Below are 72,089 nucleotides of genomic sequence, written 5' to 3'. Positions count from 1 at the left end.
TAACATAAACCCAAATTGTACAAACGTTTCAAAGCAACAGTGTTCGCTCTACGACACCCACGTACACTCCCTCCCAAGTGTTCGCTCTACGACACTCCCTTCCATTCGATTTTTCCAGCAAGTTTTCGGTGGTTTTATTGCAAGAAATTAGTGCCACGTTCGTCCCGGACAAACCTCGCATCTTCCCTTGCTTCGGTATCGTCGTTTCGGTAACGTTAAAGATTCAAAGGCACATATATTCTGTTGTTTCTGCATCGATCTCATCATATTATGTGTTGCGTTATTTTTATGGTTAAAAATTCATGTATGACGTTCGTTGTTTGAGCGGAAAATGGTTTGGATCAGTTTTGAAATAAGTTTTAGATCTGAAAACTCGTTTTTACTGCCTTTTTAAATACTGCGATTGTTCGGTCGTGATTCTGAGAAAACTTTCAACACGAAAATTGTAGAACTTTTTGATACCTTCGATTTGACAGTAAATTTGAAATATTTGGATAATAATTGAGTGAGTAATGACGTTTTTCGTGGGACTGCTCAAACTGTGTTTTTCAGAAAATTATGTATTAATCTGTTTTTGAAGTTTTATTGTTGCAGGCTTCGTTGGGGATCGACGGGTGATCGCTGCTGCGTCTAGGTATGATTAGTATGATGTTGGGTTGGTATTTTGTATGCCGATAAGTGTCGATAGGCACTTGAATTCATTAGAAGTCGTCGGAAACGATTGGTGTCAAATTCCGTGTTTATGAGATTATATTGTGTTAGGATGGACGTCGTGATTTCGGGGTGTTTGCACAGGTTGTATCAATGTGGTATCACTTTAGGATGGGTCTCGAGGTGTCAGTTTATAGTCCGCACGATCGAGAAGCAATACATGTATTAAATTTTCGTGGATTTCAAACTTGCGCAGGTACACGGACCCGTACATGGACCCTTACACGGGGTCCGTGCCTTTGTTTCCTTCAGAGTGTCAAATTTGCGCCCCTACACGGACCCATAGACGGACCCTAGCACGGGGTCCGTGTCCCCACTTCTTTCCGAGTATTCCTTCTTGCGCACCTACACGGACCTGGAGCCGGACCTGGGCACGGAGACCGTGTCCCTTCTACTTCCCGGGTAGTTATATAATATTTTAATAACAAACATGTATATATATTATTTAATTTCTAAATAACATGCAATAAAAAAATTAAACTATTTATAAATCTACAACAAACTTATAATCTGACCGTAGAAGACGCCGGAGCACTGTGAACGCACAAAAAAATCAGCTGGAAAACGACCTACACTAAGAATTGAAGCTAAAAAACTTGCCCCAACTCGAAACTAAAAATCATCTTAAGAGAGAAAAATTTATCACAGAAGGAAAAGGGTGCGGAGAAAAATGGAGGGAGGAATGGGAAGAAAATTTACGACGGTTTTAAGCAAAATCTAGCGAAAATGGAGGGAGGAACGGGAAGAAAATTTACAATGTCGCCAATCTAGCGACGGTTCATAAAACCGTCGCCGATGTAGATCGGCGCAAATTTTTTGTAAATTTACCACTCCCACTTTTAACAAAATCAGCTCAAAACAAAACCACACCAAAACCAAGAATCGAAACCTTCTAATCATTAGCAAGACAAAAAATATTTACGGAATTTTGGTTTCGGCCCGCCGAAACATGGTCTTCCAGCCATCATCCAATCCCTACTCTGTCAAGACAATGCGGGTGTGTTGTCCCTAGCTAGTGTGCACCCGTCACAATTGTCGTTAGGAGTTGGGATCCTGGCAACAAAATGTGTTCGGCCTTTCTAACTAACTTATGGAAAGCAAGTTTAAAACTTACCAACTTTCTGGGATAACTTAATCATGATCTAAATAAGAGTTTTCAATGTCATGATCTAAATAACTTAATCATATGGAAAGCAAGTTTAAAACTTACCAAATTTCTGGGATTGTGAAACAACTAAAAATCTAAATTTCAAGTAAACTGACATAATTTAAAATATGGAAACATCAAATTAACATGGCTTTCAAAATATAGAACTGAATTCTGTTTAAAACTTGATTAAAAACAAGGAAAACAAATCAATTTCTTCTCAACACACAAAACTGCAAAATCAAAGAATTCAAGATCCCAAAAAATCAATCTCAGACATAAAAATTGGTAACTACAATAAAAAAAATCAATAGAATGTAAAAAAAACAATTAACAAATCAAGAACACAAAAATTCCCTGATTACAATTTTATGGTAGCTGACACTAGGATTTGGAAAGAGGAATCCCAAAGGAGGATGGTTACATGAGAAAAAGAGAAAACATTAACATAGAGGACTCAATTTGAAGAATTTTGTTAGAGTAAAATAATTGGAAAGCAGCCCAACCTTTCGTAAGTGTTGATTTCTTACCCGCCGTCTTTCGGCGCGCCAACAGACGGATAAAAGAAGAGGATTCTGACAATGCTACGGCCGAGGCTATCGAGGCCAGATTCTAGTGCTGCTGCGGTAAAGTGAATCGATGTGAGATTGGGCGAAGCTAGGGCAACTGGTCGAATGCCAGAAATCTCAAATTTGAAAGGAAGTCCCGAGTCTGAGACCTAATTCAACAAAACTCTCCTAGCTAAAAAAAATTACGATTTGGTCAATTTTTACTGCATCAGAGGTGCAATCCTCCAAAAAGTTGTATATAAATATTAATTAAAAATAATTTCACATATATCAAAAAATTTAGGGGTATGTCTCTTGTAAGACAGTTTAGCAGATTTATATTTGTGAGACGGATAGATCCAGTCTATACTTGGAGTTAAATCTAATACTTTTTTTTTATAAAAAGTAATACATTTCCACGACCTGGATCGGATAGATGATTTGTCTCACAAAATTGACTCGTGAGACGATCTTATAGAAGTTTGTGAAACTTTAAAATGGGATTGATGATAATGCACCCATCTGAACAATTGTTTTTCCTATTCCATCTGTATTTTGTTCCCAAACAATAATGTTGATTTTTGTCTCAAATCCATGTCATTAATTCCAACATCACATTTGGTCAGAAATTGTATCTCGCAATTGTTATCTTACTTTAAAAATCAATTTGGATTGAAATATGATAAATTTCTTTCTATCTTTAACGATAGATCACCATTGTTGTTTTGAGCTGATTTTTGTTAAAAGTGGTTGAGAAATAAATGGAGGGAGGAATGGCAAATTTATAGACAATTTACGACGGTTTATAGAAAACAGTCGCTAGTACCAACGGTTTTTAAAACCGTCGCTATATTTAACGACGGTTTTTATAAAATCGTCGCTATATTAAGCGACGGTCTTTATAAAACCGTCGATATATTAAGCGAAGATTTTTAAATAAACCGTAGCTTAACGAAGCTACGGTTTTAAAAAAAATTCAATCTTGATTTACAAAATTGGTCTTTATAAAACCATCGCTATATTAAGCGAAGATTTTTAAATAAACCGTAGCTTAACGAAGCTACGGTTTTAAAAAAAAAAAATTCACTCTTGATTTACAAAATTAATAATCTACTATTCTAAAATTCATAAATAAAGTACTACGCTATAATTCATTAACAAACTACAACGCAAAAACTAAATATTACATTTTATGTAAAAAACCGTTTTAAAAACCTGACATGTACGAAGATATGCAGATCTATGTAACGCTAGAAGATAACACAGACGAGCAAATCTACGAAATTAATATGAAAAAAATTTAGTACAAAACAATAAAAAACCGAAATTGCGAAAAAATTGATAGCGTAGCGACTATGTAAAGTCCAAAAATTAAGACGACGTAACTCAACTGCATGCAAATCTAGAAAATATGAAAAATGGGAAATTAAGTTATTTTAATTGCTAATTAATTATGTGACATAGATGCTTACTTGTTAATTATGATTTTATTGTCATTCTTCATAAATTGTATTTTAAAGGATATTCGAGTGACGATCGAGGAACGGAGACCGGGGACTGAAAAAAATTGTAAAAATGTTTTATTTAAATAATTATTTTTAATTATTTAATATAAGGATGATGGTTTTCTCATATTTTTGAAAACATGGAATTTTGAGGTGATTTTATACGCCGGGACTAATTTTATCGGTGTTGGATTCTCAAGCAAAATACGAGCTTCTAAACAGTCCGGCTATTTAATTCACTAATTATTGTTATGAAAACATTTTTTTATAAGTTTATTTAAAACCTAGCTAGCACTAGTGGGCTTAATTAGGAGCTAATTAGGCCTTAAGTCTACTTAATAAATTAATTAGCATATAAAACACACAAAAAAAACCCTACGCTAGACTCTCAAACTCACGCCGCACAATTTTATCAAAAACAAAACCCTCCCCTCGGCGCAGCAGCAGTCGCGGCACTTGCTCAAGCCTTGGGAAGCAATTTTCTTCGAAACTTTTAAGGGAAGCTAGCCTCGGTTCTCTCCGTTCTTCGTCGCCATCGGTATTTCGTGCGTTTACGACGCAAAGGCATGCCTAAATCTTCCTTTACTCATCCATCATGTCATACTATTGTTTAAATATTGGATGCGTGAAGATTACAAAGAAACTTTCTGAAATTTTCGGATTTATGCACTGACATGTAGTTAATTCATGATTTTTGGATCTAATAAATTGTTCTTGCATGCAAGGGGCTGCCATGATGTTAGGACACGATCAAGAGAGGTTTTACACGAATTGAAAGAGTCCTAAACACACTCAAAATGGTACACCACAAGCTGTACACAGAAACTCGTTTTGCTGTCATGAACTTTAAGGGTTTCGGGTTCCATGTTTTAAAAGGAGGGCTGGCCTAGGCTGGTGTTCATGGCTAGCCTAGGGTCAGGTGGTGTCAGGGGGAGAGTCCTAGCCATGCTAGGGCTCGGTCTGGAACGGCAGGGAGGAGTCCTTGCAAGCAAGGACTCCCACCCGAGAAGGTGCACGATTCTGTGCAGGTTTCGTGAGCTTAGTCAGGGATGGGGGCTCGGTCCAGGGCTCAGGGGCTGGGCTAGGACGAGTCTTTAGAGTCTTAGGAAGGTATGAGGGTGAGTGGTTCGGGGCCTGGGCTCATCGGCTAGGTCTTGAAAGCAAAAGGAAGAGTCCTACCACCCTTAGAACTCTCAGCCAACATAGGGTCAAATAGGGGGTTCTCGTTTTTATGGTTTGGGTCAGTGTCTTGGTGAACTTAGGGTCCGGGAGGTTAATTTAGGAGGTTGGGCAAGTTTTGGACCAACATGGTTCGGGGGTAACTCGTGAAAATCGAAAGTTGGCTCGGGGTCGAAGTTTAGGTGTCAAATGAGGGTTTTTAAATAAAGAAAAATTGGAAAAAAATGGTTCTCGGGGGTCGAGTCATGGTTCATAAAAGCTAAAATAATATAAAAGAACTAAATTTTGAATTTAGGAATTTTATATTAAAGTTTAGGATTTTTCGGGATTAAAACACCTTCAAAACAGTTAATTAAAGATAAATGAAAAAGTATATTATTTAAGCTAAATAAAATTACGAAAAAATTCATGTAAGCTTAAATAATTATTTGGGACATGTTAGAGTCAAGAAATCAAGAGAAAAGTCAGAAACGTAAAATGTCACGATTAGGGGCAAAACGGTCTTCTTGCACCTAAAATTAGTAAAGGTCATGGCAGTGCCCTAAATGCTGTTTTTATGATATCATGTTCATTTTTAAATGTTTATGAAATGTGCATGATCTATTTATGATTTATTTTAAATGTCCATGAATTTTATAATTAAAAGTTGACATTTAAAATACATGTTGCATGCTTGGTTTCGAAAGAAAATATATTTATGCACGATTTTATAAAGTGATGAAAGCATGGAAACATTGATGAAAGTGAAGTAATTGTGACTATGAAGATATGAGGATATGAGGTTATGATTGAGGATAGACCAAGGCTCAGTTGACGATCCTGTGTCGCTGATGTCCCCGCCGCCCAGTACTGTGGTTTCATGTAGATGGTACCATAAACTTTGAGGATTGAGGAAAGTCACAATTAACGATCTGAATTCAATAAAGGAAAAAGATAATGTTTATGATCATGAAAAAGATTATGTCATGTTATGATTGAGGAAAAGCTAAAGGTGAGGTTCATGTTATGCATATCACGAAAATGTTATTTTACGTAAAAGTATTTTCACTGTTGCATGTGGTTTTATTATGTATTATTTGTTACAAAGATTTGGTGTGTTGAGTCTTTAGACTCACTAGGTGTGATGGATGCAGGTGAGGTTGAGGGAGGCCTTGACGGGTGATTGACTGGACTGAAGGTGCACGCAACCCGAGGACTAGCGTTTCTACTGTTTCCGCATTTACGATTTTATGATTCATGATTTCTTTAAAGATTTTAAGATTTTTTTTATGCTTTGAGAGGTTTAGTATGGGCTACACATTTCAAATTTATTACTTTTTAGATTTGGTATAACATGCGATGATTTTATTTTTATGACTATTGCACTTGATTTTAAAATGCTAGCTAGTGAATGTTCTAGATCATGGGCAAAATATTTTATTTAAAATATTTTCATGTGTTGGCCGAATTTTTTTTTGAAAAAAAAAATTCTAGTACATTTTATACAAGTGTTTCTACTGCAAGGAAAATGGGCACAAGTTGCTGATTGCCTAAAGAGAAAGGCACCTACTGTAGGACGAGCTTACGTCATGAATGCTGAAGAAGCAGACACTACTCTTATCACAGGTAACCTAGTGATTTAACATTTTTATATTGCCTATTCTTGCATGAAATGTTAAATTGGTTACTAGAATTGATTTCGGAAGCAAGATTTAACCTAGTGGAACTTAGATTGCATGTCCTACTTAGTTGTGTTTAAGATATGATTTTAAGAACCCTAGAAAATGTTATGAATTTTGTGCCTTATTTTATGTTAAGGATGTAATATTTCCAAATAAAAAGTTTTAGGGCCAAATTTAAGAATATCTTAACTAAGGGACTTTCTTGGTATTTTCAAATTATTGGCAAGGATCATTGTGCAAATTCCAAAATTTGAGAACCGAAATATAATTTTCGAAATCTTGGGGGTTTAACGTGCGTAATCCAAAATTTGAGGGCTAAATGCGAATTCCGAGATTTGAGGGACCGAAATGTAAATAATTGTAATATTAAGGGCTCAATTGTAACTACCGAAACCTTGAGTACTAAGGAGTAATTTCCGAAAATTTTAAGGGACTAAAAATGAGATTATGCGAAAATTTAAGGGCCAAATTGCAATTATCCAAAATTGGGGGACTAGAATGCATAAAGTTCGAAAATGTAAGGGCTAAAATACAATTTTCATGAAATTCTTAAGCTCAACATGCAATCTTCTTGTGAATTGGGAAATTAATGATAGTGGAATCCTTAAGTTTCAACTCGAAAAGATCTAAAAGACATCTTTCACCGCAGGAAGGATTATCATTCTAGGTGTAACTACCTATGCATTGCTAGATTCAGGAGCTACACATTCTTTCATATCTGAAACATTCATCAAAAGGCTGAATATTACTCCTCAAGATATGGGTTTGGGTTTCAAGGTTTCGATTCCATCCAGTGATCAGATGCTCACTTCTAAGATTGTCAAGAATCTGGAGCTTCGTTTATTCAAAGATGTAGTTCGGGCAGATCTTATTGTGCTCCCTATGTCCGAATTCGATATTATACTTGGGATGGATTGGATATCAGTGAATGGAGCTTCGATTGATTTCAGTCAGCGATCAGTGTCTATTCGACCGCCTAATGGTAAACCTTTTATTTTTTAGGCGGCGAGGAACAAGCAAATGCCGCACATTATCTCTTGTTTATGTGCGAGGAAGCTTATTAAGCGTGGATGCTCAGCTTATCTAGCATGTGTCACTACTGCTCATGAGCCTATCGATCAGAAGTTAGAGGATGTTGCTATTGTGAGAGATTTTCCTAGCGTCTTTCCCGAGGACGTTTCTGGCATTCCGCCCGATCGTGAAGTGGAATTCTCTATTGATCTAATGTCGGGAACAGTTCCTATATCAAAGGCACCTTATCGTCTAGCACCTGCCGAAATGAAAGAATTAAAAGATCAAATTCAGGACTTGTTGGACAAGGGTTTCATTCGCCCTAGTTACTCTCCATGGGGCGCACCGGTATTATTTGTGAAAAAGAAATATGGTAGTATGCGTCTTTGCATCGATTATCGGGAGCTCAATAGGGTCACTATCAAAAATAAGTATCCACTGCCAAGAATCGAGGATTTATTTGACCAGTTGCAAGGAGCATCGATTTTCTCTAAGATTGATCTGCGTTCGGGATACCATCAGTTGAAAGTGAAAGAAGCAGATGTCCATAAGACAGCATTCAGAACTAGGTATGGGCACTATGAGTTTCTGTTCATGCCATTCGGGTTGACCAATGCGCCAGCGATCTTCATGGATCTCATGAATCGCGTATTTCAGCCGTATCTGGATCAGTTTATTATTGTCTTCATTGACGACATATTGATCTATTCCAAGAGCAGAGAGGAGCATAGTCGCCATTTGAGGACCGCATTGCAAGTACTGTTAGACAGGAAGCATTTTGAGAAATTCAGCAAGTGCGAGTTTTGGCTTGATAGAGTGGCGTTTTTAGGCCACATTATTTCCAGCAGTGGAGTGGAAGTTGATCCAAGTAAGGTAGAAGCAGTGAAAGAGTGGCCAGTGCCAAAGAGTGTCACCGAGATTCGCAGTTTCTTGGGACTAGCTGGCTATTACCACAAGTTTATGCAGGGGTTCTCATCTATAGCGGTACCTATGACCGCCTTGACAAAGAAAAATGCAAAGTTTAATTGGGGACCCGAGTGTCAAGACAGTTTTGACAAGTTGAAGCTGCCTTGATATCAGCACCAGTGTTATCTATGCCATTGAGGCAAGGGGAGTATGTTCTTTATACCGACGCTTCTAAACTTGGTTTGGGCGCAGTTCTGATGCAAAACGACCGAGTTATCGCCTATGCGTCGCGGCAGTTGAAAATCCATGAAAAGAACTACCCTACTCACGATCTTGAGCTTGCAGCAGTAGTCTTCGCACTAAAAATTTGGAGACACTGCCTTTATGGGGAGAAGTACAAAATATTCACCGATCATAAAAGTTTGAAATACTTCTTCACCCAAAAGGAGTTGAATATGAGACAGCGCAGATGGCTTGAGTTGGTGAAGGATTACGATTGTGACATTAGCTACCATCCGGGGAAAGCTAACGTTGTAGCAGACACATTGAGTAGAAAAGCAGCAGTTATCACTCACCTATCTCTTCAGAGACCGTTGCAGTCCGAGATGCAGCGGTTTGAGCTTGCAGTATATGCTAGGGGCGAGGCCCCTAATCTTGCCACATTATCAGTCCAGTCGACATTGAGAGATAAAATCCGAGACGGACAGTCTACTGATGAGCAGTTGCAAAAGTGGAGAGCAAGAGATGAAGCCAAGGGCCGGAATTTATACTCAGTGGTGGATGGTTTAGTCTGTTATCGAGACCAGTCTATGGGTTCCTAGTGACGATTCCTTGAGAGGTCTTATTATGAAGGAAGCCCATGACACACCATATTTCATTCATCCGGGCAGTACAAAGATGTATAGAGATTTGCAGTTGTTATACTGGTGGCCAGGCATGAAGAGAGACATTTTGAGATTCGTATCCGAGTGTTTGACTTGTCAGCAAGTCAAGGCAGAACATCTGAGACCAGCGGGGAAATTAAAGCCACTCCCTATTCCCTAGTGGAAATGGGAGAATATCACTATGGACTTTGTAGTGGGATTGCCGAAGACTGTGAAAGGATTGAATGACATTTGGGTTATAGTTGATCGTCTTACGAAATCAGCTCATTTTCTACCTATTAAGACGACATTCACCATGGTCCAGTATGCAGAATTGTATATTCGGGAGATAGTTCGTCTGCATGGGATTTCAGTTTCTATTGTTTGTGACAGAGACCCGCGATTTACTTCATCTTTTTGGAAGAGCCTGCATGCAACGTTTGGGACCAAGTTATTGTTCAGTACAACATTCCATCCTCAAACCGATGGTCAGTCGGAGAGAGTTATTCAGACTTTGGAGGATCTACTGCGAGCATGTGTTATTGATTTCCATGGCAGTTGGGAACCGAAATTACCTCTAGTGGAGTTCACCTACAATAACAGTTTCCAATCATCAATTAGGATGGCGCCTTTCGAGGCACTCTATGGAAGGAAATGTAGATCTCCTATTCATTGGGGCGAGGTTGGGGAAAGAAGGTGTTGAAAACTTAATTCCGGTGTTTTAACAAAAGATGAACCAACTGAACTAAGCAACTGAACTGATCGTCAACTGAACACGTCATCAGCTGAATTCAGTTAACTGATCGATACAACTGAAGTTCATTCTCGTCAACTGATTCTTTACCAGCTAATCTCTCAGCTGTACACGTCATTAGTTGAAATCAACAACCGACAAATAGTACAACTACCTGAAACTTATAGTGGAACGCCGCATTTCAGAAAAAGCAGTGTACGACTGGCAGAGTATATCGACGTGCAATCAAAGGTTAGAATATTCAAATATCTTTTAATGTTACCGTTAAGAGAGAAGCCTATAAATAATCGAAGGAAGCAGCCGAAGCACAAAAAACTGATATTAGCTATCTCATTCTACTTGCTGTTACGCTGCTAAAATATCTACTCATACTCAGAAGCCAAAAGCTCTCGTTTGCTAGTTTTATCAGTAGCATTCAAGGCTAAATTCTCGAGCTTAAATAGCACTTTGTAATATTTGATAGTTTTTCTAAGTTGTGCTAAGATCAGTTACGATCTTTAAAAGTATTATATACTAAGAGTTTCAGTTGTGGCTAAATGATAAGTCCAAACTGAAGTGGGTCAGTACAGTATCGTGTATTTGATCAAAGTCTTTTAGTGGATATCCTATCTTCGTGATAGAAGGGGTGACGTAGGAGTTATTCAAGTCTCCGAACATCCAGAAACATATTGTGTTATTTTTACTTTAGTCGTTACTTTTCAGTTAGATACTCTATCTTTCAGTCAGTTTATTTTCCGCAACTGTTTTGTTCAGTTTAACTGATTGTCATTGACCGACGGGATATTTAGTATCAGTTTGTAACATAACTGAACTCATATTGTCTAAGAATACTTAAATTCGAGAAGTGTTTATTCAACCCCCCTTTTAAACACTCTTTATGAGTTTAACCGATCCTTTCAAGTGGTATCAGAGCGGTTATATCTCGTCTCAGAATATCTATACTCAAATTGTTCATTATGTCTTCATTCAACAAGATTCCTATGTTCTCTAGAGAAGACTTCGATGATTGGAAGATCAGGATGCAGGCTCACCTAGCTGCAAAAGATGATGATATGTGGTACGTTATAACTGACGGACCCATGAAGATTTGAAAGCCAACGCAGTTGTTGCCATTACTGATGGGGCACCTCATCGTATAGAAAAGCCCAAAGAAGAATGGACCACAAAGGATAAAAGAAAAACCAACTTGGATAATGTGGCAAAGGATATACTATACAAGACGTTGGACAAAGTTACTTTCAGCAAAATCAAAATGTGCAAGACAGCCAAAGAGATTTGGGAGAAGCTGATCCAGCTCTGCGAAGGGAACGAACAAACCAAAGAAAACAAACTTTCTGTTGATGTTCAGAAGTTTGACAATATCAAAATGAGAGTTGGTGAAACGATGCATGGTTATGATGAAAGAACCAGCTGCATCATCAATGAACTAAATACACTTGGAAAAGTGTACTCAAACAAAGAAGTTGCATTGAAGATAATCAGATGTCTTCCCAAGGAGTGGGACGTGAAGACCATGGCAATGAGGGAATCCAAGGATCTGAACAAAGTTGAGCTTCATGACCTATTTGCTGATTTGAAAGCCTACGAGTTTGAGCTGCAAACTCGAGAAGGAGAATCTTCTACTCCAGCAGTCACAACTGCCTTAGCTGCTGTTAGAACAGAACCAACTGGTTCAGTTGAAAAAGCTGCTGATCAACTAAAAAATGATGCCATGTCATTGTTCATCAAAAAGTTTGGCAGATTTATGAGGAAAAATCAAGGAAACTTTCAAAATAAATACCAAAGAAGCAATTCCAAGGAAGAATCAAACGCTTGCTACAACTGTGGCAAACCAGGTCACTTCATTGCTGACTGTACCAAACCAAAGAAAGACAGTCAAGGCTCAAATGAAAGAAGAAAGAAATCATATGAGCACAAAATGAGATCCAAAGATGATAAGAAGTTCTCCAGGAAGAAGAATGTAGTGCTATTGGCTGAAGAGAGCAAATCAAAGTGGGCAGACACTGACAGCGAGGATTCAGAACCAGAAACTTCATGCAGTTCTAGTGACAATGAAGAGGAAGTGAAATGTCTGATGGCTGGTGACACAGAACTGGAATCCAGCAGTCAACAGGTATTTGATTTTAGCTCAACTGATTTTACGAGAGAAGAACTTATTTCAACATTGCATGACATGGTCAGTGAGTATCATAAGCTTGCCTTATTATTTGAAAAGGCCAGAGCAAAGCAAAATGATCCTATTGACAATAAGACTACAACTGATGAATCAGTTGACATGTTGAGTCTGAAAAAGGAAATTGCTGAACTCAATACTGAAAGAAGCAATGATCAATTAATGATTCAAAAGTTGATGCTTGAAAATTCAAAGCAAACTGAGCTTATTCAGGCTTGGAACAAATCATCTGTTGCATTGACTGATATACAGAACTCACAAAAATCAGTTACTGATAAAACTGGTTTAAGGTTCAGTAACCAAGATGAAATGTCTCTCAAAGATACTCGACCAAAACTGAATATGGATAAAGGGAAATACATTCACTTTGTCAAATCAGTTATGGTAAAAGAACAAGCTGAGCCAAGTAAACTGATTGAACAGCCAACTCAAAGTATGAACAAGAGCAAAAGATGTGGTATTGGTTATAGCCCAAAAGTTGTGACTGACTCACGAAGTCAGCCACCAAAAATTTTCAGCAAAAATTACTCAAATGACTACTCAAATTACTACAACAGTAAGCCAGTTCAGAAAAGATACTGGCTGAACAATCAGTTGAAAAAGGACAAATCACATATTGTATCTCCTGCACACCATACACAAAGCACACACAGACAGGGAAAGACCATCTGGAATACAGCAACCGGACGGTCAGTTAGACTGATCCAAGTCTGGATTCCTAAAGGACTAATCAACTTTGGACCCAAATAGAAGAAAGGTACCAGAATCTTATCTTGTGTGTGATTGCAGGTAACAGGTAAAAGCATTGAATCTATATGGTACTTGGATAGTGGATGTTCACGCCACATGACAGGAGATTCAAAATTATTATCTCAACCGGTTAAGTACACTGGACCAAACATAGTTTTGGAGATAATTCTAAAGGTAAAACTGTGGGTAAGGGTAAGCTTATCCATGGTAACTTCACCATTAATGACGTATTATTAGTTGAGAATCTCAAGTATAATCTGATCAGCATCAGTCAATTATGCGATAATGGGTTCTCAGTTCAGTTTGACAAACATTCTTGTTCAGTCAAAAGCTCAACTGAAGAGATCATCCTAACTGGCAAAAGGTGTGGAAACACTTATAAAGTCAGCTGGAATGATCAACCTTATGCACCAGTATGTTTTATTGCTTCAAAATCCTCTAAAAACTGGTTGTGACATAAGAGATTAAACCACCTGAACTTCAAGTCTATTGCATATTTGAGTAACCACGATCTTGTTACTAGATTGCCCAAAATGGATTTTATCAAAGACAAAATTTGCTCAGCATGTCAGTTTGGTAAACAAATCAAATCTTCTTTTAAGAACAAGGGTCGTAAATCTTCTTCCCGATGCTTAGAGCTGTTACATATGGATCTATTTGGTCCAATACCAGTCATGAGCTTAGGGGGAATGAAATACACCTTGGTGGTTGTAGATGACTTTTCAAGATTCACTTGGGTTCAAGTCCAAAGACCAAACTGCTGCTCCACTGATTAAGCTTTTCAAAAGATTATTAAATGAAAAATCAGTTGGAATTGACAGAATCGGATCCAATCAAGGAACTGAATTTATCAATCAAATTCTTTATTTAGAGAATACTGGAATCAAGCATGAGCTTTCAGCAGCTAGAACTCCTCAGCAAAATGGTGTAGCTGAAAAGAGAAATCGTACCCTCAAAGAGACTGCTGGAACAATGCTTGCTGATTCTAGTATCTCTCAAAGGTTTTGGGCAGAAGCAGTGAACACTGCGTGTTACACTCAAAACAGATCAATGATTAATAAGAATCATATGAAAACACCTTATGAGATCTGGCATGGAAGAAAAAGTGTGGTTTCCTACTTCAAAATATTCGGGTGCAGATGTTTTATACTTGTCAATGGTAAAACTCATTTAAAAGCCTTTGATGCTAAATCTGTAGAAGGAATATTTCTTGGTTATTCTTCAGTGAGTAAAGCTTATAGATTCTTCAACAAAAATACTTTAAATGTTGAGGAATCTATCCATGTTGTTTTTGATGAAACTGTACTAACTGATAAGCCAACTGATCAAGTTGAGCTAGCTGATAGATTTACAGATATAAGCTTGGATGATGATGATGAAGAAGACATCCATATCAATCAAAGCAACCTCCAAACACCTGAACCAGAAGTATTAGATCAACCAGAAGAACCAGAAGCTGTTCCTAATGATCAGTTAATAGAGCAGCCAAATGAGAATCAGTTGCCAACTGAATTAGCGTCAACAGAAACTGAAGACACTCAGTTACCTACTGAAGAAATTGCTGATATAGAAACAACAAATGCTGAACTCAGATGGAAGAAATCACACCCTCCAGAGTTGGTAATAGGTAATCCATCTGATCCAGTAAGAACAAGAAATCAGATGCTCAATCTATTCATTCATTCAGCTTTCGTATCACAACTAGAACCCAAGAAGACTGATGAAGCTCTTGCTGATCCAAACTGGATAAATTCAATGCAAGAGGAGCTAAATCAGTTTATCCATAACAACGTCTGGAACTTAGTTCCAAGACCAATTTCAAAAACTGTTATAGGTACAAAATGGGTGTACAGGAACAAACTGAATGAAGATGGTTCAGTGGTGCGTAACAAAGCAAGGCTAGTAGCACAAGGATATAGGTAGGAAGAAGGAATTGATTACGATGAGACATATGCACCAGTTGCAAGACTGGAGGCAATCAGGATATTCCTTGCCTACGCTTCATTCAAAAACTTCAAAGTTTATCAAATGGATGTAAAGAGTGCATTTTTGAATGGCCAGTTGCAAGAAGAATTCTATGTTGAACAACCTCCAGGTTTTATCAATCATCACCTTCCTGATCATGTCTACCATTTGAACAAAGCCTTATATGGTCTTAAAAAAGCTCCAAGAGCTTGGTATGAAACTCGTTCAAAATTTCTAACTGATCATGATTTTTCTGTTGGATCAGTTGATAAGACATTGTTCAAATTTTCCAAGAATGATCATATTCTACTCGTTCAAATTTATATTGATGACATTATTTTTGGGTCAACTAACCCCAAATTATGCGAGAAATTTGCCAAGCTAATGCAGGAGAAATTTGAAATGAGCATGATGGGTGAACTGACATTCTTTCTTGGATTACAAGTGAAGCAACTGGAGTCGGGCACTTTCATTAGTCAAACTAAATACACGAAGGAATTACTGAAGAAGTTTGGCATGGAATCGTGTTCAGCTGCAAGTACTCCCATGAGCTCATCAGTAAAACTGGACACTGATCAAGGGGGAATATCAGTTGAGACGACACTTTACAGAGGTTTAATAGGTTCATTATTGTACCTAACTGCTAATCGTCTTGATATTGTATTTGCTGTATGCATGTGTGCTAGATTTCAAGCAAATCCTATGCAATCAAATTTTACAGCTGCCAAGCGTATTTTGAAATATCTTAAGGGCACACAAAGTGTTGGGTTATGGTATTCTAAAGACTCATCTTTCAATTTAGTTGGATATTCAGATGCAGATTATGCAGGATTTAAGCTTGATCGTAAAAGTACTAGTGGATCATGTCAGTTTCTAGGGGACAGACTGATCTCATGGTTCAGCAAGAAGCAAACATCCATAGCAACTTCCACAACTGAAGCCGAATATCTTGCTGCTGGAAGCTGCTGTGCTCAACTGCTCTGGATTCAGCAACAACTGAGAGATTATGGAATTGATGCTAAAGAATCGTCAATATTTTGTGATAATACAAGTAAAATTGCTATCACCTATAATCCAGTTCTTCACTCCAGAACCAAGCACATAGATGTCAAACATCACTTCATCAGAGATCATGCCCTGAAGAAGGACATCAGACTGGAATATGTCTCAACTGAGCAGCAAGCATATGATATCTTCACCAAACAACTGGCTGAGACTAAGTTTTCTCATTTTCGCAATATACTTGGATTAATTGATTTATCCTAATCAGTTGTTATTGTTGTCTTGGTTCTTAATTCATCTTTCAGCTTTACTGTCATTTACTGATTCTTTAGTTAGTTGTTTATTCATATGACTCTCAACTGATGAAAGAAAAACAAAGTTACATCAAAATAAATATTTCATTCAACAATAAATATTCGCTTGGATTATATTTTCATATTTTTCCTCTACATCGTCTATCCACATTCTCAACCAAACTGATAGAGCTGAGGAAGATGTCTTGCAAAAGCTGTGAGAAGAAGCTATGCGATTAAGAATCTCCAGTTCCTTTTGAAGCATCAGCTGATAGATATGATCATCTTTAAAGACGTCCACCCACACAGCTATATTCAAGTGCTCCCGCACTTCTGTCAACTGTGCCACCAGTCTGTGAGTGGTAGCCTCTCCAGAATTATACAGAAACGCAAGCTCCTGTAACTTTTCCCAGTAGGGAAGACTAGTGTAGAAGACTTCATCTTCGATAGCAGCCTTCCTAGCTTCCAGAAAAAATGGCGAAACACTCGAGCAACTCGCATCTGCCATTTTTTTTTGTCTTGTATATTTTCTCTTTATTTCACCAATATGACTGAAACTAACAATGTTATTTCTATTTATAGCAGACTATCAAGGAAGATGAAGGGTCGTCAACGTTTCAGCAGCAAATAATATCTCTGATATTTATTTATTCGCTTTAATTATTTTATGCACCAATTAAGGGGGAATAATGGTTTTAAGAGGTTAACTGAGAAGACAATTGTTAGTAAATTCTCAACTGAAAGGACACAGTTTTACAAACTGATCGTTCAGTTGAATATTTCACTAATCTTCTCATATAAGTTAACGAATTAATCATATTATATTCCAAATCTAGTGACGTGACTGACTGATATCTCATGATGAATCTCATTTTAAAACGTGGACACATATTAACCACTTAAATTGTACACACGCTTATAGCACACGTACACACATTGTCATTCAAAATTTCTATGGACTAACACGTGTCCAGAATTTGAATCTTCACGTACATATGTACCATTCCCCGCTCCATTTCAGTTTTTCTTTTCATCTACAAACTCCTGAGCGCAAAAACAAATTTAATCCTTCTATCCTTTTTCCAGGAATTCATTCAGTTCCAAATGGCGAATCAAACTCCCGCTTATATGCTGAATGCAATGGCTATCAATTTCGGATCAATTCTATCCTTCGGTGATGCTGATGTCAAGAAAGTTTTTCAAAAACTTGAAACTGCTGGATTAAGGACATTCTTGGGAAAATCATCACAAGAGATCTACTCCAAAGAGCTTCAAGAATTCTACTCTAGCGGTATGATCGATTCTGATGGAAACATCACTTCTACTATCAATGGTCAGTTGCTGACCATCACTGAAGATTCCTTTGGAGAAATATTTTCCTTACCTTCTGATGGATTGGCACACCTCTCGGATGTAAAAGCATCTGATGTTGAAGAAATGCAAACCTCACTTTCTACTGATGGACGGAAAATCAAAGTTTCCGATCCAAAGAAGGAGCTGAAGCACGAGGTTCAGTTACTTGCTGATGTAGTCGCCAAAGGGATTTTGGCGAAGGCTTGATCTTTTGCTGCACTCACGTTGGAGAAATTTCAAGCCATTTCAATCATTATGGCTGAGCGTAAACTCAACTGGAAGCATCTTACATTCAATATTTTGAAGAATATTTTTATGTCTTCCAAACAGTCCAAAGGCTTCGCAGTGCAACTGAGCTATCTGCTGAAAATAAAGGGGTTAGTGGCTGATGATTCAGAAAGATCATTAAAATTCAAAGTCTTCAATGCGAAAAATACTCTGCCACTCAAGACCAAATTGGACATTTCTCCTGCTCAGTTTGTCAAGATCAAACAGGAGATTGGGACTCACCAAGCGGCCCCAAAATCAGTGAAAAAGGCCAAGACATTGGCTCAACTGAAGGTAGCAAAGAGGAAACTCATTTTGGGTGCATCCGATACAGAGACAACTCCATCCCCAAAGATCGCCAAGAAACCAAGAACCCAACGGGTTAAACCAACGTCTGCCGAGGAATCCATCACCTCTGAGAAGACAACGTCCTCAGCTGCTCAGCAGCCTATTGAAGCACTTCCTCTGTCAGTCATTCCACCAGATGTCTCAGCTGGTGCAAAGAAGAAATCTGTCAGAACCAAAGCTCTGCTAATTCATATCAATCTTCCTACTGGTGTGGCACCTGCTCGACCCAAAGGTATAAAAATCATCGAACTAGTGGACCATACTCGCACTGCACTGGAAATTCCACACATTCTGAGTACTGATAAAGGAAAGGGCAAGTTGATTGAAGAGCCCAGACCATCCAACCCTATTCAAACTCACATTGACCTTGTTTGGCAAAGGTTAATAGTTTTGCAACTTCAAAAATTCAGTCCTATGATGCTTGGACAGCTTATCGCACTCAAATTTTTGCCAAGCAACTGAAGAAGAAATCACAGTTGAACACTTTATCAAACTGGAAGCTTTTGTTCTAAGAACGGTAAAAGCTGCCACAGTTGCTCAGGCTATGGAAAGAAAAACTTATTTGTTTGATCAGATGATAGCAAAGAAGTTAGCACAAATTCTTGACAAACTGAAGGCTAACTACGTTCCAACAAATCCTACTGCCTATGCTGATCAAGCAGTAATTACTCAGCTAGACACTTATCTGTTTGGGTTACAATCTCAGATAAAATTTTGGGAAATAGATCAAGAATTAGTTCTTCATCAAGGAGATTCAGACGATGATGAAGAGGAAATAGTTGAAGAACCGTCTTCTGAGCAGCAAAAACCATCCTCAGAACAGGTTCTTGTTCCAACTGAAGAGCCAGTTCAGGATATGCCTCAATCACCTCCTGCTGAACATCAAATGTACACTGAAGCCGAATTATCTCTCGCAAACATTGATGAAATCATCGAAGCAGTGGTGCAGGAATCCAAATTGAGTGAACCTATTTCTAATCCAGTTGATCACCCCGTTGATCAAATCCATCCAGAGGTTCCTATCTCTTTAGAAGCACCAGTTCAGCAAGATCTATCTGCTGAACAAGTTATTCCAACTGTTGTGCCAACTGATTCCCAAGATCACCCTCTAAGAGCACCAGTTTTGACTTCATCAGACTCTATTATTCATCAAGAAAGCTCATCTGCTGATCAGAATCCACCTTCTCCACCTCGACTTCATCAGACTCTATTATTCATGAAGAAAGCTCATCTGCTGATCAGAATCCACCTTCTCCTCCTCCAATTCCAGAAGAAGTTGTTGTAATCACGTCAGTTCAGAATGTTGCTGAAACAGTAGCAACTGATCAAGAGTTGATTGTTTTTTATCAAACTACAAGATGACCGGAAACCTCTCGTCAATCTCCTCCTCCATCCTCATCAGATTTTGATCGTGTTCTCGAAAAAATTCAGAATATGCAGGATAGTATGAATCAGATGCTCTCAGCCATCTCAAAGATTCAGAATACGCAACTGTCTCACACTCTAAAATTGGAAGACTCTCAACATTTCAATTCCGAAAAGCTGAAAGCTATCCAAACTGCTGTTACCTCTCTCTCATTTGTAGTTGAAGAAATCCAGAAGAATAAGGGGATAGCCTTGAGTCTCACTGCAACTCAAAATTCTATTAACAAACGAGTTGACAGTGTCGAGACACTCGTCTACAGGAAGATAGATTTGCTGCAAGTCACAATGAACTCTGCTATTGAAAACATTTCCACCTCTGTCCGGCTTCTAGCTACTGATGTTCGGAAATTATCTGTCAAGATGGAGCTGTTTGACAAAAAGGGGGAAGAGCTCAAAGAGAATCTAGAACAGCAGAAGAAATCTTAAATTCTTGTATTTGTGAAGAATATGAGTTCAGTTGAATCTACTTCTTATTTTATCTATTATGAGTTCAGTTATTCAGTTATATTTTACTCTAGTTTTGTCAAACACCATAAAGGGAGAAATTGTTGGAAACTTAATTCCGGTGTTTTGACAAAAGATGAACCAAATAAACTAAGCAACTGAACTGATCGTCAACTGAACACGTCATCAGCTGAATTCAGTTAACTGATCGATACAACTGAAGTTCATTCTCATCAACTGATTCTTTACCAGCTGATCTCTCAGTTGTACACATCATTAGTTGAAAGCAACAACCGACAAATAGTACAACTACCTGCAACTTATAGTGGAACGCCGCATTTGAGAAAAAGCAGTGTACGACTGGCAGAGTATATCGACGTGGCAATCAACGGTTAGAATATTCAAATATCTTTTAATGTTGCCGTTAAGAGAGAAGCCTATAAATAATCGAAGGAAGCAGCTGAAGCACAAAAAACTGATCTTAGCTATCTCATTCTACTTGCTGTTACGCTGCTAAAATATCTACTCATACTCAGAAGCCAAAAGCTCTCGTTTACTAGTTTTATCAGTAGCATTCAAGGCTACATTCTCGAGCTTAAATAGCACTTTGTAATCTTTGATAGTTTTTCTAAGTTGTGCTAAGATCAGTTACCATCTGTAAAAGTGTTATATACTAAGAGTTTCAGTTGTGGCTAAGTGATAAGTCCAAACTGAAGTGGGTCAGTATAGTATCGTGTATTTGATCAAAGTCTTTTAGTGGATATCCTATCTTCGTGATAGAAGGGGTGACGTAGGAGTTATTCAAGTCTCCAAACATCCAGAAACATATTATGTTATCTTTACTTTAGTCGCTAATTTTCAGTTAGATACTCTATCTTTCAGTCAGTTTATTTTCCGCAACTGTTTTGTTCAGTTTAAATGATTGTTATTGACCGACGGGATATTTAGTATCAGTTTGTAACATAACTGAACTCATATTGTCAAAGAATACTTAAATTCGAGAAGTGTTTATTCCCCCCTTCTAAACATTCTTTATTAGTTTAACCGATCCTTTCAGAAGGGATATTGGTCCGGATGTCATTGAAGAGATAGCTGAGCTTGTGGTCAAAATTCGCGAGAGGATGAAGATTGCACAAAGCCGACAGAAGAGTTATGCGGACAAGAGACGAAGGGACTTAGAGTTTGCAGTGGCCGACCACGTGTTTGTGAAAATAGCACCTATGAAGGGTGTTATGCGCTTTGGCAGGAAAGGCAAGCTTAGTCCAAGATTTATAGGCCCGTTTGAGATTTTGGAGAGGATTGGGACACTAGCCTATAGGGTGGCATTGCCACCAGCACTTTCAGGAGTTCACAACGTGTTCCATGTTTCAATGCTGCGGAAGTACATGTCTAATCCATCACATGTACTTAATTATGAACCTCTTCAACTAACTCCACATATGACATATGAGGAAAGGCCTGTCCAGATCCTAGCAAGGCAAGAGAAGAGATTGCGTAATAAAGTCATTCCAATGGTCAAGGTTAAGTGGCTGAATCACTCAGAAGAGGAAGCTACTTGGGAAACCGAGAGGGACTTGTTGAGTCGCTATCCGGATTTATTCGGTAAGTTCTAATTTCGAGGACGAAATTTTATTTAAGGGGGGGGAGGAATTGTAAAATCCAAAAATTAAGACGACGTAACTCAACTGCATGCCAATCTAGAAAATATGAAAAATGGGAAATTAAGTTATTTTAAATGCTAATTAATTATGTGACATACATGCTTACTTGTTAATTATGATTTTATTGTCATTCTGCATAAATTGTATTTTAAATGATATTCGAGTGACGATCGAGGAACGGAGACCAGGGACTGAAAAAAATGTAAAAATGTTTTATTTAAATAATTATTTTTAATTATTTAATATAAGGATGATGGTTTTCTCATATTTTTTGAAAACATGGAATTTTTAGGTGATTTTATACGACGGGACTAATTTTATCGGTGTTGGATTCTCAACCAAAATACGAGCTTCTAAACAGTCCGGCTATTTAATTCACTAATTATTGTTATGAAAACATTTTTTTATAAGTTTATTTAAATCCTAGCTAGCACTAGTGGGCTTAATTAGGAGCTAATTAGGCCTTAATTCTACTTAATAATTTAATTAGCATATAAAACACACAAAAAAACCCTAAGCTAGACTCTCAAACTCACGCCGCTCAAGTTTATCAAAAACAAAACCCTCCCCTCGGCGCAGCAGCAGTCGCGGCACTTGCTCAAGCCTTGGGAAGCAATTTTCTTCGAAAATTTTAGGGAAGCTAGCCTCGGTTCTCTCCGTTCTTCGTCGCCATCGGTATTTCGTGCGTTTACGACGCAAAGGCACGCCTAAATCTTCCTTTACTCATCCATCATGTCATATTAATGTTTAAATATTGGATGCGTGAAGATCACAAAGAAACTTTCTGAAATTTTCGGATTTATGCACTGACATGTAGTTAATTCATGATTTTTGGATCTAATAAATTGTTCTTGCATGCAAGGGGCTGCCATGATGTTAGGACACGATCAAGAGAGGTTTTGCACGAATTGAAAGAGTCCTAAACACACTCAAAACGCTACACCACAAGCTGTACACGGAAACGCGTTTTGCTGTCATGAACTTTAATGGTTTCGGGCTCCATGTTTTAAAAGGAGGGCTGGCCTGGGCTGGGGTTCATGGCTAGCCTAGGGTCAGGTGGTGTTAGGGGGAGAGTCCTAGCCATGCTAGGGCTCGGTCTGGAACGGCGGGGAGGAGTCCTTGCAAGCAAGGACTCCCACCCGAGAAGGTGCACGATTCTGTGCAGGTTTCGTGAGCCTAGTCAGGGATGGGGGCTCGGTCCAGGGCTCAAGGGCTGGGCTAGGACGAGTCTTTAGAGTCTTATGAAGGTATGAGGGTGAGTGGTTCAGGGCCTGGGCTCATCGGCTAGGTCCTGAAAGCAAAAGGAAGAGTCCTACCACCCTTAGAACTCTCGGCTAGCATAGGGTCAAATAGGGGGTTCTCGTTTTTATGGTTTGGGTCAGTGTCTTGGTGAACTTAGGGTCCAGGAGGTTAATTTAGGAGGTTGGGCAAGTTTTGGACATACATGTTTCGGGGGTAACTCGTGTCAAATGAGGGTTTTTAAATAAAGAAAAATTGGAAAAAAATAGTTCTCGGGGGTCGAGTCGTGGTTCATAAAAGCTAAAATAATATAAAAGGACTAAATTTTGAATTTAGGAATTTTATATTAAAGTTTAGGATTTTTCGGGATTAAAACACCGTCAAAACAGTTAATTAAAGATAAATGAAAAAGTATATTATTTAAGCTAAATAAAATTACGAAAAAATTCATGTAAGCTTAAATAATTATTTGGGACATGTTAGAGTCAAGAAATCAAGATAAAATTCAGAAACGTAAAATGTCACGATTAGGGGTAAAACGGTCTTTTTGCACCTAAAATTAGTAATGGTCATGGCAGTGCCCTAAATGCTGTTTTTAGGATATCATGTTCATTTTTAAATAATTATGAATTGTGCATGATCTATTTATGATTTATTTTAAATGTCAATGAATTTTATGATTAAAAGTTGACATTTAAAATAAATGTTGCATGCTTGGTTTCGAAAGAAAATATATTTATGCACGATTTTTTAAAGTGATGAAAGCATGAAAAAATTGATGAAAGTGAAGTAACTATGAGGATATGAGGATATGAGGTTATGATTGAGGATAGGCCAAGGCTCAGTTGACGATCCTGTGTCGTTGATGTCCCCGCCGCCCAGTACTGTGGTTTCATGTAGATGGTACCATCGACTTTGAGGATTGAGGAAAGTCACAATTAACGATCTGAATTCAATAAAGGAAAAAGATAATGTTTATGATCATGAAAATGATTATGTCATGTTATGATTGAGGAAAAGGTAAAGGTGAGGTTCATGTTATGCATATCACGAAAATGTTATTTTACGTAAAAGTATTTTCGCAGTTGCGTGTGTTTTTATTATGTATTATTTGTTACAAAGATTTGGTGTGTTGAGTCTTTAGACTCACTAGGTGTGATGGATGCAGGTGAGGCTGAGGGAGGCCTTGACGGGTGATTGACTGGACTGAAGGTGCACGCAACCCGAGGACTAGCGTTTCTACTGTTTCCGCAATTACGATTTTATGATTCATGATTTCGTTAAAGATTTTAAGATTTTTTTTTATGCTTTGAGAAGTTTTTGAGTGGTTTAGTATGGGCTATACATTTCAAATTTATTGCTTTTTAGGTTTGGTATAACATGCGATGATTTTATTTTTATGACTAGCGCACATGATTTTAAAATGCTAGCTAGTGGATGCTCTAGATCATGCGAAAATAATTTATTTAAAATATTTTCATGTGTTGGCCGATTTTTTTTTTAAAAAAAATTCTAGTACATTTTAAACAAAAGAACACGAGACATTTCAGACTACCTGAGAAGAAAATCGAATATAGCGTGAAAAAAATGTTGGCGAACCACGGTATAAATAGAATCATAACGACGGGTTTATCCTAAACCGTCGCCATTAGCTACAGTTTTGAGTTAAACCATCGCCAATAGCGACTGTTTTAGTTAACCCGTCGTCGATCTATATGGGCGACGGTTTGTGCAAACCGTCGCCAATAGCGACGGTTACATAACACCGTCGCAGATCTAAATCGGCGACAGTCTGATGGTAACTGTCGCTACTATAGCGACAGGGTATTCACAAACCGTAACTACTGTGGCGACGGTTGAGTAAACACCAGTCGCTACCATAGCGACGGTATAGTGTACACCGTCGCTAATATAGCGACGCCATAGCGACGGTTTACACTATAACTGTCGCTAATCCAACCGTTTTTATCATCCACTATATCTGCAGTAATTTTTTATTAAAAAGAATGAATTATAAATCCTAATAATTAACTGATGTTTTTAATTAAAAAGTAATGTGAAATACTCTCTGTTACACTAGTTTGGTGTCTTTTGGTAGTTTACTAATAATATATTTTTATATTCACAATTTGATTATAAAATGTACAACAAGAAACAAAAAAATTTTAATTCTTGGTTTAATAACTTGTATAATTTTTTTTTGTTTTCGTAAACCAAATTTTAAAATTTTGGTTTTGATATATTATATTTTAATTTTCGTTTATTTTGGCACAATTTTTGTATGGCAGCTACAAATCAGCATTTTTCTAATTTATGTAAAAAAATTTAATGATATGTCGATATTAATTAATGATAAGTCGTGAAACTTGGTATATATAGAAACCATAGCGACGGTTTTTGCAAAACTCGTAGCCCGTAGCGACGGTTTTAATAATAACCATCGCCAATAGCGACGGTGTTTGACAAACGGTCGCATATCTAGATTTGCGACGGTTTTTCGCAACCGTCGCTATTAGCTACAGTTGTTAAACACCGTCGTTTATAGCGACGGTCGACTGAAACTGTCGCCGCACATGGCGACGGGTAAAAAACATTTCGCCTAATATGGCGACGGACCTTAATAACGTCGCTAAAGTCGACGGTTAATAAAACCGTCACAAAAATGGCGACGGGTGATTTCAAACAATCGCAATATTAGCGACGATTTTATGCTAAACCGTCGCTATAGTAGCGATGTGTGAAGAAAAACTGTCGCTAACTTTAATAGACGATGGTTTTATTACAACCGTCGCTAATACGGAGACGGTTTATAAAAAACAGTCGACACAGTAGCGACGGTTTTTCATCAAACCATCGCCAACCCACACGTTTTTTTGTAGTGAATGTGTTTGTCACAGATGATTGATTATTCATTTCGTGTTTTAAATATTGGATTTCAGTTCTCGATTTTGGTCTATTTTGTAGAGATATGCTGGAGAATTTATAGTCTTGAGTTTTTATATACTATATAACAACAGTTGCATCAATTTTGTTCAAAGAGCTGTCATTTGCTATTTGTATTCATGGTGTGTGCTTGTATTGCTCCAAGTTTTGTGATGGGATATTGTTGAAATTTTTTGTATGGTGGCACATATTAATTAATTCAAGATAATGAAATAATGTTTTATAGAGTTGTTTCAAGATTCTCCCTGACTTGATATATACATACACCTTATGCTTTGGGGATCATACACATACTCAAGTCAAAGGTGGTTCGTATCATTATGTATACTTCATGAAAAACTTGGTGCTACATTTTTCAACAAAATATTTAATTTGTCTCGTTATATGTCTCGTTATATATATATATATATATATATATATATATATATATATATATTGTAATGCCCAAGATTTGCTGTGTTGTTAATCCGGAATGATTTGTTGATAAATTGATGTGATTATAGACGAATTGAATCAGACCGGGATAGGCGGAAAGGAGACTTGAGTAAGAGAACCTCGCGCATATGCGCGACATGTATTCGCGCATATGCGCGAGGGTACCCGAGAGTTGTGAAGAAATCTTCGCGCATATGCGCCGAGCAGGGGCGCGCATATGCGCGAGGTGCTGTGCATGCTACGCGCCGAGACAGATTGTCTCGCGCATATGCGCCGAGTGATGTCGCGCATATGCACGAGACGTGCTGCGTGAAGAAGTGGCCACTTGGCCTTGGACATACAATGTATATATTAAACCTTCAAAGCTTTAGACAATTCAAAAAGAAGGAAATCGAGGAAGCTCCGTGAAATTTCCTTACGCCTTTCCATTTGATAAATTTGTTATTTCGCAAGATCCACCCGTTAGATTTTGAATCCGACTTCAGTACTATGTTTCTAACGACGCAGGCTACAACTAGACGTAAGTTTTACTATGTTTCGATATATCTTGAAATTATGATATTGTCAGAATCGGATATGATTCATATATAGTGTTCTCGAGATGTTAGACATTGTAGAATCGAACTTGAATCAGACCGGAGAACAGACGTGTTATGACATTGATATGAATTTTCGGAATATATTGATTGAAATTGGACAGATTTGGATTATTGATTGATCACAGATTGTATCGGATATGAGTTATGATTTGTAATTGATATCTGGTGATATTATATTGACGGGGATATTAGGATTGTGCCGTTATGCCGTTGATTTTGAATTAAATTCAGACTGATCAGATTCAATATTGAATTGGGAATGAAATGTTTATATTATTATTCTAGATATGTCATTTCAGATTGATAGAGACAGTCTTGAATTCAGAACTTCCAATTCGTCAGGTCGAGACTACGAAAGAAAGGTATAAGTCAATGTGGTACTGTGAGAATGACTCGAGTATGATTTACTTGAGTTTCCCTAAATCACATACTTCTTGTTATTATATGCATTGATTGATTTGATATGCTTGTTCTATTGATCTATAGAAAGCATGTATTAGACGGGTAATCTTGTGACAGTAGTGCTAGATAGTGATGGAATTGTCACTGGCACATTGTACATTGTGACAGGATAGTGTATTGGTGAAAATGCCAAAGTCTGACGGATAGATCAAGACACCGGATGTTTGGTTATATCGAAGTGGATAGAATTGGAGTTTCTTCTATTACTGATGTTCGATATGGAATGCCAACGTCTGGAAACCAGGATCCCTAGACTAGGATTGAGTCTAGTCTGAGCCGTGGAGTCACGAGTCTGATTGACAATTTTATATTGTTTATTTTTTCAGATTTTAATACATATTACTAATATTTGTTTCATGCTTTATATTGATTATATGATTGCATGTTCGTTGAGGAGAGTTTTAATTGGTGCAAAGTGTGTGGCCGTGAGATGGAGGTGCAAAGTGTGGGGTTTTGGGAAAGGTATACTGGGATGTATTTCTCACCGGAGTTTTCCGGCTGTTGTCGTGTTTGTATGTGTGCATGACAACAGGTGGGACATGATCGGGATCAGGGTCGAGCAGATGAAGAGAGAGATCGTGATTATAGTGGAGACTACGGACTTTGAGTAAAGATAGGGTTCGAACACTTGATATCTAGTCGTTGAACATTAGTTTAAATGATTGTATATTGTTACAAGACTTGTACTTTAATTTGATATGTATATCAGTATGATTCCATTACATTCCGCTAGTGTATAAAAAAAAAATTTAGACCATGTTTATTATAACTGAATTAAGTTAGTCCCAAACATGATTAAGAACATGATTAGCGTCCGGATCCCCAGATATATATATATATATATATATATATATATATATATATATATATATATATATATATATATATATATATCAGAGCCGCAGAATTTGATGTTTGAGGGTGAAATAGGAAGGCGCATTGCTCGAAAGATCTAAATGCAGGAATGAAAGCAATACCCTTTACGAATAAAATAAAAATCACATCGTATTTTATACATGCTTAGATATTAAATAAATGTCATACAAAAAGCGAGACATTTGACTGTGTAGACCTAATTTCACATGTGGTTTAGCCCCCAAGGAAAACGAGACAGCGCAAATGGCACATGGCAGCGGTCCCAATGAGGTGCACACCTACAATGGATCACATGTGAATTTTTTGTTTGAATCCATATATTTGCACTAAAAGGCAGAAATCACTTCATTAGGATACAAGATATAAGTAAGCACGGAGGTCCCATTTTCGAAGTACCACAAGTAAGAAGCATTCACTTGATAAATTTTAAACATATAAAACATGTACTCATAATTCAAACATGTATGATTCCAGGGACTTGACCGTTGATAAATGGTTTACATTATGTTGACAAAAAATTCTACTCATAAAAAGAATTTCAGACAACTTTTACTTGCTACCTTAATTCAAGAATTGGTCAGCTTGTTTTTCGTAGATTGGATCCTGTATATATTTTTTTTAAAAAAATAAGAATATACTAAATTAGATGCCAATATGCAAGGAAACATGTTAGGATCACAGTTTTAACAGCATGAACATTTGCGTCCATCAAAAAGTTGACCAAATGGACATCTCGCAACTTTGTAATCAAACATTGAAGAGTTTTGTATGTTATATAATAATACCAAGTACATGTTTCATATAATAATACAGGTGTGCGCAGATGATATGAATATATATATATATATATATATATATATGATCCTTCTTATATGCATTATTAGTTAGTACTGTTCTGAGTGGATGAGAGGAATGAATGATCCTACTATCGAGTGCAAGCAGGGTAATGACCGCTCCAACTTGTAATTGCCAGACCTCTCGCCACAACTGATTCCTCTGGAAACCACAGTGAAGAAGTTTAGCAGTTTAAGATGTAGTCATTTCCTAATGCTATGAAGATGAACGCGGTGGCGATGATGATGATGACACAACTGCATGATAAGATGAAGAGGCAAGTTGAACAAGTGCCGGAATAGATCCACCTGCGCAAAATAATGACCACAAGCATCAAAATTCAGAAGTCAGACAACTACACGAGTCTTCAAAACATGGCAATTGAAAAGGAGAAAAGTAAACAGCATCGTCCTTTCAAAAGTAACCCAACATCCCCGCATTCTTCACTATTTCTCTTCCTGATTGGAGAACGGAAATGCAATGCAAGAACAAACTTATGGAAGCCATTCAACAGGCTCACAGGAATAACCCTGACTATCATTTAATTTGAAACGATAAACAAAAGTTAAAACCATCCGTTGAAAATGGGATTCAGAGCATCTTTTCCATGTCAGTTTCCATTTAAAAATTAAAACCAAAATCAAGAACTTATGGCTTATTTCTTGTACAAAAAATAAGTAGCCGGCACCAAAAGAACACAATAATTTGTGAAAAAATGTTATAAAATTTTAGCCATTTTTTATTAATTATATTAGATATGCCATTATGTTATATCTCCACCACTTTTAACAAGATCAGCTCAAAACAAAACCACACCAGAACCAGGAATCGAAACCTCTAACCATTAGCAGGACAAAAACTGTTTACGGAAGTTTGGTTTCGGCCTTCCGAAACATGGTCCTCCAGCCATCATCCAATCTCTAATCTGTCAGGACTATGCGGGTTTGTTGTCCTTAACTATTGTGCAAACTACACAACCTTTTACATAAATAACCAACTACTCTCGAATTATAGCCAAATGAAAATCTAGTTCAACACTCCATCAATAGCATCCAATTACCAACATGAACATTTTTTTAATCAGAACAATCACCAGTAGAGTTGCATCAAAACCCCCGACCTCTACCACTGTAGAAAACCCCCCACAAAACAAGACCCGTCACAATTGTTGTTTGGAGTTGGGACCGTGGCATCAAAATTTTTCGGCCTTTCTAACTATATCATGAGGTCACAATCGCATACACAGAGTACCATACAGTTCTGTGTAAAGAATATATTTACCTGTTAATCCAGCACAACCTGATGAGAAAACAATGACTGGTGGGGCCTGCATCCCAAAACAATAATTAAAAAAAAGCCCAATGAAGAAAACATAGAAAAGAATAGGGAAGAACAAATAATCAACGCAAAAGGAAAGCTCCTTATCAATTTAAAATTGGACGTAAATAACTTTTGTAATATCCTTAACATTAATGTTACTCGCTCATGCACAAAACAGACTTATGCAAAATAAATGAGGGGGCCATAGGAAAGTGTTTTAGATAACATTTCAGTATTCAAAATATTTACACACGTACAAAAAGAAAACTAGGTTAAATTTAATACAGCTGACATAGTAAAGTATTAAAATTCAAAGAACACTTAGAATACACAATGACCTAACCCCCACATTATATTCCACGCTTTTTCCACAGAGCCAGATAGTATGAATTTTGGCCTGTTGCCATCATTGCACATGATCCATATGCATATAGTTCTGTTATTAACATTATTATCATATTAACACACCTTTCTTTCTCCATTTGGACGTTCAAATAAAGAAAAGAAATGAACTGCAAAGAAAAAGCCACAACACACTACAGTTTTAAGTTGTAGACATTGTTAGTTAAAACCCTGCGTAAAAAGCAGATCATTCTTTCACACATGGTATATAGGATAGTGTGTATGTCATAAAATTCTGTCCCCGCATCAATGGCCTTGAAAAAGACAATTTGAGAGTGATGCAGAAAATTGAAGTGGAAACAGTAATATTACACCACGGATCCTTGATTACCACTTGCAATTGCTGGTTGATCATCAGAGAATCGAAGCGTAGTGGACATGTCTACATGTAGCTAATTTATACACTAGCACTCTTGCAACATAAATATGAATCATGTTCATCGTAAAAGAGGAATTTGGCCAATTTACAGCCTTCCCTACCACAAGAGTCAATTTGAGACTGAAAAAAATTGTATATTGTCGATGCCTGAGGGTATCCAATATCACCAGATGTTCAAGTACTTCCAACTAAAAACATCAATTAATATTACTTGTCCTTACATAAGCATAGAATGCATATCATAAAGCATCACAGAAAAAGGCCACGGTTGAGTATAATGATGGTAATCCACAACCCACCATCACCATACAAAGAGAAAATAAGTTCCAAAACAAACGGTTACAACACCAACTCCTACAACAACAACAAAAGACTTACACCAATGAGGAAATGTAACCACATAGGTCCTTTGATCCACCTCCTAACAAACGGCATAGCTGTAGAAGGATTGACATTAGAGAATCTAAACACAAAATCTCCATTAAAATTGCAAGAGTTTGTAAAGAACAGAATAAATTTTCTCATATGGTATGATACACACAATCCCAAATTAACAATAAATCCAATCACATATAAAAAAAATTAATACACCAATCAATATAGTTAAAACAAATCAGTCAATGCAGAAAAATCAATAATTCAAATCAAATTATGTGTCCTGACCCAGAACATACTAATCAATCATACGAAATGATATAACATCATTCATACCGTGGTTGAAACCATAAAAAGCTCCTGCCGTGCCTCCAACGGCTGATCCTATCTAATGCGACAAGTAAAAAAGATAAAAGATCACAAGTCCGATTAAAAAATAGAGCGCAGTAGGAAAAAGATACGAAAATGGCGATCCACACCATGGAAAAACTGTCCCTGATGAGTGGTGAAACAGTCCACTCACTGGTCTCCTGTGGAATAAAGAGTTGGGATTTTAGTTTTGAGGATAATTTGTTGGGTAATCAAAAGGGTTTTTGGTGACTTACCATCTCTTTCGAAAGGGGGCCAGCACAATGTTGACACCTTAAGCCATGGAGATCTCCTTGCGAATTAGAACTTGGCTTCCCCATCCTAATCACAATTCACTTGAAATTACCAAAACGAAAAGTACACAACCTGGTTATAGAAAAAGAGTCGCAGTTAGGGTTTCAACAGGCAAATGGCCAATATTTATTGGGCTTTACAAATACTTGGACAAACATCAATTTTTTAATCATTCATAACTAAAGTTTTTTTTTACAATATTAATAAAAGATTTGAGTAGAAAGTTACTGGAAATAATTAAGTTAATTGGCTGTGAAATCCCCGGACGCAAAAATCCTCGGTGATTTGTGTTTTCAATACACATGTCCAATGCACACATATCCTGACTATACGTGTTTTAAAAGATATGTGTACTCAAAATTGAAAATACGAAAAGTTAATTATCATAAGTCACTATAAAAAAATTTCTATAAAAAACGTCGCTAATCAAATTCGTTAGAAATCCATTCTCCAACCGACGATGTACCCAATTTCTATCGTTATCCATTTTATCCTACAAAGAATAAATAAGATGTATTTTACTTAATAGCTATCAATTACTCATTAATAAAACAAAATTAATATACGAACTCCTTATGTAGTGCCCAAATTCAGTACACGTATACCTCATTCATTTATTTAATTGTTAAATATTTTATTTAAAGCTTTAAAATGATTTTAGTGATGCATGATTTATTTAAATTGCATTATTTTAATGTTTGGGTGATGCACGTTAAAATGTTTTCCAATTTTCATGTTTCAGACGATTACTCGAGGCGGGATCGAGGAAAAGACCGGAGACGATTTTGGCAATTTAAAATGTGGTATTTTACTTTAAGTTGAGGTTGGGGCATTTTAACTAATTTATTAAGTTGTTTAGTGATTTAAGAGTTTGAAACTTTTAAAATTAGCATTTTTGTGTATTCTATTTTAATTAAGAGATTTAATTAGAAGTTAGTAGGGAGATAATACTTTAATTATTTTGTTAAGGAGGTAATTAAGCAAAATTCTCCCTTATTTCCTACCCAAACACACGCACACGCACACACTCACACATACAAACACACATTAGATATCGTAAAACACACACACATTCAGATTTTTAAATTTTCTAAAGAGAAAAACCTAGGGTTCCTTGCTAGAGAGCAGCCGCCCCTTCCATTCGATTTTTCCAGCAAGTTTTCGGTGGTTTTATTGCAAGAAATTAGTGCCACGTTCGTCCCGGACCAACCTCGCATCTTCCCTCGCTTCGGTATCGTCGTTTCGGTAACGTTAAAGATTCAAAGGCACATATATTCTGTTGTTTCTGCATCGATCTCGTCATATTATGTGTTGCGTTATTTTTATGCGTAAAAATTCATGTATGACGTTCGTTGTTTGAGCGGAAAATGGTTTGGATCAGTTTTGAAATAAGTTTTAGATCTGAAAACTCGTTTTTACTGCCTTTTTAAATACTGCGATTGTTCGGTCGTGATTCTGAGAAAACTTTCAACACGAAAATTGTAGAACTTTTCGATACCTTCGATTTGACAGTAAATTTGAAATATTTGGATAATAATTGAGTGAGTAATGACGTTTTTCGTGGGACTGCTCAAACTGTGTTTTTCAGAAAATTGTGTATTAATCTTTTTTTAAAATTTAATGTTGCAGGCTTCGTTGGGGATCGACGGGTGATCGCTGCTGTGTCTAGGTATGATTAGTATGAAGTTGGGTTGGTATTTTGTATGCCGATAAGTGTCGATAGGCACTTGAATTCATTAGAAGTCGTCGGAAACGATTGGTGTCAAATTCCGTGTTTATGAGATTATATTGTGTTAGGATGGACGTCGTGATTTCGGGGTGTTTGCACAGGTTGTATCAATGTGGTATCACTTTAGGATGGGTCTCGAGGTGTCAGTTTATAGTCCGCACGATCGAGAAGCAATACATGTATTAAATTTTCGTGGATTTCAAACTTGCGCAGGTACACGGACCCGTACATGGACCCTTACATGGGGTCCGTGCCTTTGTTTCCTTCAGAGTGTCAAATTTGCGCCCCTACACGGACCCATAGACGGACCCTAGCACGGGGTCCGTGTCCCCACTTCTTTCCGAGTATTCCTTCTTGCGCACCTACACGGACCTGGAGCCGGACCTGGGCACGGGGACCGTGTCCCTTCTACTTCCCGGGTAGTTATATAATATTTTAATAACAAACATGTATATATATTATTTAATTTCTAAATAACATGCAATAAAAAAATTAAACTATTTATAAATCTACAACAAACTTATAATCTGACAGTAGAAGACGCCGGAGCACTGTGAACGCACAAAAAAATCAGATGGAAAACGACCTACACTAAAAGCTAAAAAAATTCATGATCTTAACCCAAACTAAAAAATTTACCAAGAATTGAAGCTAAAAAACTTGCCCCAACTCGAAACTAAAAATCGTCTTAAGAGAAAAAAAATTTATCACAGAAGGAAAAGGGTGCGGAGAAAAATGGAGGGAGGAATGGGAAGACAATTTACGACGGTTTTAAGCAAAATCTAGCGAAAATGGAGGGAGGAACGGGAAGAAAATTTACAATGTCGCCAATCTAGCGACGGTTCATAAAACCGTCGCCGATGTAGATCGGCGCAAATTTTTTGCAAATTTACCACTCCCACTTTTAACAAAATCAGCTCAAAACAAAACCACACCAAAACCAAGAATCGAAACCTTTTAATCATTAGCAAGACAAAAAATATTTACGGAATTTTGGTTTCGGCCCCCCGAAACATGGTCTTCCAGCCATCATCCAATCCCTACTCTGTCAGGACAATGCGGGTGTGTTGTCCCTAGCTAGTGTGCACCCGTCACAATTGTCGTTAGGAGTTGGGATCCTGGCAACAAAATGTGTTCGGCCTTTCTAACTAACTTATGGAAAGCAAGTTTAAAACTTACCAACTTTCTGGGATAACTTAATCATGATCTAAATAAGAGTTTTCAATGTCATGATCGAAATAACTTAATCATATGGAAAGCAAGTTTAAAACTTACCAAATTTCTGGGATTGTGAAACAACTAAAAATCTAAATTTCAAGTAAACTGACATAATTTAAAATATGGAAACATCAAATTAACATGGCTTTCAAAATATAGAACTGAATTCTGTTTAAAACTTGATTAAAAACAAGGAAAACAAATCAATTTCTTCTCAACACACAAAAAACTGCAAAATCAAAGAATTCAAGATCCCAAAAAATCAATCTCTGACATAAGAATTGGTAACTACAATAAAAAAAATCAATAGAATGTAAAAAAAACAATTAACAAATCAAGAACACAAAAATTCCCTGATTACAATTTTATGGTAGCTGACACTAGGATTTGGAAAGAGGAATCCCAAAGGAGGATGGTTACATGAGAAAAAGAGAAAACATTGACATAGAGGACTCAATTTGAAGAATTTTGTTATAGTAAAATAATTGGAAAGCAGCCCAACCTTTCGTAAGTGTTGATTTCTTACCCGCCGTCTTTCGGCGCGCCAACAGACGGATAAAAGAAGAGGATTCTGACAATGCTACGGCCGAGGCTATCGAGGCCAGATTCTAGTGCTGCTGCGGTAAAGTGAATCGATGTGAGATTGGGCGAAGCTAGGGCAACTGGTCGAATGCCAGAAATCTCAAATTTGAAAGGAAGTCCCGAGTCTGAGACCTAATTCAACAAAACTCTCCTAGCTAAAAAAAATTACGATTTGGTCAATTTTTACTGCATCAGAGGTGCAATCCTACAAAAAGTTGTATATAAATATTAATTAAAAATAATTTCACATATATCAAAAAATTTAGGGGTATGTCTCTTGTAAGACAGTTTAGCAGATTTATATTTGTGAGACTGGATACTTTTTTTTATAAAAAGTAATACATTTCCGCGACCTGGATCGAATAGATGATTTGTCTCACAAAATTGACTCGTGAGACGATCTTATAGAAGTTTGTGAAACTTTAAAATGGGATTGATGATAATGCACCCATCTGAACAATTGTTTTTCCTATTCCATCTGTATTTTGTTCCCAAACAATAATGTTGATTTTTGTCTCAAATCCATGTCATTAATTCCAACATCACATTTGGTCAGAAATTGTATCTCGCAATTGTTATCTTACTTTAAAAATCAATTTGGATTGAAATATGATAAATTTCTTTCTATCTTTAACGATAGATCACCATTGTTGTTTTGAGCTGATTTTTGTTAAAAGTGGTTGAGAAATAAATGGAGGGAGGAATGGCAAATTTATAGACAATTTACGACGGTTTATAGAAAACAGTCGCTAGTACCAACGGTTTTTAAAACCGTCGCTATATTTAACGACGGTTTTATAAAATCGTTGCTATATTAAGCGACGGTCTTTATAAAACCGTCGATATATTAAGCGAAGATTTTTAAATAAACCGTAGCTTAACGAAGCTACGGTTTTAAAAAAAAAATCAATCTTGATTTACAAAATTGGTCTTTATAAAACCATCGCTAAAAAAAAAATTCAATCTTGGTTTACAAAATTCGTCTCGGACCAACATCGCATCTTCCCTCGCTTCAGTATTGTCGTTTCGGTAACGTTAAAGATTCAAAGGCACATATATTCTGTTATTTCTGCATCGATCTCGTCATATTATGTGTTGTGTTATTTTTATGCGTAAAAATTCATGTATGACGTTCGTTGTTTGAGCGGAAAATGGTTTGAATCAGTTTTGAAATAATTTTTAGATCTGAAAACTCGTTTTTACTGCCTTTTTAAATACTGCGATATTTCGGTCGTGATTCTGAGAAAACTTTCAACACGAAAATTGTAGAACGTTTCGATACCTTCGATTTGACAGTAAACTCAAAATATATAGATATAAATTGAGTGAGTTATGACGTTTTTCGTGGGACTGCTCAAACTGTGTTTTTCAGAAAATTATGTATTGATGTGTTCTTGAAGTTTTATTGTTGCAGGCTTCGTTGGGGATCGACGGGTGATCGCTGCTGCATCTAGGTATGAATAGTATGATGTTGGGTTGGTATTTTGTATGCCGGTTAGTGTCGATAGGCACTTGAATTCATTAGAAGTCGTCGGAAACGATTGATATGCAAGTTCAGAATTTAAGTATGTATGTTCTATTTTCAAGTTGCATGTGATTTTATTATGTAGTACTTGTTACTTGCAGTTTATACGTGTTCAGTCTTTAGACTCACTAGACTTAATCGATGCAGGTGAGGATGTTTATGAGGAGGCTGGAGGTGGGGACCAAGGAGCAGGCTTGGACTGAGGGGAGGCTAAACCTGAGGACCGCCATGTTTTAAACTTTATGAAAAACATTCAATACTTTTGTCAAACTTTAAATTTCAAATCTTTTGTTGCAACAACTAATGAGACATATGGTTTATTCTTTTATTGAATTTTGAATATTCACGTTTTATTTAAGAAAAATTTTAATTTTTCCGCAAATTTTGAATAGTAAAAGTACGGTACGTTACACCTTAGTTCTCATTCAGCAACATAAGTAGACAGATTTAATAATTTTAATGTTGACAATTAATTGAACATTTAAATTATATAATATTTTAATAACAAACATGCATATATATTATTTAATTTCTAAATAACATGCAATAAAAACAAATTAAACTATGTATAAATCTACAACAAACTTATAATCTGACCGTAGAAGACGCCGGAGCACTATGAACGCGCAAAAAAAATCAGCTGGAAAACGACCTATACTAAAAGCTAACAAAATTCATGATCTTAACCCAAACTTAAAAATTTACCAAGAATTGAAGCTAAAAAACTTGCCCCAACTCCTAAAAATCGTCTGAAGAGAGAAAAATTTATCACAGAAGGAAAAGGCTGCGGAGAAAAATGGAGGGACGAATGGGAAGACAATTTACGATGGTTTTAATCAAAACCGTCGGTAATAGCGACGGTTTTACAAATGTCGCCAATCTAGCGACGGTTCATAAAACCGTCGCCGATATAGATCGGTGCAAATTGTTTGTAAATTTACCATTCCCACTTTTAACAAAATCAGCTCAAAACAAAACCACACCAAAACCAAGGATCGAAACCTTCTAATCATTAGCAAGACAAAAACTGTTTACGGAAGTTTGGTTTCGGCCTCCCGAAACATGGTCCTCCAGCCATCATCCAATCCCTACTCTGTCAGGTTGTCCCTAGCTAGTATGCACCTGTCACAATTGTCGTTAGGAGTTGGGATCGTGGCAACAAAGTGTGTTCGGCCTTTCTAACTAACTTATGGAAAGCAAGTTTAAAACTTACCAACTTTCTGAGATAACTTAATCATGATCTAAATAAGAGTTTTCAAAGTCATCATCTAAATAACTTAATCATATGGAAAGCAAGTTTAAAACCTACAAACTTTCTGGGATTGTGAAACAACTAAAAATCTAAATTTCAAGTAACATCAAATTAACATGGCTTTCAAAATATAGAACTGAATTCTCTTTAAAACTTGATTAAAATATAATTAAAAGCCTATAACAAAAAGTTATATTTAAAGCATAGCAATGAAAAATGAATGTTAATTTAACAAAACATTTAAAAATCATTTTTCAACACCCAACTAAAACGAAAGGTAGAAATTCTCGATGATAACTCAAGGTACAAAATGTAAATGGTACGGGCTTGGTTCACAGGCACATCAAATAATTCCTTCGAATTCCTTAGTTATTCTTGCCACATACTCCAATATGTGGGATTTGAGAACTTGGTTCAAAGACAACAGCAAGAAACATTGATTGGAGCCATAGAGTGGTAAGGGCTTTTCGAAACTCAAAGGTGAAAGATATAATTTTTTGTGAGAAGGCAGAGATTCTAGGGATGTGTATATAGTGCTCAAAACTGAATGAACACAATTCATTTTCCTACTAAACCGAACCAACCATGTTTTATTTATTTTTTGTTAAAATCAATCAAACAGAAACCTATTTAAAATTGGTAATTTCAGTCAGTAACCAACTTAACCAATTTTTCAGGAAAAATATTAAGAAATAGATAATCAGGAACTAAATTATTGGTTTTGCTAGAGCTTAATAATACTTATTCAAAGCACACACTGCAGCTTTCTACATAGCTTCATTTTAGGAAAAAATATGCTAGAACCCTGAATAATGGACTTTAAATACTATTCAAAACACAGTTGAATACACCGATTATCTGTATCATCACAGTACACGGCACAGAATTAGAAAAACAAGGAAAACAAATCAATTTCTTCTCAACACACAAAAAACTGCAAAATCAAAGAATTCAAGACCCCAAAAAAACAATCTCAGGCATAAGAATTGGTAACTACAATAAAAAAAAAATCAATAGAATGTAAAAAAAAACAATTAACAAATCAAGAACACAAAAAATTCCCTGATTACAATTTTATGGTAGCTGACACTAGGATTTGGAAAGAGGAATCCCAAAAGAGGATGGGTACATGAGAAAAAGAGAAAATATTAACACAGAGGACTCAATTTGAAGAGTTCTGTTAGAGTAAAATAATTGGAAAGCAGCCCAACCTTTCGTAAGTGTTGATTTCTTACCCGCCGTCTTTCGGCGCGCCTACAGACGGATAAAAGAAGAGGATTCTGACGATGCTACGGCTGAGGCTATCGAGGCCAGATTCCAGTGCTGCTGCGGTAAAGTGAATCGATGTGAGATTGGGCGAAGCTAGGGCAACTGGTCGAATGCCAGAAATCTCAAATTTGAAAGGAAGTCTCGAGTCTGAGACCTAATTCAACAAAACTCTCCTAGCTAAAAAAAATTCGATTTGGTCAATTTTTACTGCATCAGAGGTGCAAAACTACAAAAAGTTGTATATAAATATTAATTAAAAATAATTTCACATATATCAAAAATTTAGGGGTATGTCTCTTGTAAGACAGTTTAGCAGATTTATATTTGTGAGACGGATGGACTCGGTCTATATTTGGAGTTAAATCTAATAATTTTTGTATAAAAAGTAACACATTTCCACGACCTGGATCAGATAGATGATTTGTCTCACAAAATTGACTCGTAAGACGATCTTATAGAAGTTTATGTGAAACTTTACAATGAGATTGATGATAATGCACCCGTCTGAACAATTTTTTTTTCTATTCGATCTGTATTTTGTTCCCAAACAATAATGTTGATTTTTCTCTCAAATCCATGTCATTAATTCCAACATCACATTTGGTCAGAAATTGTATCTCGCAATTGTTATCTTACTTTAAAAATCAATTTGGATTGAAATATGATAAAGTTCTTTCTATATTTAACAATAGATCACCATTGTTGTTTTGAGCTGATTTTTTTTAAAAGTGGTGGAGATATAAATGAAGGAGGAATGGCAAATTTATAGACAATTTACGACGGTTTATAGAAAACAGTCGCTCTATTTAACGAAGGTTTTTATAAAACCGTCGCTATATTAAGCGATGTTCTTTATAAAACCGTAATAAATATGCTATAATTCATAAACAAACTACAACGCAAAAATTAAATATTACATTTTCTGTAAAAAAAACGTTTTAAAAACCTGATATGTACGAAGATATTCAGATCTATGCAACGCTGGAAGATAACAACGACGAGCAAATCTACGAAATTAATACGAAAAAATGTTAGTACAAAACAATAAAAAACCGAAATTGCGAAAAAATTGATAGCGTAGCGATTACCTGAGAAGAAAATTGAAAATAGCGTGAAGAAAATGTTGGCGAACCACGGTATAAATAGAATAATAGCGACGGGTTTAACCTAAACCGTCGCCATTAGCTACGGTTTTGATTTAAACCGTCACCAATAGCGACTATTTGAGTTAAACCGTCGCCGATCTAGACGGGCAACGGTTTTTGTGTAACCGTCGCTATGGGCGACCAAAAATAAAAACAATCGCAAATAGCGACGGTTTGATATAAAACCGTCGCCCAAACTACTAAGAATACAAAGCGTAACTACTATTGCGACAGTATAATGTACACCGTCGCTATATTTGCGACAGTTTACATTATAACCGTCGCTAACCGAACTGTCATCCCTTGTTATTAAAAATCATGAATTATAAATCCTAATAATTAACTGATGTTTTTAATATTAATATCTCAAATTTAGAACGAGATCTCATTAGGTTTAATATCCAACCAAAACAAACTGTTTTCCCTAACATCCACACCTACAAACAAATTAAAAATATTATCTCAATCGAAAGCTTATTTCACTATACTTTATTATAGAAAGTAGATGAGCAAGAAACTATGGTTTAAACTCTTTAATATTTTTTTAATTAAAAAGTAATGTGAAATACTCTCTGTTACACTAGTTTGGTGTCTTTTGGTAGTTTACTAATAATATATTTTTATATTCACAATTTGATTATAAAATGTACAACAAGAAACAAAAAAAATTTAATTCTTGGTTCAATAACTTGTCTAATTTTTTTTGTTTTCGTAAACCAAAATTTAAAATTTGGTTTTGATGTAGTAAATTTTAATCTTCGTTTATTTTGGTATAATTTTTGTATGACAGCTACAAATCAGCATTTTTCTAATTTATGTAAAAAAATTAAATGATATGTCGATATTTTTTAATGACAAGTCGTGAAAGTTGGTATATATAGAAACCATAGCGACGGTTTTTGCAAAACTCGTCACGCGTAGCGACGGTTTTAATAATAACCGTCGCTATTGGCGACGGTGTTTGACAAACCGTCGCCGCACATGGCGACGGGTAAAAAACTTGTCGCCTAATATGGCGACGGACCTTAATATAAACGTCGCTAAAGGCAACGGTTAATAAAACCGTCGCAAAAATGGCGACGGATGATTTCAAACAGTCGCAATATTAGCGACGATTTTATGCTAAACCGTCGCTATAGTAGCGACGGGTGAAAAAAACCGTCACTAACTTTAATAGACGACGATTTTATTACAACCGTCGCTAATACGGCGACGATTTATAAAAAACGGTCGCCACAGTAGCGACGGTTTATCATCAAATCGTCGCCAACCCACCCGTTTTTTTGTAGTGATTGTGTTTGTCACAGATGATTGATTATTCATTTCTTGTTTTAAATATTGGATTTCAGTTCTCGATTTTGGTCTATTTTGTAGAGATATGCTGGAGAATTAATAGTCTTGAGTTTTTATATACTATATAACAACATTTGCATCAATTTTGTTCAAAGAGCTGTCATTTTCTATTTGTATTCATGGTGTGTGCTCGTATTGCTCCAAGTTTTGTGATGGGATATTGTTGAAATTTTTTGTATGGTGGCACATATTAATTAATTCAAGATAATGAAATAATGTTTTTTAGAGATGTTTCAAGATTCTCCCTGACTTGATATATACATACACCTTATGCTTTGGGGATCATACACATACTCAAGTCAAAGGTGGTTGGTATCATTATGTATACTTCATGAAAAACTATAACGAGACAAATTAAATAATTTGTTGAAAAATGTAGCACCAAGTTTTTCATGAAGTATACATAATGATACCAACCACCTTATATATATATATATATATATATATATATATATATATATATATATATATATATTTCAGAGCCGCAGAATTTGATGTTTGAGGGTGAAATAGGAAGGCGCATTGCTCGAAAGATCTAAATGCAGGAATGAAAGCAATACCCTTTACGAAGAAAATAAAAATCACATCGTATTTTATACATGCTTAGATATTAAATAAATTTCATACAAAAAGCGAGACATTTGACTGTGTAGACCTAATTTCACATGTGGTTTAGCCCCCAAGGAAAACGAGAGAGCGCAAATGGCACATGGCAGCGGTCCCAATGAGGTGCACGCCTACATTGGATCACATGTGAATTTTTTGTTTGAATCCATATATTTGCACTAAAAGGCAGAAATCACTTCATTAGGATACAAGATATCAGTAAGCACGGAGGTCCCATTTTCAAAGTACCACAAGTAAGAAGCATCCACTTGATAAATTTTAAACATATAAAACATGTACTCATAATTCAAACATGTATGATTCCAGGGACAGACTTATGCAAAATAAATGAGGGGGCCATAGGAAAGTGTTTTAGATAACATTTCAGTATTCAAAATATTTACACACGTACAAAAAGAAAACTAGGTTAAATTTAATACAGCTGACATAGTAAAGTATTAAATTCAATAAACACTTAGAAGACACAATGACCCAACCCCCACATTATATTCCACGCTTTTTCCACAGAGCCAGGTAGTATGAATTTTGGCATGTTGCCAGCATTGTACATGATCCATATGCATATAGCTCTGTTATTAACATTATTATCATATTAACACACATTTCTTTCTCCATTTGGGCATGCAAATAAAGAAAATAAATGAACTGCAAAGAAAAAGACACAAGACACTACCGAAGTTGTGGACATTGTCAAGATTTAAGCTAAAACCCTGCGTAAAAAGCAGATCATTCTTTCACACATGGTATAGAGAATAGTGGGTATGTCATAAATATGAATCATTTCAAATAGACAATTTGGGAGTGATGCACAAAATTGAAGTGGAAACAATAATATTACACCATGGATCCTTGATTACCATTTGCAATTGCTGGTTGATCATCAGAGAATCAAAGCGTAGTGGACATGTCTACATGTAGCTACTTTATACACTAGCACTCTTGCAACATAAATATGAATCATGTTCATCGTGAAAGAGGAATTTGGCCAACTTACAGCCACCCCTACCACAAGAGTCAATTTGAGAGTGAAAAAAATTGTATATTGTCGATGCCCGAGGGTACCCAATATCACCAAATGTTCAAGTACTTCCAACTAAAAACATCAATTAATATTACTTGTCCTTACATAAGCATAGAATGCATATCATAAAGCAGCACAAAAAATGTCATGGTTGAGTATAATGATGGTAATCCACAACCCACCATCACCATACCAAGAGAAAATAAGTTCCAAAACAAACGGTTACAACACCAAGTCCTACAACGACATCAAAAGACTTACACCAATGAGGAAATGTAACCACATAGGTCCTTTGATCCACCTCCTAACAAACGGCATAGCTGTAGAAGGATTGAAATTAGAGAATCTAAAGACAAAATCTCCATTAAAATTGCAAGAGTTTGTAAAGAACAGAAGAAATTTTCTCATATGGTATGATACACACAATCCCAAATTAACAATAAATCCAATCACATATAAAAAAAATTAATACACCAATCAATATAGTTAAAACAAATCAGTCAATGCAGAACAATCAATAATTCAAATCAAATTATGTGTCTTGACCCAGAACATACTAACCAATCATACGAAATGATATAACATCATTCATACCGTGGTTGAAACCATAAAAAGCTCCTGCTGTGCCTCCAACGGCTGATCCTATCTAATGCGACAAGTAAAAAAGATAAAAGATCACAAGTCCGATTAAAAAATAGAGCGCAGTAGGAAAAAGATACAAAAATGGCGATACACACCATGGAAAAATTGTACCTGATGAGTGGTGAAACAGTCCACTCAGTGGTCTCCTGTGGAATTTAGAGTTGGGATTTTAGTTTTGAGGATAATTTGTTGGGTAATCAAAAGGGTTTTTGGTGACTTACCATCTCTTTCGAAAGGGGGCCAGCACCAATGTTGACACCTTAAGGCATGGAGATCTCCTTGCGATTTAGAACTTGTCTTCCCCATCCTAATCACAATTCACTTGAAATTACCAAAACGAAAAGTACACAACCTGGTTACAGAAGAAGAGTTGCAGTTAGGGTTTCAACAGGCAAATGGCCACAATTTATTGGGCTTTACAAATACTTGGACAAACACCAATTTTTTAATCATTCGTAATTAAAGATTTTTTTTACAATATTAATAAAAGATTTGAGTAGAAAGTTACTGGAAATAATTAAGTTAATTGGCTGTGAAATCCCCGGACGCAAAAATCCTCGGTGATTTGTGTTTTCATGTGACACATCTGACCCGTTTTAATAAAATAACAGCGGAATTTGAAATTTTCTTGAAAATGAAGGAAGGATTCAAAATACATTTCATATATATTCAAAAGTATACACATGATTAATAAAATGATACAACAAAAACCAAAATATCATTCTTGTGATCATGTCAAAATACTAGCAAAATAACTTCTTCCTTCCATCTTTGGTATGCATATGACCCCGGCTCCAATCAACGTCCCGGCCCGTCGCTCTTATCTGCATCACATGATATAACTGAAATGAGTATAAAACTCAGCAAGTGGAACTCTTACATATCAATGGATACATAACATACTCTGTAAAACATGGCTTTGAAATCATTAAATACCATCAACTCTTGAAACATGAATAACATAGCAATATTACAATAAGATGATATTTCTCTTTTCTCTGTTGGATTGATATCTATATAGTATCTCTGTCTCTGTACCTATATCCCATCGATATGAATCGATAACTCTGAGGGATATAAGCCTATGGTCGTTGATCAACTAATTGCATGCAATCTCTGACTATGTATCTATCAATCCAATAAATCATTTAGAGTTCTCTCTTTGGCATTTCATCAAACACTTTGAAGACTCTAATCTCTTGTATTCTCTTTTCACAATTGAGACATAAAATTCCTCCAATATATATAACAAGTGTATCAATACATAATCATGAATCAAATGAAGGGAATAACACATTAAAACCATTGAAATACAATACATATATCATCATGTGAGCACAAGGAATGAAATTCCACTTACAACCAATAGAACACTTGAATCTAAACACTTGGTACACCACCTACAACAATAAACCATAAGTTGCACCATTAACATCTCAATAATCACAAAATCATACCATTTAATCCATAAAACCAACACCATCACCAAACCCAAGATTTCTCCCAACACCAAAACCAAGAATAAACTATACCAAAAGCTTACCTTAGCTTCCTTGAACCCAAAATAACCTTCTCCTCACTTCAATAATCCAACAAGAGGCTTGAATGAAGGGAACAAAAGAAAGAAAATGGAACCTTAGCTCACCCCTTGAGAGAAGATCCGATTGAATGAAGAGAAATGAGAGTCTACACTTGCATTCAACACTTAAAATCCGAAAACACGTTTTCACTGTTCACGCACCGCGGGTGCGGTGTGCCCTCGGCAACTCAACCAAAAATCCTGAAAATGTCGACCGCAAGTGCGCTCTGAAACTTACCGCGGGTGCGGTGCCTCCACCGCAGGTGCGGTAACTATCACACCGCGGGTGCGGTGTATGTTCGGCAATCCACCAAAAATGCTGCAATAAAGACCGTGGGGGCGCTGCTCAAATTACCGCGGGTGCGGTCTGGTCTCGGCCAAAACAAACTCTTATGCAACTAAAATCGAATAGCAACGCTGATACTATACAACTACCATCAACTAATATCAACAATGCCACAAAACAATAATAACCAACAATACTATGACCCATAATCACAACTCTTAACATCTAAAACAAATAATCCATAAACATACGAAAACTTAAACCATACCGTTCACCAAGCTTGTCTATTACATTTCAATACACATGTCCAATGCACACATATCCTGACTATACGTGTTTTAAAAGATATGTGTACTCAAAATTGAAAATACGAAAAGTTAATTATCATAAGTCACTATAAAAAAAATTTCTATAAAAACCGTCGCTAATAAAATTCGTTAGAAATCCATTCTCCAACCGACGATATATCCAATTTCTATCGTTATTCATTTTATCCTACAAAGAATAAATAAGATGTATTTTACTTAATCGCTATCAATTACTAATTAATTTAAAAAATTAATATACGAACTCCTTATGTAGTGCCATAATTCAGTACACATATAGCCCATGGATTTATTTAATTGTTAAATATTTTATTTAAAGTTTGAAATGATTTTAGTGATACATGATTTATTTAAATTGCATTATTTTAATGTTTGGGTGATGCACGTTAAAATGTTTTCCCAGTTTCATGTTTCAGGCGATTACTCAAGGCGGATCGAGGAAAAGACCGGAGACGATTTTGGCTATTTAAAATGTGGTATTTTACTTTAAGTTGAGGTTGGGGCATTTTAACTAATTTATTAAGTTGCTAGTATTTTAAAGCCTAATTTATTTGTTTAGTGATTTAAGAGTTTGAAACTTTTAAAATTAGCATTTTTGTGTATTCTATTTTAATTAAGGGATTTAATTAGAGGTTAGTAGGGAGATAATACTTTAATTATTTTGTTAAGGAGGTAATTAAGCGAAATTCTCCCTTATTCCCTACCCAAACACACGCACACACTCACACACTAGATACCGTAAAACACACACACATTCAGATTTTTAAATTTTCTAAAGAGCAAAACCTAGGGTTCCTTGCTAGAGAGCAGCCGCCCCTTCCATTCGATTTTTACAGCAAGTTTTCGGTGGTTTTATTGCAAGAAATTAGTGCCACGTTCGTCCCGAACCAACCTCGCATTTTCCCTCGCTTCGGTATCGTCGTTTCAATAATGTTAAAGATTCAAAGGCACATATATTCTGTTATTTCTGCATCGATCTCGTAATATAATGTGTTGTGTTATTTTTATGCGTAAAAATTCATGTATGACGTTCGTTGTTTGAGTGGAAAATGTTTTGAAATAAGTTTTAGATCTGAAAACTCATTTTTACTGTCTTTTTAAATACTGCGATTTTTCGGTCGTGATTCTGAGAAAACTTTAAAAACAAAAATTGTAGAACTTTTCGATACCTTCGATTTGACAGTAAATTCAAAATATATAGATATAAATTGAGTGAGTTATGACGTTTTTCGTGGGACTGCTCAAACTGTGTTTTTCAGAAAATTATGTATTGATGTGTTCTTGAAGTTTTATTGTTGCAGGCTTCGTTGGGGATCGATGGGTGATTGCTGCTGCGTATAGGTATGAATAATATGATGTTGGGTTGGTATTTTGTATGCCGGTTAGTGTCGATAGGCACTTGAATTCATTAGAAGTCGTCGGAAACGATTGGTGTCAAATTCTGTGTTTATGATATTATATTGTGTTAGGATGGGCGTCGTGGTTTAGGGGTGTTTGCACAGGTTGTATCAATGTGGTATCATTTAGGATGGGTCTCGAGGTGTCAGTTTATAGTCCGCACGATCGAGTTTAGAATTTTAAGCAATACATGTATTAAATTTTCGTGGATTTCAAACTTTAGCAAGTACACGGACCCGTACACGGACCCTTACACGGGGTCCGTGCCTTTGTTTCCTTCAGAGTGTCAAATTTGCGCCCCTAGATGGACCCTAGCATGGGGTCCGTGTCCCCACTTCTTTCCGAGTATTCCTTTTTGCGCACCTACACGGACCTGGAGCCGGACCTGGGCACGGGGACCGTGTCCCTTCTACTTCCCGGGTAGTTCCTTTGCGCACCTACACGGACCCATACACGAACCCAGGCACGGGGTCCGTGCACTTTATGTTTTGGGGAAAATAGATTGTTTGCTTTGGAGTTTCATATCTGGGTTTAGTACGATGATTTAAATAAGGTCAAGCCACAAGTGTTTTAGAATTTCTTGAAGTTATTTATTGAATTCGGGGTGAGCACGAATACCTACGTCTAAATTATGCAATTTAAGTATTTAAATTCTTGTTAGTATGTGCAGCAGCGGCCCCAAGCGAGATCCAACGAATCCCTCAACGTCAAGTTAAGTATGTTCGACGTGCAAAGAAAACTTTTAAAGTTTTTGAGGTATGCTAAATGTCTTGTGACCAATTTATGTATGAGGTTGAAAAGCGCTAAAATCATGAACGGGGACCAACCCACCCCGTTAAATTATGAACGGGTTAAGATCAGGATTGGAAAGCGTTAAATCATGAACGGGGACCAATCCGCCCGCTAAAGCATGAACGCGGATCTCATGTATGTGGCAGTGGATTCTTCCCTGTCAGCCCAGTACTGTGGTTTAGTCTGATCAGGCGATTATGTTATGGGTCGCTTGCTTTGAAACATGCCTCAACGTAAAATGATGAAGTTATGTATGTTCAAGTATGCAAGCATGTTTAAGAAAAGTTTATGTTGATAGCACGTCTAAGTATGTATGTACGTATGTTCAGGTTTTGATATGCAAGTTCAGGTTTTAAGTATGTATGTTCTATTTTCAAGTTGCATGTGATTTTATTATGTAGTACTTGTTACTTCCATTTTATACGTGTTGAGTCTTTAGACTCACTAGACATGATCGATGCAGGTGAGGATGTTTATGAGGAGGCTAGAGGTGGGGACCAAGGAGCAGGCTTGGACTTAGCGGGAGGCTAAACCCGAGGACCGCCATGTTTTAAAATTTATGAAAAACATTCAATACTTTTGTCAAACTTTAAATTTCAAATCTTTTGTTGCAACAACTAATGAGACATATAGTTTATTCTTTTATTGAATTTTGAATGTTCATGTTTTATTTAAGAAAAAATTTAATTTTTCCGCAAATTTTGAATAGTAAAAGTACGGTACGTTACACCTTAGTTCTCATTCAACAACATAAGTAGACATATTTAATAATTTTAATGTTGACAATTAATTGAACATTTAAATTATATAATATTTTAATAACAAACATGCATATATATTATTTAATTTCTAAATAACATGCAATAAAAACAAATTCAACTATGTATAAATCTACAAAAAACTTATAATCTGACCGTAGAAGACGCCGGAGCACTTGTGCACGCGCAAAAAAAATCAGCTGGAAAACGACCTATACTTAAAGCTATTCATAATCTTAACCCAAAATAAAAAATTTACCAAGAATTGAAGCTATAAAACTTGCCCCAACTAGAAACTAAAAATCGTCTTATGAGAGAAAAATTTATCACAGAAGGAAAAGGGTGCGGAGAAAAATGGAGGGAGGAATGGGAAGAAAATTTACGACGGTTTTAAGCAAAACCGTTGGTAATAGCGACGGTTTTACAAATGTCGCCAATCTAGCGACGGTTCATAAAATCGTCGCCGATGTAAATCGGCGCAAATTGTTTGTAAATTTACCATTCCCACTTTTAACAAAATCAGCTCAAAACAAAACAACACCAAAACCAAGGATCGAAACCTTCTAATCATTAGCAAGACAAAAACTGTTTACGGAAGTTTGGTTTCGGCCTCCCGAAACATGGTCCTCCAGCCATCATCCAATCCCTACTCTGTCAGGACAATGCGGGTGTGTTTTTCCTAGCTAGTGTGCACCCGTCACAATTGTCGTTAGGAATTGGGATCGTGGCAACAAAATGTGTTCGACCTTTCTAACTAACTTATGGAACGCAAGTTTAAAACTTACCATCTTTCTGGGATAACTTAATCATGATATAAATAAGAGTATTCAAAGTCATGATCTAAATAGCTTAATCATATGGAAAGCAAGTTTAAAGCTTACCAACTTTCTGGGATTGTGAAACAACTAAAAATCTAAATTTCAAGTAAACTGGCATAATTTGAAATATGGAAACATGAAATTAACATGTCTTTTCAAAATATAGAACTGAATTCTGTATAAAACTTGATTAAAATATAATTAAAAGCCTATAACAAAAAGTTATATTTAAAGCATAGCAATGAAAAATGAATGTTAATTTAACAAAACATTTAAAAATCATTTTTCAACACCAACAACGAAAGGTAGAAATTCTCGACGATAACTCAAGGTAAAAAATGTGAATGGTAAGGGCTTGATTCAAAGGCACAGCAAATAATTCCTTCGAATTCCTTAGTTATTCTTGCCACATACTCCAATATGTGAGATTTGAGAACTTGGTTCAAAGGCAGCAGCAAGAAACATTGATTGGAGCCATAGAGTGGTAAGGGCTTTTCGAAACTCAAAGGTGAAAGATATAATTTTTGTGAGAAGGCAGAGATATTAGGGATGGGTATATAGTGCTCAAAACTGAATGAACCCAATTCATTTTCCTACTAAACCGAACCAACCATGTTTTATTTATTTTTTGTTAAAATCAATCAAACAGAAACCTATTTAAAATTGGTAATTTCAGTCAGTAACCAACTTAACCCATTTTTCAGGAAAAAAATTAAGAAATAAATAATCAGGAACTAAATTATTGGTTTTGCTATAGCTTAATAATACTTATTCAAAGCACACACTGCAGCTTTCTACATAGCTTCATTTTAGGAAAAAATATGCTAGAACCCTGAATAATGGACTTTAAATACTATTCAAAACACAGTTACATACACCGACTATCTGTATCATCACTGTACACGGCATAGAATTAGAAAAACAAGGAAAACAAATCAATTTCTTCTCAACACACAAAAAAAAAGCAAAATCTAAGAATTCAAGACCCCAAAAAATCAATCTCAGGCATAAGAATTGGTAACTACAATAAAAAAAATCCATAGAATGTAAAAAAACAATTAACAAATCAAGAGCACAAAAAATTCTCTGATTACAATTTTATGGTAGCTGACACTAGGATTTGGAAAGAGGAATCCCAAAGGAGGATGGGTACATGAGAAAAAGAGAAAACATTAACATAGAGGACTCAATTTGAAGAGTTCTGTTAGAGTAAAATAATTGGAAAGCAGCCCAACCTTTCGTAAGTGTTGATTTCTTACCCGCCGTCTTTCGGCGCGCCTACAGACGCATAAAAGAAGAGGATTCTGAGGATGCTACGGCAGGCTATCGAGGCCAGATTCCATTGCTGCTGTGGTAAAGTGAATCGATGTGAGATTGGGCGAAGCTAGGTTAACTGGTCGAATGTCAGAAATCTCAAATTTGAAAGGATGTCCCGAGTCCGAGACCTAATTCAACAAAACTCTCCTAGCTAAAAAAATATTCGATTTGGTCAATTTTTACTGCATCAGAGGTGCAATCCTACAAACAGTTGTATATAAATATTAATTAAAAATAATTTCACATATATAAAAAAATTTAGGGGTATCTCTCTTGTAAGACAGTTTAGCAGATTTATATTTGTGAGACGGATGGACCCAGTCTATATTTGGAGTTAAATCTAATACTTTTTGTATAAAAAGTAATACATTTCCACGACCTGGATCAGATAGATGATTTGTCTCACAAAATTGACTCGTGAGACGATCTTATAGAAGTTTATGTGAAACTTTACAATGAGATTGATGATAATGCACCGGTCTGAACAATTTTTTTTTCTATTCGATCTGTATTTTGTTCCCAAACAATGATGTTGATTTTTCTCTCAAATCCATATCATTAATTCCAACATCACATTTGGTCAGAAATTGTATCTCGCAATTGTTATCTTACTTTAAAAATCAATTTGGATTGAAATATGATAAAGTTCTTTCTATTTTAACGATAGATCACCATTGTTGTTTTGAGCTGATTTTTGTTAAAAGTGGTGGAGATATAAATGAAGGAGGAATGGCAAATTTATAGACAATTTACGACGGTTTATAGAAATAGTTGCTCTATTTAACGAAGGTTTTTATAAAACCGTCGCTATATTAAGCGATGTTCTTATAAAACCGTAATAAATATGCTATAATTCATAAACAAACTACAACGCAAAAATTAAATATTACATTTTCTGTAAAAAACGTTTTAAAAACCTGATATGTATGAAGATATGCAGATCTATGCAACGCTGGAAGATAACAACGACGAGCAAATCTACGAAATTAATACGAAAATATGTTAGTACAAAACAATAAAAAACCGAAATTGCGAAAAAATTGATAGCGTAGCGATTACCTGAGAAGAAAATCGAAAATAGCGTGAAGAAAATGTTGGCGACCACGGTATAAATAGAATAATAGCCACGGGTTTTCCAACATCACATTTGGTCAGAAATTTTATCTTACTTTAAAAATCAATTTGGATTGAAATATGATAAAGTTCTTTCTATCTTTAACGATAGATCACCATTGTTGTTTAGAGCTGATTTTTGTTTAAAGTGGTGAAGATATAAATGGAGGGATGAATGGCAAATTTATAGACAATTTACGACGGTTTATAGAAAACAGTCGCTATTACCAACAGTTTTTAAAACCATCGCTATATTTAACGACGGTTTTTATAAAACCGCCACTATATTAAGTGAAGATTTTTAAATAAACCGTAGCTTAACGAAGCTACGGTTTTCAAAAAAAAAAATCACTCTTGATTTACAAAATTAATAATCTACTTATACTAAAATTCATAAATAAAATACTACGCTATAATTCATAAACAAACTACAACGCAAAAATTAAATATTACATTTTCTGTAAAAAAACGTTTTAAAAACCTGCATGTACGAAGATATGCAGATCTATGTAACGTTGGAAGATAACACCGACGAGCAAATCTACGAAATTAATACGGTTGTTAAACACCGTCGTTTATAGCGACGGTCGACTGAAACTGTCGCCGCACATGGCGACGGGTAAAAAACATGTCTCCTAATATGGCGACGGACCTTAATATAAACGTCGCTAAAGGCGACGGTTAATAAAACCATCCTAAAAATGGCGACGGGTGATTTCAAACAGTCGCAATATTAGCGACGGTTTTATGCTAAACCGTCGTTATAGTAGCGACGGGTGAAGAAAAACCGTTGCTAACTTTAATAGACGACAATTTTATTACAACCGTCGCTAATACGACGACAGTTTATAAAAAACGGTCGCCACAGTATCGACGGTTTATCATAAAACCGTCGCCAACCCACCCGTTTTTTTTGTAGTGAATGTGTTTGTCACAGATGATTGATTATTCATTTCGTGTTTTAAATATTGGATTTCAGTTCTCGATTTTGGTCTATTTTGTAGAATTATGTTGGAGAATTAATAGTCTTGAGTTTTTATATACTATATAATAACAGTTGCATCAATTTTGTCCAAAGAGCTGTCATTTACTATTTGTATTCATGGTGTGTGCTTGTATTGCTACAAGTTTTGTGATGGGATATTGTTGAAATTTTTGTATGGTGGCACATATTAATTAATTCAAGATAATGAAATAATGATTTATAGAGATGTTTCAAGATTCTCCCTGACTTGATATATACATACACCTTATGCTTTGGGGATCATACACATACTCAAGTCAAAGGTGGTTGGTATCATTATGTATACTTCATGAAAAACTTGGTGCTACATCTTTCAACAAAATATTTAATTTGTCTCGTTATATATATATATATATATATATATATATATATATATATATTTCAGAGCCGCAGAATTTGCTGTTTGAGGGTGAAATAGGAAGGCGCATTGCTCGAAAGATCTAAATGCAGGAATGAAAGCAATACCCTTTACGTATAAAATAAAAATCTCATTGAATTTTATACATGCTTAGATATTAAATAAATTTCATACAAAAAGCGAGACATTTGAGTGTGTAGACCTAATTTCACATGTGGTTTAGTAAATAAGTAGTAAATAAGTTCATTTAGGTTCAATAATTAATTTATTAAGTCACTAAAATATTTAATGGGCATATAAAATTTTAATGAATTAAAATACAAGATTTAAGAAATATTTCACCTCATTTATTTAGATAAATCGGCCACCTCCTAGAAGATTTAAAAATATTTGGAACTCTCCATCTTTAATTCCTTTCCTTATCTTTTCTTGAGAGATAATTCCATCACATTTAATCTTCAATAATTAATAATTAAGCAATATTTTTACCCCATTTTGAACATCAAATTTTGGCCACTCCTTTTCTAGATTTAATTAAATTTGACAACTCACAAACTTTGATTCTTTCCTTATCCCTTTCTTGATAGATAATCCATTCATTTTAATCATCAATAATGATTTATTTAAACAATTTTCTACCCTTATTTGACCTAAATAAATCGGCCATCACCCCTATTAATCATCCCTCAATCCCACCATATCATATCATTTCCTATCTAACAAACAACTCAAGGATAGAAAGATTTGATCTTGCCATTCTACCTCATTTTATTTGTAGACTTTCCCTTCATTTCCTAGACACTCTCTCCCTCACCATTTTCGAAAATTTCAGCAAGTTTTCAGTAGAGAAAAATCGTGAGAGAGCCTTGAGAAAATAAGAGAGAAACTAGTTGAAAAGAAGAACAATCCGTCTCCGCGGCGTCGTGCCGTCGTTTGATTTGTTTTCTTTTCAAAACAAATTCTAGGCATGCATATACCATTCCTTTTCTCTTCAATCAAGTTGTATAAGTATTTTTTAAGCCATTATGTGTGTTTGATTCAGAAAAAAAATCGAAATTTTGGCAAGACATTTTCGAAAAACTTGTGTGCAGAATTTCGGCTTTTCACCCATGCACTTCACGCGTTGAAGCGCAACAGCTGCTGCTGTAATTTTTTTGACAACAACTTTGTGCTTTGGTTCAGAGGCTCGTTTGAGTTCTTGGTTGGCTTTTAGCCTATGGCCTTGGACTGGACAGTACCTCATTAGGAAGGTCATGTTTTTGGCTGTTCGTGATTCGGTTAAGTTTAGAGGTCGTACGAGAATTTACTTTGCAATGTGCCAAAGTGACTATCGAAAGAGCGTCTCACGTTTTGGCCTCCATTTACCAAATTTCGACTTGTACAATTTTTAGGAGCATTATTTCATCATTTTAGGTGTATTTTAATCATGACTAAATGATGGTTCGATGTCGGTTCGGGTTGATACGGAGTCATGGTTAGAATTCAAGTGGTTGGTCTAGTTGGCCTGTTTTTTTTGGGTTCAATTACGAGGTTGTGGTCGAGTTAAAATCATTTGCATATTTTTCATGTTAGAATTAGGTCGCAGCGAGCCTGGGAACGATCCAACCCTTTCGGTAAAATAAAACAGGATATTTAATTATATTACGTGCATAAAATATAAAATATTCATTTTTGAGATATATGCGATATTGCTTGTGGCCACTTCACTATCATAGGATTGCAACTTATCAAGGGATTATTACTTCATCCGGTGGTCACTGACCGGTTCATGTTCATGTATTGGTACGGATATCCAGTCCAAGGGCTATGATGATCTCTACCGCCCAGAATACTTTGGTTTAGTCTGATAAGACGATTCAGTTCATTTTATGGGCCACTCGCGTAGAACATATTCTCAACAGAAAATTATGATATGCTATTTTATGACAAGGCTCTATCGAGCAAAAATTTCACTTATGATTTTCAGTTCAGTTATGCACGTATTATAATTACTCATGATAAGATATTTTCACGTCACGCCTTATGACATGATATTTTTACTTCGCATGCGATTTTATTATTATCACTTGTTATTTACGATATATGCATGCTGAGTCTTTAGATTCACTAATCTTGATTGCTGTAGGTACTGATGAGGTCGGGACCGAGGGCGGGGACTAGTGAGCCATCTTGGGTCGGCAGTAGTAGGAACCCGATGACCTCATGCTTTATTTCAATTACCGTTTTTATGCTCAAACATTTTTATCGCGATTGCTTATTTTAAGTTGTTTTTTCAAAACAGACATTTACTTCTGCTGCGATGTTGAACATTAAACCTTTTTATCAGTTTACCTTATGATTGAGGCATGTTACTTTTTTTAAAAGAAAATTTTTAATTTTTCCGAAAATTTTCAAATACGAATTTTGGTCCTTTACAATTGGTATCAGAGCCTATGTTGTAAAGGTTGTATTACTACTGATCTCGAGAAGCTCACGAAGTCACGTCTTTGGTCCGTAAGTTTTATGTTTACGCATTTTGTTTAAACATGAAATACTTTAACAACATGTTTTCATGAAATATTTTATGTTCAGATTTTGTTTATGTAATATTTATTTAAATTTAAAGAAATTATGGAATTATGCATGTTGGTTACGTATGGGTTATATGTATGGAACATTATGCCTCCTAGACGAATGCTTGAGCGCGTGAGAGAGGATGAGCGCCGTTCTGAGGACGGTGAGGACCATAGACAGGAGAGGAACGGACCTCCACCCCCTCTACCTGGCATGAATGCCCAGATGCTAGCTGTGATGACTCAGTTCTTCGCACAATTTGCGGGGAACAACGCTGTTACAGCCAGGCCGACAGGGCCCGAGGCTACTGATGAGCGCTTCATGAAGATGAGGCCTAAGGAGTTCTCAGGGACTTCCGATCCTATGATTGCCGAGGGCTGGATCAAGTCCCTCGAGGTTATTTTTGAGTTTATGGAGCTTGGGGATGCGGACAGAGTTCGTTTTGCCACCTATCTATTCGGAGGAGATGCCCGCTTATGGTGGGAAGGAGCATCAATAGCCCTGAACTTGGCTACTATGAGTTGGACGCGCTTCACGGAGGTATTTTACTCCAAATATTTTACTGAAGAAGTGCGTTCTAGGTTGACCAGGGAGTTTATGACCCTGAGGCAGGGAGAGTTGACTGTTACGGAGTTCATCCGTAAGTTTGAGAGGGGTTGCCATTTCGTGCCCCTGATTGCGAACGATGCCGGAGAAAAACTGAGGCATTTTCTGGATAGTCTACGGTCGGTCTTGCGCCGTGATGTTAGGGTGGCTGGCCCTACTACTTATGATGTCGCTTGTCTCCAGAGCTCTAGCTGCAGAGCAGGATTAACATGATATTGAGAGGGATCGCCAGGGTAAGCGACCAGTCCAGATACCACACCGCCCTCCTCCTCAGCAGCAGCAACATCAGAATAAGAGGCCTTATCACGACCCACCCAGGAACAAAGGACAGCAGCGACATCAGCAGGGACGCGCAGTCCCGAGGACCTTTGAGCACCCAGTATATCCTAAGTGCACACGCCGCCATGCCGGAACATGTATGTATGGCTGAGGGAAGTGTTATAAGTGTGGTAGTCCAGACCACTTGCTGCAGCAGTGCCCTCGTGGGAGTCTGCCTACCCAAGGCAGAGTTTTGCTCTCCATGCAACGGAGACGAACCCAGACACCATGCTCATGACAGGTATCTTAAAGCTTAAGTTAATATTTGAATTTCAATGTTTTGGGAATCGGGATCAAGATTTTGAACTTAGAATTGTGATAGGATTGCATGTTCTAATCAGTGTTATTTCAGGAATTTAGGTTAGAAGAACTTTGAAATTTGCATGTCTATAGGTTAGTTCTTGTGATTATTGGGTTCAGCCTGACGTTCCAAACTTTCAAGGAGAATTTTTATAGCGAGTTCAGCTACGAAAGCCTTGATTAATTCAGGGGCTACTCACTCGTTTATTTCGGAGAGCTTTGCTAATTTTCTCAAGGTCAAGACCATTGGGCTAGATATAGCCTATTCAGTAGTATTGCCTTCTGGTGAGGAGATAGCAGCTATCAACGTGATCCGAGACATAGACATCGAGCTTCATGGAAATCTTGTTTATGCGGATCAGATCGTACTGCCGATGCCAGAGTTTGACATCATTCTGGGGATGGACTGGCTATTACGGAACAGAGAGTTGATCGACTTCCAGCGGAGATCTGTTCTAGTCCGACCGCCTGGGATGGAGCAGTTGTTATTCGAGCCAGACATGTACTTTCCTTTACCTGCGTATTATACCTTGTGTCCAGGCTAGGAAGCTCATGCATAGAGGGTGTCGGGCGTTTAGCGACTTTTATATCTGTCCCCGAGGCACCCAGTCAATCAGCTTCAGATGTTTCGATTGTTAGAGATTTCCTAGACGTTTTTCCTGAGGACGTCTCTGGCATGCCACCCGAGCGAGAGGTGGAGTTTTCTATTGAGCTTATGCCAGGTACGGCTTTGATATCCAAAGCACCGTACCGATTAGCACCGACAGAGATGGCAAAGCTTAAGAAACAGATTCAGGAACTTCTCGACAAGGAGTTCATTCCCCCGAGTTTTTCACCATGGGGCGCGCTGGTTTTATTTGTGAAGAAGAAGGATGGTACGATGAGGCTCTGTATTGATTACCGGGAGTTGAACAGGGTTACAGTGAAGAACAAATACCCACTTCCGAGGATTGAGGATTTGTTTGATCAGTTGTAGGGAGCCTCGATATTCTCCAAGATTGATCTGCGTTCGAGTTATCATCAGTTTAGGGTGAAAGATGCCGATGTCCTCAAGACAGCTTTCAGGAATCGTTATGGCCACTTTGAGTTCCTTGTGATGACGTTCGGTTTGACGAATGCGCCAGCGATCTTCATGGATCTCATGAATCACTTATTTCAGCCGTATCTTGATCAGTTTGTGATAGTGTTCAGTAGACGACATTCTCGTCTACTACAAAAATAAAGAGGATCACAACTGACATCTGACCACGGTTTTGCAGACCCTGCAGAAGCATAAGTTATTCGCGAAGTTCAGTAAATGAGAATTTTGGTTAGAGAAGGTGGCGTTCTTAGGCCACATCATTTCTAACAGCGGTATCGAGGTAGACCCAGCGAAAGTTGCAGCAGTCAGAGATGGGGTTGTGCCACAGAATGCATCAGAGCTCCGCAGTTTCCTTGGCCTAGCAGGATACTATCGGAAGTTTATTCAGACTATCGCAGTTCCACTCACATCGTTGACAAAGAAGAATGTTAAATTTGTGTGGAGCGATGAGTGTCAGAAGAGCTTCGATACCTTGAAGCAAGCTCTTATCTCAGTACCAGTATTGGCCATGCCGTCAGGGCCCGGTGAGTTTGTTCTGTATACCGATGCTTCGAAGCTTGGTCTAGGCGCAGAGTTGATGCAGCATGGGAAGGTGATAGCGTATGCTTCTCGTCAGTTGAAAATCCATGAGAAGAACTACCCTACCCATGATCTAGAGTTGGCAGCCGTCGTATTTTCCTTGAAGATTTGGAGGAATTATTTGTACGGAGAGAAGTGCCCGATCTTCACCGACCATAAGAGCCTCAAGTACTTCTTCACGCAGAAAGATCTGAATATGCGTCAGAGGTGTTGGTTGGAGCTAGTGAAGGATTATGATGTGACATTAGTTACCACCCGGGTAAGGCTAATATAGTTGCGGATGCACTGAGCAGGAAAGTTGCAGTGATGGCTCACCTAGCGATTTCGAGGCCTCTTCAGTCTGAGATGCAGAGGTTTGATCTGGAGACGTCCTCGAGGTAGGGTTCCCCGTCTATCTACTTTCACGATTCAGTCTTCTCTTCTAGATCGTATTCGCAGTGGACAGTCAGCAGATGAGAAGTTGGCGAAGTGGAAACAGAGAGATGAGGCCAAGGGCAGTGTGTTGTATACAGTTACCGACGGTATTGTGAGATACTGAGACATGATGTGGGTTCCTAACAGTGATTCTATCTGAGCAGATATTCTATCAGAGGCCCACATGTCACCGTACTCTATTCACCTTGGGAGTACGACGATGTACAAAGATCTACAGTTATTGTATTGGTGGCCTGGAATGAAGAAGGACATCAGACGTTTTGTATCCGAGTGTCTGACATGTCAACTTGTGAAGGCGGAGGATCAGAGACCAGCAGGTATGCTCAAGCCTCTTCCTATTCCCGAGTGGAAGTGCGAGAATGTCACCATGGACTTCATGGTCGGTTTTCCGATGTCAGTCAGAGGATCGAATGCTATCTGGGTGATTGTTGATCGTCTTACCAAATCAGCGCACTTCTTGCCTATTAAGAAGACTTTCACCATGATTCAGTATGCAGAGTTGAATATCCGGGAGATAGTCCGACTTCACGGTATTCCAGTTTTGATCGTGTCTGACAGAGACCCTAGATTCACTTCCTCGTTTTGGAAGAGTTTGCATTCGACGATGGGTACGAAGTTGTTGTTTAGCACGGCTTTCCACCCTCAGACAGATGGGCAGTCAGAGCGAGTTATTCAGATTTTAGAGGATCTTCTTCGTGCTTGCGTTATAGATTTCTCAGGGAGTTGGGAGTCGAAGCTACCATTGGTAGAGTTCACCTATAACAACAGTTTTCAGTCGTCTATAGGTATGGCTCCGTATGAAGCACTGTATGGTCACAAGTGCAGATCGCCTAGTCACTGGGATGAAGTAGGGGAAAGATCAGAGTTGGGTCCAGAGATTATTCAGCAGGATGCCGATGTAGTACTCAAGATCCGTGATAGGATGAGGACTGCTCAGAGCCCACTGGAGAGTTATGCGAATCAGCGGAGGAGTGATTTAGAGTATGCCGTGGGCGACCATGTTTTTGTGCAGATAGCACCTATGAAGGGTGTCATACGATTTGGGAAGAAAGGGAAGCTCAGTCCGAGATTCATTGGACCAATTGAGATCCTTGACAGGGTTGGGACGTTAGCTTATCGTGTTGCTCTTTCGCCGAATCTGGTCGGAGTACACAATGTGTTCCACGTCTCTATGCTGAGGAAGTATATGACAAATCCTTCGCATGTCTTGAACTTTGAGCCGTTACAGCTCACTCCGAACCTGTCCTATGAAGAGAGATCAGTGCAGATCTTAGACAGACATGAGAAGAAGCTTCGGAACAAGATATTTAAGCGAGTGAAAGTCAAATGGCTTAATCATTCAGAGGAGGAAGCTACGTGGGAGTCTGAGCCAGAGATGAGGAGTCGATATCTCGAGCTATTTGGTAAGTTTTAATTTCGAGGACAAAATTTCTTTTAAGAGGGGGGGGGGGGATATTTGTAGAACCCGTAAATCAGACTACGTAAGTCATGTATAATTTCTAGTATTTAAAATAAAATGATTTTTATGCATGAGGATTTAAATTCTTTTCTTTAAAATTAATTATTTTATGCAGTAGTTTAGTTGTTACCTTTTCAGTTAATTAAGTGAGGACGGACTGGAGTTGGAGTTTTGAGATAAAATTTAATATTAAGAAAACATTCCCAGAATTTATTTAAGATAAATAATAAGTTAATTTAATGTAAAAGAATGTCTAAGGAATTATTTAAGTAATTTGAGGTAAGTAGTAAATAAGTTCATTTAGGTTCAATAATTAATTTATTGAGTCACTAAAATATTTAATGGGTAGATAAAACTTTAAAGAATTAAAATACAAGATTTAAGCAATATTTCGCCTCATTTATTTAGATAAAATCGGCCACCTCCTAGAAGATTTAAAAATATTTGGCAACTCTCCATTTTTATTCCTTTCCTTATCTTTTCTTGGGAGATAATTCCATCACATTTAATCTTCAATAATTAATAATTAAGCAATATTTTTACCCCATTTTGAACATCAAATTTCGGCCACTCCTTTTCTAGATTTAATTAAATTTGACAACTCACAAACTTTGCTTCCTTTCCATATCCCTTTCTTGATAGATAATCCATTCATTTTAATCATCAATAATTATTTATTTAAGCAATTTTCTACCCTTATTTGACCTAAAGAAATCGGCCATCACCCCTATTAATCATCCATCAATCCCACCATATCAAATCATTTCCTATCTAACAAACAAGATCTTGCCATTCTACCTCATTTTATTTGTAGACTTTCCCTTCATTTCCTAGACACTCTCTCCCTCACCATTTTCGAAAAATTTCAGTAAGTTTTCAGCAGAGAAAAATCGTGAGAGAAACTTGAGAAAATAAGAGAGAAACTAGTAGAAAAGAAGAACACTCCGTCTCCGTCGCACCGTGCCGTCGTTTGATTTGTTTTCTTTTCAAAACAAATTCTTAGGCATGCATATACCATTCTTTTTCTCTTCAATCAAGTTGTATATGTATTTTTTAAGCCATTATGTGTGTTTGATTCAGAAAAAAATCGAAATTTTGGCAAGACATTTTCGAAAAACTTATGTGCAGAATTTCGGCTTTTCACCCATGCACTTCACGGTTTGATGTTTTTGTGATTTCATGAGGGTGGCTCTGTAAGGCCCCAGAGTTTATTTCTGTTAATTTGCGATTATTGATATTGATTTGAGATTATTATGACGGAATATTCCGAGACATAATTGTGAGATTTGAGCACTGTAATTAGATATGAATTAATGGACATAATTACAATTAATGAAGATTTCAGGGCCTAAAGTGCAATTGATGAGATATAAATTGAAATGACGTGAAAAGACTTGGGTTAGATGAGGAGGCAGAACTTTGCGCGCACATGCACGGAGAAAGGCGCGCATATGCACGAGAAGCTTGATGCCGAGGCAGAAGACCTCGCGCATATGCGCGAGCTAAGGCGCGCATATGCGCGAGGTGGTAGATATCACAAGTGCTAGGACAGAACGCTCGGCGAATATGCGCGGAAATAAGTCGCGCATATGCGCGAGCAGCAAATAATCCAAACGCCGAGACCAGTAGGTCTCGCGCATATGCGCCGATGATGGTCGCGCATATGCGCGAGACGTGCAGAACATGCAACAAGCCACTTTCCCTTACATGCAACGTGTGTATATATATATATACACTAAGGCTAATTCTTCAAATTCAGAGGAAGGAAACGGAAATAATAGCTGGGAGAAATCTTAAGTTCTTCGAACAAGAGATTTGTGATTTACGAGAAATCCCCCGTCTGATTTTAAATCCGAGTACATCACCGAGTTCCTAGCGATGACAGCTACAGCTGGACGTAAGTTTACTATGTTTTGATATGATTTGAAAATATGATGTTGATGGAATTGAATAGAATTCATATATGATGTTATTGACATAGTAAACATCGTAGTATCGAAACCGAACTGAAGAATAGATACCCTATGGAATTATATGATTTTCGGAAAGAATTGATAGAGATTTGATATCAGATTGTATCATTACTGATTATGAATTGAGATTTGATTATTATTATGTGTTCTGGATATTCTGATCATTATATAGTTGAAGTCAGATTGAAGAACAGACTGATTAAGTAATTGTTATGATTTTCAGAACTAGTATGATTGAGATTGTACAAAGTTGAGATTATGATTGGTTATTATGAAGATTATGAGTTGCGATCTTACATCTGTGATGTTGAGGTTGATGGGGTTACTGTGATTGTATTATTATGCCGTAGAAACATCAGTAGATTGAGTATTGATCAGAACAGGTCTTGAATTGAGTTATACATTGATAAACTGTATTCGATATTGTTATTGCCAGATTGATATTGACAGGCAGTGAGTTAGAGACTTCGGCAGAGTCAGAGCGACGAAACGAAAGGTATAAATTGATGTTGATGCGGGATTGCACAACTCGAGTCCGATTCGACTTGAGTTTCCCAAAATCACATACTTCATCCTATTGCATTGATATTTGCAATTGATGTGATTGATATCTTTGGTTTATTGATTTATGTATTGAGTCATAGGATGATGCGCCTAATTGTAGACGATTGATCATGTGACAGAGGTACCAAATAGTGATGGAATCGTCGCTGGCCATTGCACATTGTCACAGAGGTTTGGCAGGATATGCCAGGGCGGATATGCCCAGTTATTGGCTGATTCGCCAGGGCGGATGTGCCCAGTCTGTGGCTGATTCGCCAAGACGTTGGATGTTTGGCTACATCGGAGTGGATAGAATTGGAGTTTCTTCTATTATTGATGTTCGATATGGAAAGAGCCAAAGTCCGTGAATAAGAACGTACCACCACCTCGATCGGGAGTGTAGGTGGGTGTATGTTCTTATTCAGATCGGGATCCTTAGATTAGGATTGAGTCGAGTCAGAGTGTAATAGTCACGGAGTGTGATTCAGAGTTTGTATTGAGTTATGTTTCTGATTTGATACATATTCAGAGTATGATTTACAGTTTGATATTGAATTATGTTTCTGACTTTGATACATGTTATGAATATCTATTTCATGCTTTTATAACTGTTTATATGAAATGAATGTATACTTGATTTCTACTAGGAATATAATTCTCACCGGAGTTATCCAGATGTTGTCTTGTTTGTATGTGTGCATGACAACAGGTGGGACAGGATCAGGATCAGGAAGATGATGAGAGATTTTAGTTAGCGTGGAGATCCGGGCCCAGAAGCAGAATAGGATTCAGCACTTGATGTATAGCTGTTGAACGTAGTTGAGATAGAGACTTGTAGTACATGATTTGTACTGTTATACTGACATGTATATTAAATATATTACATTACGTTTCCGCATTTATAATTTTTTTTAAAAAAATTTAGTCCCACTTTTCTTAATTGTTATATTTGACATTAATAATGATTAAGACGTGAATTAGCATCTGGGTCCCCACAACAGGTGGTATCAGAGCTAGGTCTGGTTCTGATTCAATTCCAATAATACACATTACCAATTTAAATCAGATAAATCAAGTAACATGTATTACAAAGCATTAAGATGATTAGAGGAGGACTGAAACAAGTTTTTTGTATCTGGTTATTAATCTTGTTGATAATCAGATCTATCTCCTCGAAGAATTCCAGAACAGGGAAGTATCTTGATTGATCAGATGGATGTGTCAATAACTCCGATGGAAGCATAGTTACAGAGGTTTCAGTCATGTACACCGCTGATCCTGAAGGGTACTGAGGCGACTGATGATTGTGAGAATTGGCTAGATGATATAGAGATACTGTTTGATTCACTTGAGTATCCAGATTAACGTAGAGTGAAACTGATTGGGCACCAGTTACAGGAGGTCGCAAAGAGTTGGTGGATCGCAACCAAGGAAGCCTTAGAACATCGTGATATAGTGATTACTTGGAAGATCTTCAAAGTCGAATTCTATCGAAGGTTTTTCCCAGTTTCGTACCGGGAAGACAAGATGGCAGAATTTAAAAATTTGAAACAGGGTCAGCTAAACATTGAAGAATATGTTGCTAAATTCTCGACCTTGCTATGTTTTGCTCCTCACGTGGTTGGGAATAACGAAGCTGTGACTGATCAGTTTGTTAAGGGATTGAATCCTGAGATATTGACATTGGTGAACACAAGCCGACCTTATAACTTTGTTGATGCTCTGAATTTGAATTGAAATATCGGTTGTTCTGAATGAATATCTGAAACAGATAATGGACCGTTGAGAATTGGTACTGTACAGATTGAACAAGAGATGATTTTGAGAGTTAAAGCAGCTCAGAAAGTCATTCAGAATGTTCAGAGTTTGATATCAATTCTCAGAGCAGAGTATTGATCCGATTATCAGGTATGTGATACTGAATTTTATATGAACAGTTGATTTATTGTGCCAGATTGTTTCGGATTTGAAACGACAGGTATTGTCAGATATGTACAGTAATTGAGTCAGTATTTATTCTGAAGGCAGAAATGTGTATACCGATTTGAAAAGACAGTTTTGACAGAAACAGATGAGATCAGATATGGCATAGTTTGTACTTGAATGTCTGAATTGCCAACAGATGAAGACAGAAAGAAAGAAACCAGGAGATAGGTTATATAGCTTATTGATTCCCGAATGAAAATGAGACCACATTTCCAGGGATATCATGACGAAGCTACTGCAATACTCCCGAGATTGAGTATTGATTTGAGTTGAGAATGACAGACTGACCAAGTCTGCGGGTCTTATGTTGTACATGAAGACGTACAGATATGATGAGATTACTGAAATTTTTGTCTGAGAAATGATCAGATTTCACAGAATGCCAAAGTTGATTATATCAGACCATAATTTTGGTTAGCTTTGCACGTTTGGTAGAGTGTATAGCAGACTCTACCATATCTCACCCACAGACTGAGGGATAGTCAGAGCGGACTATCCAAATATGAGAAGATATCCTTAGAGCTGTAGTGCTTGATTTTAGCATTAGTTGACAAGATTCATTCTCATTTTATGAATTTTCGCACAACAACAACTATCGAACAAGTACTGAGATGGCATCGTTTGAAGCGTTGTACGATAGAAGTGCAGATTCCCTATTTATTAAGACAATTTCTTTAAAGTACCTGATATTGGACCTGACATGATCAGAAATAGAACTGGAAAAGGAAAGCCGATTCAGAATAGAATGAAGACAGCTCAGTATAGATCGACTACAATATGCCAACGTCAGACGATGACTAATGGTATTTGAAACAAGAAATTTAAGATTGAATTGATTGTGATTAAACAGATTTAGTAGCAGATGATAGTGTTGATTTGTTATGAGTTGCTGATTGGCATATACGGATATTGTGTAGTCGGTATTTTAAGATTGATTCTATCAGAGTTACTTCGAGTCGTATTGTGATCTGATACTTCGTGAATGATTACTCCAGATTGGAATCAGAATTAGTAGAAGAAAGATAATTCAGAATGAAGACTATTCCGCTTGTAAAAGTTCAGTGGGATTGTCATGATATTGGAAAAAAAAAACTACTTCGGAAACAGAATCTGATTTAAGACAGAGATTTCAATGTTGTTTCATCGAGGTGAGTTTTCTAATTAACTTCCGTATAAATTCTGGCGGATATGATTACCTCTGATATGATATGGTAGCCTGTGATTTCGAGGACGAAATCATATCTTGGGGGGGGGGGGGGGTAGAAATGTAAGGCCCGAGTATTTATTTCTGTTAATTTGCGATTATTGATATTGATTTGAGATGATTATGACGGAATATTCCGAGACATAATTGTGAGATTTGAGCACTATAATTAATATGAATTAATGGACAAAATTACAATTAATGAAGATTTCAGGACTAAAGTGCAATTGATGAGATATAAATTGAAATGACGTGAAAATACTTGGGTTAGATGTGGAGGACAGAACTTTGCGCGCACATGCGCGGAGAAAGGCGCGCATATGCACGAGAAGCTTGATGTCGAGGCAGAAGACCTCGTGCATATGCGCGAGCTAAGGCGCGACTTATGCGCGAGGTGGTAGATATCACAAGTGCTAGGACAGAACGCTCGGCGCATATGCGCGGAAATAAGTCGCGCATATGCGTGAGCAGAAAATAAGCCAAACGCCGAGACCAGTAGGTCTCGCGCATATGCGCCGATGATGGTCGCGCATATGCGCAAGACGTGCAGAACATGCAACAAGCCACTTTCCCTTACATGCAACGTGTGTGTATATATATATATATATATATATATATATATATATATATATATATATATATATATATATATATATATATATATATATATATAGACACACACACACACTAAGGCTAATTCTTCTAATTCAGAGGAAGGAAACGAAAAGAATAGCTGGGAGAAAGCTTAAGTTCTTCGAATTTGAGATTTGTGATTTACGAGAAATCCGCTCGTCTGATTTTAAATCCGAGTACATCACCGAGTTCCTAGCGATGGCAACTACAACTGGACGTAAGTTTTACTACGTTTTGATATAATTTCAAAATATGATGTTGATGGAATTGAATAGAATTCATATATGATGTTCTTGACATAGTAAACATCGTAGTATCGAAACCGGACTGAAGAATAGATACCATATGGAATTATATGATTTTCAGAAGAAATTGATTGAGATTTGATATCAGATTGTATCATTACTGATTATGAATTGAGATTTGATTATTATTATTATGTGTTCTGGATATACTGATCAGTATATAGTTGAAGTCAGATTGAAGAACAGACTGATTAAGTAATTGTTATGATTTTCAGAACTAGTATGATTGAGATTGTACAGAGTTGAGATTATGATATGTTATTATGAAGATTATGAGTTGTGAGCTTACATCTGTGATGTTGAGGTTGACGGGGTTACTGAGATTGTATTATTATGCCGTCGAAACATCAGTAGATTGAGTATTGATCAGAACAGATTTTGAATTGAGTTATACATTGATACAGTGTATTCGATATTGTTATTGCCAGATTGATATTGACAGGCAGTGAGTTAGAGACTTCGGCAGAGTCAGAGCGACGGAACGAAAGGTATAAATTGATGTAGATGCGGGATTGCACAACTCGAGTTTGATTCGACTTGAGTTTCCCAAAATCACATACTTCATCCTATTGTATTGATATTTGCAATTGATGTGATTGATATCTTTGGTTTATTGATTTATGTATTGAGTCATAGGCTGATGCGCCTAGTCGTAGACGATTGATCTCGTGACAGAGGTACCAAATAGTGATGGAATCGTCGCTGGGCCACTGCACATTGTCACAGAGGTTTGGCAGGATATGCCAGGGTGGATATGCCCAGTTATTGGCTGATTCGCCAGGGCGGATGTGCCCAGTCTGTGGCTGATTCGCCAAGATGCCGGATGTTTGGCTATATCGGACTGGATAGAATTGGACTTTCTTCTATTACTGATGTTCGATATGAAAAGAGTCAAAGTCCGTGAATAAGAACGTACCACCACCCCGATCGGGATTGTAGGTGGGTGTATGTTCTTATTCAGATCGGGATCCCTAGATTAGGATTGAGTCGAGTCAGAGTCGAAGAGTCACGGAGTGTGATTCAGAGTTTGTATTGAGTCATGTTTCTGATTTGATACATATTCAGAGTATGATTTACAGTTTGATATTGAATTATGTTTCTGAATTTGATACATGTTATGAATATCTATTTCATGCTTTTATAACTATTTATATGAAATGCATGTATACATGATTTATATTGGAATATAATTCTCACCGGAGTTATCCGGCTGTTGTCTTGTTTGTATGTGTGCATGACAACAGGTGGGACAGGATCAAGATCAGGAAGATGATGAGAGATTTTAGTTAGCGTGGAGATCCGAGCCCAGAAGCAGAATAGGATTCAGCACTTGATGTATAACTGTTGAACGTAGTTGAGATAGAGACTTGTAGTACATGATTTGTACTGTTATACTGACATGTATATTAAATATATTACATTACATTTCCGCATTTATAATTTTTTTAAAAAAAATTTAGTCCCAATTTTCTTAATTGTTATATTTGACATTAATAATGATTAAGACGTGAATTAGCGTCCGGGTCCCCACAGGCTTGATCCTAGGCTCCCGAGGCTGCTTATGGTCATGTCCTAGGGTATGTTAGGGTCAAGTTCGATCAAGGGTTCAAGTCCCAAAACCGTGAGTAAGAGGTTCCAATCCGCAAGCATGAAACATGTGCCATTTTCGAAACTTTTGCTGTCAATGGCTTGTTTGGGTTAGATTTTGAGCCATGGCTGGCCAAGGGCCGGTAGCCATGGCTGGGACCCTTCCCTTGCAATCCTAGGCCGTGGTCAAGCCAGCCTCAAGTGGCTTGAGCCACGTCCCAAGTCGTTTGGACAACAACAACGCAAGTCCCTTCGGTTTCAGTTTTCTGCATTTCGTTTGTGTGCGTGAAGCTTCGGCTTCTTGATTGGTGTGGATCTTGGTTGGATTTTTAGCCCTTAGCCATGGTTCATACCATACCTCATGATGTCTAGATCGAGCCATGGTCAATAATATGACCACTGGAACGACACATGACAGCAAGCGATCCAAACGATCGCATAGTACAAAATTTTCTGGGTGTTCTCGGTTTCAGCTTGAGTACGTTGTAGGTGTTGGCTTGGATTGTGGTTGGCCTAGGGCCCTTAGCCATGGTTCAAACCATACCTTAGGATGTTGGTAAGAGGCTCTGGTATGTGGTCCAAGCCCCAATGGACATTAGCCTTGCAAACAACGCGTTGAAGAGCAACAGCTGGTGCTGTAATTTTTTTGATAGCAACTTTGTGCTTTGGTTCAGAGGCTCGTTTGAGTTCTTGGTTGGCTTTTAGCATATGGACATGGACTGGACAGTACCTAATTGAGTTAGGAAGGTCATGTTTTTGGCCATTAGTGATTCGGTTAAGTTTAGAGGTCGTACGATAATTTACGGTGCAATGTGCCAAAGTGACTCTTGAAAGAGCGTATCACGTTTTGGCCTCCATTTACCAAATTTCGAGTTGTACAATTTTTAGGAGCATTATTTCAACATTTTAGGTGTATTTTAATCATGACTAAATGATGGTTCGATGTCGATTCGGGTTGGTACGGAGTCATGGTTAGAATTCAAGTGGTTGGTCTAGTTGTCCCTTTTTTTTGGGTTCAATTACGAGGTTGTGGTCGAGTTAAAATCATTTGCATATTTTTCATGTTAGAATTAGGTCGCAGCGATCCTGAGAACGATCCAACCCTTTCGGTAAAATAAAACAGGATATTTAATTATATTACGTGCATAAAAATATAAAAATTTCATTTTTAGATATATGCGATATTGCTTGTGGCCACTTCACTATCATGGGATTGCAACTTATCATGGGATTATTACTTCATCCGGTGGTCACTGACCGGTTCATGTTCATGTATTGGTACATATATCCAGTCCAAGGGCTGTGATGATCTCTACCGCCCAGTATACTGTGGTTTAGTCTGATCAGACGATTCAGTTCATTTTATGGGCCACTCGCGTAGAACATATTCTCAACAGAAAATTTTGATATGCTATTTTATAACAGGGCTCTATCGAGAAAAGATTCCACTTATGATTTTCAGTTCAGTTATGCACGTATTATAATTACTCATGATAAGATATTTTCACGTCACGCCTTATGACATGATATTTTTACTTCGCATGCGATTTAATTATTATTACTTGTTATTTACGATATACGCATGCTGAGTCATTAGACTCACTAGACTTTATTGTTGTAGGTACTGATGAGGTCGGGACTGAGGGCGGGGACCAGTGAGCCATCTTGGGTCGGCAGTAGTAGGAACCCGAGGACCTCATGCTTCATTTCAATTAGCGTTTTAATGCTCAAACATTTTTACCGCGATTGCTTATTTTAAGTTGTTGTTTCAAAACAGACATTTACTTCCGCTGCGATGTTGAACATTAAACTTTTTTATCAGTTTACCTTATGATTGAGGCATGTTACTTATTTTAAAATAAAATTTTTAATTTTTCCGCAAATTTTCAAATACAAATTTCG

General features: G+C 36.9%; 2 protein-coding genes and 1 long non-coding RNA gene across 24 annotated transcripts in view; all 3 read right to left on the bottom strand.

Annotated features, from left to right (window-relative positions):
• The window catches only part of LOC140841341 (uncharacterized), a 9,594-nt gene extending 5,905 nt beyond the window's left edge, over nucleotides 1-3,689 (bottom strand). Inside the window, exons 1-2 of the long non-coding RNA XR_012120138.1 lie at nucleotides 3,622-3,689; nucleotides 2,365-2,599 (exon numbers count right to left, since the gene is read on the bottom strand). This is a non-coding gene — a long non-coding RNA (uncharacterized lncRNA). The remainder of the gene's footprint in view (nucleotides 1-2,364; nucleotides 2,600-3,621) is intronic.
• A 25,556-nt stretch (nucleotides 3,690-29,245) lies between these two features.
• On the bottom strand, nucleotides 29,246-41,163 carry LOC140841336 (uncharacterized). Of its 22 annotated transcripts, XM_073208681.1 has the most exons (9): nucleotides 41,157-41,163; nucleotides 41,015-41,075; nucleotides 40,035-40,222; nucleotides 32,436-32,520; nucleotides 32,310-32,360; nucleotides 32,167-32,218; nucleotides 31,834-31,892; nucleotides 30,636-30,681; nucleotides 29,246-29,662 (listed from the first exon to the last, which is right to left on the bottom strand). In XM_073208681.1, the coding sequence occupies exons 4-9, from the start codon at nucleotides 32,517-32,519 to the stop codon at nucleotides 29,571-29,573; spliced, it is 384 nt and encodes a 127-aa protein (XP_073064782.1). In that variant the 5' UTR covers nucleotide 32,520; nucleotides 40,035-40,222; nucleotides 41,015-41,075; nucleotides 41,157-41,163; the 3' UTR covers nucleotides 29,246-29,570. The 22 variants fall into 22 exon arrangements, with proteins under 22 accessions (XP_073064782.1, XP_073064764.1, XP_073064772.1 ...); XM_073208663.1 differs by lacking the exon at nucleotides 41,157-41,163 and having other exon boundaries at nucleotides 32,436-32,565; nucleotides 40,035-40,125; XM_073208671.1 differs by lacking the exon at nucleotides 41,157-41,163 and having other exon boundaries at nucleotides 40,035-40,125.
• A 1,957-nt stretch (nucleotides 41,164-43,120) lies between these two features.
• Nucleotides 43,121-53,209, bottom strand: LOC140841339 (uncharacterized). Its single transcript, XM_073208682.1, has 8 exons — nucleotides 53,190-53,209; nucleotides 53,048-53,108; nucleotides 52,049-52,277; nucleotides 45,078-45,208; nucleotides 44,952-45,002; nucleotides 44,809-44,860; nucleotides 44,476-44,534; nucleotides 43,121-43,303 (listed from the first exon to the last, which is right to left on the bottom strand). Exons 4-8 carry the CDS (start codon nucleotides 45,078-45,080, stop codon nucleotides 43,160-43,162), a joined length of 309 nt encoding a protein of 102 aa, XP_073064783.1. The 5' UTR covers nucleotides 45,081-45,208; nucleotides 52,049-52,277; nucleotides 53,048-53,108; nucleotides 53,190-53,209; the 3' UTR covers nucleotides 43,121-43,159.
• Nucleotides 53,210-72,089: the final 18,880 nt, after the last annotated feature.

The sequence above is a fragment of the Primulina eburnea genome, chromosome 9 (genome assembly GCF_022965805.1).
Source record: "Primulina eburnea isolate SZY01 chromosome 9, ASM2296580v1, whole genome shotgun sequence".
Lineage (NCBI taxonomy): Eukaryota > Viridiplantae > Streptophyta > Magnoliopsida > Lamiales > Gesneriaceae > Primulina > Primulina eburnea.
This window is presented reverse-complemented; position numbering and strand designations above follow the sequence as displayed.

Coding starts and splice junctions, on each gene's coding strand:
- LOC140841336 (XM_073208658.1), bottom strand. Junction 32,361..32,435: donor GCCCCCTTTCGAAAGAGATG/GTAAGTCACCAA, acceptor TTTATTCCACAG/GAGACCAGTGAGTGGACTGT. Junction 30,682..31,833: donor GGTTACATTTCCTCATTGGT/GTAAGTCTTTTG, acceptor TTTGGGATGCAG/GCCCCACCAGTCATTGTTTT.
- LOC140841339 (XM_073208682.1), bottom strand. Junction 44,861..44,951: donor TCAGGTACAATTTTTCCATG/GTGTGTATCGCC, acceptor TTGTCGCATTAG/ATAGGATCAGCCGTTGGAGG. Junction 44,535..44,808: donor TTTTTATGGTTTCAACCACG/GTATGAATGATG, acceptor ATCCTTCTACAG/CTATGCCGTTTGTTAGGAGG.